The 69107-nt window shown below is 46.9% G+C and overlaps 1 protein-coding gene across 2 annotated transcripts; it reads right to left on the minus strand.

The window, feature by feature from the left end:
* Positions 1 to 12418: 12418 nt before the first annotated feature.
* On the minus strand, positions 12419 to 54634 carry WT1 (WT1 transcription factor). 2 transcript variants are annotated; one of them, XM_035012303.1, is made up of 10 exons: positions 54625 to 54634; positions 52767 to 52889; positions 52206 to 52308; positions 41479 to 41556; positions 40398 to 40448; positions 22336 to 22432; positions 19251 to 19401; positions 15713 to 15802; positions 15025 to 15108; positions 12419 to 12540 (listed from the first exon to the last, which is right to left on the minus strand). In XM_035012303.1, the coding sequence occupies exons 1-10, from the start codon at positions 54632 to 54634 to the stop codon at positions 12419 to 12421; spliced, it is 909 nt and encodes a 302-aa protein (XP_034868194.1). The 2 variants fall into 2 exon arrangements, with proteins under 2 accessions (XP_034868194.1, XP_034868195.1); XM_035012304.1 differs by lacking the exon at positions 40398 to 40448 and having other exon boundaries at positions 15016 to 15108.
* Between the last annotated feature and the right edge of the window lie 14473 nt (positions 54635 to 69107).

Below are 69107 nucleotides of genomic sequence, written 5' to 3' on the forward strand. Positions count from 1 at the left end.
CTTCCTTTGGGTACCTTCCCTCAGCTCTGGTATACCCTTTAGAATGCTCTTCACATCTTTTTAGTTATTGACTTCTCCAAGCTTAATACTTCTTTAGATTAAACCACCTCTGCTTAAATCACTGTGTGGTTTCTGCCTCCTGTTTGGACCCAGACAGATACAGGCAAGTACCACTATTATTTCCTTTTGAGAGAGAAAGAGAATGCGATGAGCAGGGACGAAATGATTTCCTTGGATCATAGGAGGAATGCAGCAAAGCTAGACCCAAACCCAGGCCTGTTGGTTCCAAAGCCTTTGATTTTCACCACTCTGCTGAACTAACTAGGGGTCGGTGTAAAGACATCACATGGGACAGAGAGAGGGCCTTCCCTCCCCCTCAGCCCTCCTTTCCCATGCTTTTAGGTCCTGGGTATTCAGATTAAAACAAGAGCCAAAAATGCAAAAAAAAAAAGAGGCTGGCTCCTAGAGGAAGGCTTTCAACAGTGAAGAATGTCAATGGTCATCTCAAACTAATGGCCAACATAAACATGAAGGAAAAGAAAAAAGAAAAAAAATCTATTTAAAAATCACTTTCACGCATATTACATATGGTCAATATTCTGTTCCAAATACACTTATTATGAGGCTGATATTTGATTTTTGCCAATTTCCCCAGTTTTGTCTTATCTGCTAAAATACCTCATTTTCCTAAAGAGAGAACTAAAATCCCAGTTTGGGGTCTTGCCTGTATTCGTATTTGGCTCAGAGCAGCCAGATTTCAGGATGATGTATGTCCCATCAGCTCTCAGGGGCGCTGGTCCCCACTGGGGTGCTCAGAAGCACATGTAACAGCTTCCATATACTTGGAAACGAGGCCCCGGGCTCCTCTTACAGTTTCTCCCTTGGGGATCACAACGATGTGAGTCCTAATTAGCCTCAAAATAACAAACCCCAATATTAATGATCCTCCTTGAAGGTTGTTTTGGTCTTCCAACTTCAGTAGGGAAAAAAAGTCCAATGGGAGGATTAACCATTTCCTGCTGATGAGACATGGTAAACTCTGACCTGTGAGTTAGGATCCCTAGATTTGAGTCCTGGCTTTGCCACTCATTCTGTAGCCCTTTGAGTTGTTGTAAATAAGAGGACTGGATTCCAAGCTTCCTTCCAATTCTATGGTCCTTTGACCCTCAGACTCCTTTCAACTCTATTTAGTCGTAGCAAGTGAAACCGCAGCAGCTCCCATCACTGACTACTCACAGTGCACCTGGCAAATTGCTAAATGCCTTAAATGCATTATCTCATTTGATTCTCGCTATAAACCTATGAGATATGGGCGCCTGGGTGGCTCAGTCGGTTAAGCGTCTGCCTTTGGCTCAGGTCATGATCCCGGGGTCCTGGGATGGAGCCCCGCATCGGTCTCTCTGCTCAGCGGAGAGTCTGTTTCTCCCTCTCTCTCTCTCTAATAAATAAAATCTTTCAAAATAAATAAATAAACGTATTAGTGAACACAATTATTATCCACATTTTACAGGTTCAGAGGGATTCGAGCGTGGAAGTAATAAAGCCATAGCCACGAGTCCTCTCCCCAGATGGGTCACTGACTTTTTTCCCAACCTAATGAATACGCTCCAAATAGGGTCCAGCAGAAGAAATGTGAAGGTAGATCCATCACTGATTTAAAAAAAAAGTCAGCATCAAGACTCCATTAGCTAACAGACGATAAGGCAGTGGGGGGAAGTAGTTAGGGGGGTGGTAAGAGCTGAAGTGGAGGGAAAGAGACTAAATAGCACAGCCGGGTCCTTTATGCACATGGTCTAGTTAAATCCTTACAGCAACCATATGAGGTGAGCTTGTTGTTCCCATTACGCAGATGAAGAAAATGAGGTTCAGAGAGGTTAAGTAACTCGTATACACTTGTATACACCACCAGCCATCAGCAAAGCCGTGCTCAGAACGTGTTTTGTTTCACTCCTCTATCACCCTACAGTGGGACGGTGGTTGGTGGCCAGAGATTTCAGGGCCTGAGCAACCATACATAGATTTATCAAGGCCAAAGCTGTGTCAACCGACAATGAAATAACTGGTCCATCTGGTGCAAAGGAAGAAAAAAAAAATGTTTCTTTAAGAAGTCGGTCCTTCCTTGACATCGGCTGAGCTGAGATCTCCTGCATCCGAGGCTCAGCACCCCTGCAGGAGCTCTTTCTGGACAAGGGCTGCCGCACCCAGGAGGGAGGAAACAGGCCTGTGACTATCCAGTGGGGCTGACTGTAGGTTGGGCCCCAGTGAGGCTTTAGACTAGGCTTGTGGGAGGAAGCAGAGGACCGCGGGGTGAGGCAGGTACAAGGCTTACACACACCAGGTCATCTTCAAAACAGAAAGAAGCGGAGTATTGTTCTACTTGTCTTTTGACTCCATCTTTGAAGGCCAGATGCTTACGAAGAACCAAAGCAGGGCCCTCCTGGGAAAAGGCAATAACTGACTGAGTACAAACACACTTTATGCTGGTAAGCTGGCTCTCCAGAAAACAAAGGAGCAAAACAGTCCTGCTTTGTAGCACTTGCCGGTTTCTATGGTATAAATACTCCCAATCCAAGCGACTAATGTTTTAACAACTGTCTTGTGAAATGATAATCTTTTTTTTTTTCTTTTTTTAGTGGGCTCCACACCCAGCATGGAGCCCAACTTGGGGCTCGAACTCATGCTCCTGAGATCAAGACCTGAGCTGAGATCAAGAGTCAGATGCTTACCCAACGGAGCCACCCAGGCGCCCCAACAAAATTCTAAATATTTAATAACTGGCTCACAAGCCAGTGGAAGACAGCTTTATACAGCCCTGGGTAACCAGATCCGAGGATGTGCCATCTTAAGAAAGCAATCTTTTTGGACAACGGCCTAGGGTCCTCCTTCCCCACTATGGCTTTAGGTGTACTAAGATATTCCCTGTCTTTTTAATTCTGCCTAAAATGTTCTTCCCTGCTCTTCTTTCTCAGGAACTCCTATGCATCCTTCAAGACCTGGCTGAAAACCCTTCTGACTGTTAAACCTTCCCAAGGCTCTTTAAGCAAAGCTCGGGCTTGTACCATCTGTTTAAGTTCCTGCTTAAGACCGTAAGGCTTTTGCGGGGAAGGCCATGTTTGCTTCATCTCTGATCTAGGGGTCAGAGTCACAGAAGGCTCATGATATGTGTTTGCTAAATGAAAAAAGTTATTAACTGCCCCCCTGGTTTCAAATTCGACAGTGAGTGACGTGACTCCTCAGCCTACACAGAATGTCTGTTTCTCCAGAAGGGCCATGAAAGCAGTTCTAACGGTAGTTAACTGGGCGTCAGTGGCTAGTAGAGTGCATCCATTCTCTGGCTGTGGGCAGGAACTGATCACTGCAGGGGACAGAGCTCCTCTGGCCAATCCCACCTCTGAAGGGATGCTCCCAGAAGACCCAGACTGCTACAGTTGGCCTTAAACATTTTGGTGATCAAAAGAAAAGGTGGGGGACTTTAAGGCTGGAAGTTGATCCTTTTCTTAAGTTCCCTCCCCCCCAAACCTGTAAGGCTTCTATAGGGATCCACTGCAGGCAGGGAGGGTGTCGTGCAGGGTGTCCCCTTGGGACTGCCATGAGAACCCCAGCATCAGAGACCGACGATCTCAAACTGGGAACTTCCAACCTGCCAGTAGGAGGTGGAAGGAAGGAATGAAAAGGGGAAAAGCAAGGGAGAGAGAAGATTTATAGACCAGCTAACACAGAGCTACCCCGGCAATAACTCGGGCTGATAAAAAGCAACAGGGCATCCGACATATAAAGAGCCCGTCCACATCAATGCTTCCGTGTACATTCTGACGATGCTGGATTGTTGACACCACACCGTCCCCAAGCCCCCGGGGCACCAGGAGTGGGGGCTAACCCAGGAGGGAGGTTGTGCAGGGTTGACGCTGATGAGGAGGTTTTTTGGAAAGACAAGCTACCCTTGACTGGATGCAGATGGCCCAGTGAAAAATGAAATCTGCTAGCAGAGGCCGCCTTTATCAGCTACAGAGGTTCAGCAGGGACGAGACATCCCCATCCCTGGCCCGCCTGAACGAGCCTCCGGTTTCAGCACCGTATCACAGACTGTCCTAATGAGCTCTTCTGACGGGGGGCAGCCCACACATATCTGCTTCCAGGAGTGCATCCTGGCAGCCCGGGGCATGGTACCGAACTCGCCTGGTGTTTGCATTCCGTCTCCCGGAGCCGGCAAGGAATGCCTGCAGCAGGAAAAGGGCTGGGACTCACCGGGACTGAGTGGCCTGCCGACACTGGCCCAACTTGCCGTTATCCTGGCCCCCTTGTTAACTTCCAGCTGGGGGACGGTGCCAGGAAAAGCCGAGAGGTTTCCCCAGGCATGCCAAGCCAGACAGATACCTAGTGGGTACCCACAGTATCAAAGACAAAACAAGAGCAAGAGCTGCTGTATATTAACTTCCTACTATGTGCCAAGCACCACACCGGGCACTTGGCCCCATTTAACCCACACAACTGGCCTATGAGGTCAATGTTATAGTCCCACCTTACAGATGAGCAAAGTGAGGGTTAAGTCAACCTGTCCAGAGTCACACCGGGCACTTGGCCGCATTTAACCCACACAACTGGCCTATGAGGTCAATGCTATAGTCCCACCTTACAGATGAGCAAAGTGAGGGTTAAGTCAACCTGTCCAGAGTCACGGGGCTGGTAAGTGGCAGATCCAGGGAAGGAAACCGTGTTTCATCTATTCATAGAGCCTATAATCCTAAAAGGACAAGTGTGGAGGAAAGTGGGCAAAATGAAATGAAGTTTCTGGTGATTTGGCAATAGATGGTCAGATAAATGAGTAAATTTTTCAGTCCCATCCAGGTTTTTTTTTTTAAGGATTTTATTTATTTGAGAGAGAGCGCGCGCGCACACCCAAGCAGGGGAGGGGCAGAAGGAGAGGGAGAGAAAGAATCTCAAGCAGACGCCCCACTGAGCACAGAGCCTGATGTGGGGCTCGATCCTAGGGCTGCGAGATCATGAACTGAGCTGAAACCAAGAGTCAGACACTTAACTGACTGAGCCACCCAGGCGCCCCCAATTTCATCCAGGTTTAGTAGCATCATGGAAATGAGCATAATTTGGAAGATGAATCTACCATTACAGATTAAACACACACACGCTATAAATTCATTTCAGAACCCAGTACCAGAAGTTTTTAATCACTGCCTCTTTTGGTTATTTGAGCCACTGTTCTGCTCATCTGGGGCACCTAACCAAGCAATGCAGCCAGCAACTTAGAAGGCAAGGTGTCTCCAAGGCCCCCAACTGGTCTGCAAACTGAGACCCACAGAGTTGCCAATTCCTTGATACGGCCCGCTTGCCCACACACACTGGTGGGAAAAAATAGTCCCTGTGTCAAGGCTTTTTTCCTCGCATTTGGGAAGGTGACCCAGCAGGAGGCACTTGGATGTGTTCAGAAAGGACCTTACACAAAGGATGCCCCAGGATACCTGATGAGGGTGGGATGGTCCCGGCCAGTCCCACCTGACCACACCATCCTCTCTGAGGTGACCGACAGGTGGGGAAGTGACCTTGCATCGCCAGGCCCTTCAACCTCCTGACCTGGGCGGATCACGCAAGGAAAATGGAGACAATTGTGCAACAAGAGGGCTTTTAGCCGGCTTCGCCCAGGGCAGCCCACCTCTCTTCTGTGCAGTGGGCGGGGGGCGGGGGTGGGGACCATAACTTGCTGGCGGGGGTGGCCCAGAGCCTGTTGGATGCACAGCCAGAGACCTGGCTGCCTTTGACTGAGGGCATGTGGGCTAAGCACCTGCAGGGCCCCCTTCCGTCTTCTGGACAAGCCCTGGAGGCGCACAGTTTTGTTATGAGCGGAAGCTCTGAGGTTTGGAAGGTGTTGGCTGTCTCCCAAGTGTGATGGCAGAGCCTGTGCTCTCAGTGGCTCTGTCACGTTGCTGGAATGTTCCTGCGTCCTGGAGGACATGTTCACCCCACGGCCGGCTTCAACAACCCTCACTCCTCCTTTGCTCTGGGCCTTTCTGGGCTGCTCTCATCAGAGGTGCATGGCCGGATCAGCAAACAGAACCACTGTGTCTTGCCACTAGTGTTGGAAGTTACTAGAACAGTTAGGGAATGGGGGAGCCTCTCGAAATTCACATCTCTTCAGCTGCTTCTCCTGGGCCCTCGGGGTCGCTGTCTAAGAGTGTCTCTAGATGGCAGTATTCGGAACCTTCCACAGAATTCTCTTTGTGTTATCCACCCACTGAATTCAAAGGGCCCTGCTTGATTATCCTCCCCCGTAAGATCTCCACACAAGCCCTGACCAAGCATCGCCGCGCCCTTCCTCCCCTGCCAGGGGAGAGGTCTGCCAGGGCTGGGGCTGGAAGGAAAGCTGTGGTCATTATATTTTTAGACCTCAGAAAAATTGGGATGAGAGGCATCTGTGACAGTCTCCCTGGCCCTCTTTATTTGGATAGTTAAGGACTCAATGACATCTTAGAAAAACGGAGGCTGCCTGCTGAGACGCGGGGACAGTCTTATCTATGGGACATAGCCACAGGATTCGCCCTCCCCCACCATCACTAGAAACGAACAGCTTCCTCCTCAGCCCCTTCCCTCCGACGTTCAGCTCCTTGGGAAAGCAGGATGCTGCTTTTTAAAAGTACTCATTGACCTTGAACTTTTAACTGTGTTTCTCAATTTTCCCCTTTTATCACTGTCCGGCTAACATTATGCTATGTCATTTCTTAAGTTCCGGTATTTAATATAAAATACTGAATGAAAACATATTTTGCAAAAGAGCTCTACAACTGGATATGTGGGGAGAGAACACTTTGCCAATCATGCCTATGCTCTCTCCCCGCACTTGACAAACATGCCCAGGACCCGAACAAACAAGCGGGCAAGGCTGCATTGTGGTTGTTCCTCTGGTCTGTGGGGCCCACAGGCCCCGGGGACGGGAGGATAAACAGGGTACAAGGAAGGGGTAAAGAGTCAAGAGTCGGGTGAGAATCTCAACTCTGCCATATACAAGCCGGATGACCCTGTGGGCCGTACTGCTTGGAACCTGTTTCTTCATCTGTAAAATGGGAATATTCTCAATAGGACGCCTGGCACCAGTCCACACGCAAAGGTCCAATAAACGGCCCCCGTTCTGATCACTTGCGCGTTCGCACTTGAGCAGCTCCGACATGGGAGAGCCCTGGGTGTGTGTTCACAGTGCTGGCGTCGGTTCACGTGGGGGTCAGGCCCTGTCAGACAGAAGCCCCCTCTTCCTGTCAGACCTCCCCGACATCCACACTTCATCCCTCATCCGACTCATCTTTCTTCCCAGAGTTGTCTGTCTCCCTCTTTCCTTCCCTCCTTCCTCTTTCTCCCAGAGTCCAGCTGCCTCCTCAGTGGCCCTCAGAACCCTTGCCGTGTCAGGCAATCCTTCTTACCCGGTGTCAACATCCCCAGTGCTCCTGGGACGCTGTGAGGGGAAAGGCTGCTTGTTTCAACCAACCCACCCTGTGCATTTATCTCAGCCCCATCTCCCCCGGACCGGCCTTCAATCCTCCCCTGCTCCATAAAAATATCTTGTTATCTCTTCAACTCACATGTGCTGATTTGGTCTGCCTTTGCTGCTTACATCTGCAAACTCTCTGTCTGAGGCTTCCACTCAGACCCGGCTGGTTTCCAGTCTGGGCCTAAAGGCACTGACTCTCCAGAGTCCTGGGTCTTGAGGAGTTTGTTCTCATCTGTCTCCGAAAACCAACCTCATTCAGGACTTGAGTACACATGGCTGTCTGCTGGCTGGGCTGGAAACCCACCAGCCCCTTCCTCTGCTGTCTGGCTCTCTCATTCCTTCTCTAGGCCAGTTCAAGAACTAACGGAATCAGGATTTTGCAGGAAAAACGGAGAAAAGCCCGGCACCCTCCCCTAAAGCAGCTACTTTCTCAGCGCAAGAAACCAGACCAGGTGCAAGGGCGCCTGGGTGGCTCAGTTGGTTAAGAAACCAGACCAGGTGCGATCTTCATCATCATGATCATTTAAATTTACTTATTACGCGTTGCGCAGATTTCAATCACTTGATACCTAACACCGTCATTAGAAGCAAAGACCTAAATGAAAAGGGCCAACACCTTCATATTTTCTTAGGGATTTGTCTTCCTTCCTGTGGAAGCTTGCCTTCCCTTACTGTCTTAGGCATTTACCTGTGAGAAATTCAGAGCCAGCTGTGAGGCTCTGAAGAAAAATGCCCCCAGTCAAGAACCACTGTTCTTCTCACATACACACACACCTCTCTCTGACACACCTGTTCATCCAAGACCGGAAGAGCAAACACCGGGCAAGGAGGACAGGCCTCTGGAAGCCACTGCCCTTGCCCGTTGGTACCCAAGGCGCTAAGCAAGTGGTTCCTGGTAGGAGCAGGACATGGGCTGCTGGCTCACAGGGAGTAAGTTCGCTCGAAAACCACAGAGTTCCAGGTTGTGGGTGTCGGGGAGGTCGAGGCCTGCTGTGGCAATGTGGACCAAGGACGGTACAAGGGCTGGATACACAGCACACACCCAGGGAGGCCTCCCTGCTTGGGGCGAGTCACCAGCAGAGGATGGGGAGACTGGGTTGGAAAACAAACCTCCTCATGGATGGATTCACCGGGGCTAACACGTGCAGCATGCATGTCCTCACCCACAGCTCCAGGGGCCACCGCAGCACAGCCACGGGCCATGTCCCCTGGCTGCTCTCTCTCGGCTACACAGGCTCAGCGTGGCCTGTCTAGAGCAAATCTCATCGGTCGCCTTTCAGCAAGTATTTATTGAGCCCACTCTCCAGGTCCTTGCTATGGAAAGGGTGGCTCACGGCCCAGCTTGTGAGAAATGCAGACTCTCAGACCCTGCCCCAGAACGTCCAAATCTGAGCATGCCCCTTAGCGATTCCTCGGGTGATGCATATGGTCACTGAAGGTTGAGAAGGCCTTTCTATAAGTAACTCAGGAAAGGGAGAGACCTGCTCCTCTCTAGCAGCTCACAGTCTGGCTGGGAAGATATTCTGATCTGAAACAATGGAGCAGAGTGCGAGTCTACACCATCAAGCATGATGCAGTGGATACAGAACACCAAAACCAAGTCCTGCCTCAACTTCCTCCTTTGTAAAGGGGCAATAATACTTGCCCTGTCGACCTTACAGATTGTCCTAGATGGGAAAGCGCTACACCCACCGAGGTTACTCTTTAAGGTTATGTACTTAGAATGTTACACAAGGTCACACATGAGGGGGCTACGGATGACTGGAACAGTCTGCGAAGATCCCAGCAAAGGAGAAGGGGGCTTTCAAAGACATTGAACCATATACTGAACTAGACACCATAGTAAAGCAAGAGGGAAAAACGCACATTTTGACACGTGCACCAAACAGAGCCCCTTGCTGGAGCGGCAGAGAACTCCCACTGACCAACTTTCACCCTGACAATCGACTGATGCGCCGTTCCGTGGGTCTCAGAAGCACACACTCACTGCCACCCAGAGCTCCACAAAAGACACAGAGCAAGCAGATGTCATCTCTGTACGGATGCTGGCAAGAGCCCTATTGCTGCAAACCTCACCTCTGGTTGGGGGTATATGAAAATGGCTTTGTCATTTTGCAGAGCTGACTGATGAAGATGGCTGGACACTGCTAGGGGACGTCCGAGGGGCGGAGCTAAAGGAAATTAGCAGGTGAGTTCTTGGGTAATTGGTTTCCTAGGTAATGCTTATTAAGCCTTTGCTGCGTCCTAGATCTCTCTTTTCTTCTTTCTTTTCTCTTTTCTTTTCTTTTCTTTCCCTTCCCTTCCTTTCCCTCTCTCTCTCTTTCTTTCTTTCTCAAATTTAATCTTTACAATAATCCTATCTAGCCGGGGAATCTTTTGCTCCTACCTTACAGAAGAAACTAGCGATTTAGGATTTGAATCCAGGTTGGTCGGTTTACCAAAGCCCATAACCTTAACTGTTGCCCGCTAAACCGCTAAGGTTGTGTGAGAATCTCTGGTCTTCCTCCTGTAGTTGAGACAATGTGGCTTTGCTTTTGTTGTAAAACCTGGCTCGCTCTGACTTGCTGACGTTGGCCATGCTTGTCCTGAGCTTCTCCAGAGAAATGCTGTCTTCTGGCAGGAAAAGATAAAACTGGCTGATACAAATGAGTCACCATACTAGCTATAATTAACAGTGATGCAAGAGCCAGATGCAAACGAAGAGGGGCCCCAGGACCTGACTTTTAGGCGGCCCAAACTCTGAGCTGCTGAAGAGGGTCTCTGTGGCTGAGCTGCTGTCTGCTCTGGATACATTGTAAGTGAAGAAAGGAAACCTGGACCCATGCGCACTCCAAGCTACTGGAGCTGAGAGGGGCGGTACCAAATCAATCTCCTTATTTACAGCTGAGAGACCACCGTACACCAGAACCAGAAAGAGAGTTCACGGTTTATACATAATGTAGACCTTTGCTTTTAGACTCTGCTGCCCTGGAAAGTCTAAGCCCTTTCAACCTGCTGAGCTGATTTATAGCAACTACAGTTGGCAACTCAGTTGTGCTAGGTGTTCAGCCTATGGCCTCCTGCCTGCAGTATGTACCAGCGAACTTTCCAGAAAAGACCAGTCATCATTAGCATCCCTATTCTCATTTGCTGACCTGGAATAACAAGTGATACAAGGATAGCCTGATTAAAATAAACCCTCGAGGGCGCCTGGGTGGCTCAGTTGGTTAAGCGACTGCCTTCAGCTCAGGTCATGATCCCAGGGTCCTGGGATCGAGTCCCGCATCGGGCTCCCTGCTTCTCCCTCTCCCACTCCCCCTGCTTGTGTTCCCTCTCTCGCTGTGTCTCTCTCTGTCAAATAAATAAATAAAAAATCTTTAAAAAATAAAAAAATAAAAAATAAAAAAAAATAAACCCTCGAACGCGCTTCCCACCAAGCCATCCACGGACCCATCAGACCACAACATGAGCACTACCACTTTACGATGCTGGCTGTTTCCAGGAAGGGTAATTGCCTTCTGAGGTTTGTCAGAAAGAAACAGAGAGAGTAGTCAGGACATGGATAGACTACACTAGTGATCACTGATGTCCGGTAGCATCTTCTTACCTGTTTTAAGACAGTCTCAACTGTTCTTAAGGTTTGAACACAATGCAGCTGATACAATCTTGCCACTTTCCTTTTGAATAGACTTTAATTGAGAGTGAAGTGAAAAATGCAGGTTACATTTTAGTGTTATCATTGATACGTTGTAAGATCAACACCAAAACAGTGATGCATCTAACATTTATACATTTCCTAAGTTTAGCTGTCAAAGAGCAAATCATTATCAGATATATATATTTACACAGTAATTTCAAGCAACAGTAAATAATAAACACCCTCCTTTAAGCACACACGTGCACGCACACACACACACACACACACTCAACCACCTTTAAACCATGGATTTCCTCACACTAGTAAGTCTCATTCTGTCACATACGCTGGTAGACTCAAAGTTACTTAACAACAGTCTTATCAGTGGAGATCCTGGACCAGCCCAATTTTCTTCTAGAATCACTTTAATTTTTACAACCTGAAGCCACATACCCATCATGGTCTGTACACTCTAAGGACACCCCAGATGGTAAAAGTGAATCCGACTTCCTTTGTGTGAGGAGATATGTACATCTCTGAAGATGCATGCGACTACAACTCAAAAAAGTCGAAAATAAACAAAACCCAAATCTCAGATCTCCAAGCACAGTTTCTCAACAGCACTGTGCTAATGTTAACATAATTAGTTGAACGGGAAGGTTCTTTGAGATTTTTCTACAGAGGTACTGGTTAGTTCTGATTCTTTCTTCAGCTGCTCGAAACACACACGTTTTTTTAAGGTGCCTGGTAGCATTACATCCTGCCTTCCAGGTTCGCCGGCTGCCTAACCTCCGGGATGTCGGACGGGACTCAGCCCCAGTGCCTTGCTCTCTGATTTATTTCTGGCTGTTAGTAAATGGAAACCATGGCAAAGTTTACATTAGCAGACACATACACATGCCCTGGCCTATAAATATTCTATGATGGAAAATGGTACAATGACTCCATTCCTAGTGAGAACGAGTGTAAAAGGAGAAGAAGAGGGGGCGGGGGGACATTATCAACAGTGGCTTTTCTTCCGGTGGGAAATCCAGACCAAGTGGCGGAGATGGGATTTTAACTAACTGGACATTGTCAGCCACTTCTCCAGGGCCTCTGAGTCAACCAAAAGCAAGCCAAGCAAGCCCCACGCCTCCGGGCAAACCTGGTAGGATCCAGCAGTACAGACATCTTGTCTCGGGAGCTGGATGAAGAAGACCACCTGCCATTTCCTTCTCAGAGAGGTGAGGGAGGAGGAATTTTAAAGTCGGATTTGCAAGGAGTTCACACACTGTCCTGCCTGGGACACAGATGTGTCCCCCGGTCGGACCCCCTCAGAGCGCCAGCTGGAGTTTGGTCATGTTTCTCTGGTGCATGTTGTGATGGCGGACTAATTCGTCTGAGCGCGCAAACTTTTTCTGACAACTGGGCCACCGACAGCTGAAGGGCTTTTCACCTGTTGACACAATTACCGGTCAGAGACGCTTGCGGCAGAGAGACTGGGCACAAGTTCAGCTATCCAATGCCCCAGTTAAATCATCCCAAGGCACCCACTCCCAGTTCCCTCTAGTTCTTCCCCTAGGCTAACAAATCGGGCCCATTCCATGAAATGGCAGCACCTCTGCGTTCTTCAGGATTAAACTACTATAAAAAGTATGAAATATTATTAAGTCAGAGGCCTGGGGAAATGGCAGGGAAGGAATGAGTCTAGTTAATCAAAGTGTCTGGGCAATTTGTATGTAATCGAGGGGAAAACATTTATTTCACCCTTTGCTGTTAGACCGTTTTGTGAATTGCATGAATGTTTCCCCTGCACTGTCTTCCCAGGGAACTGAGCTTCACTGGGCCGCAGGGGCTCAGGATCATCACCCTGGATATTACTGATTGATTACCCTCCTGTAGTAGAGCGTGACCATAGCTTTAACATCTCTGCCTGTGGAGATATTCTGGATGGGCTGGGTATTTTAAAATAAGTCACTGATACCAGTTTGCAGGACATTTGCTTCTTTTACCTCAAAGTGTTACTCAGAGCATAATCCCCGTTCGAGTTGAGGCATGATTTTAAGATTTTTTTTTTCTTTTTTGGTTTTAAGATTTTTAACGAGCCTGCCAAAAGATCGAGACCACTCCATCCAAGGAGCTCTCAGAAGTTCCTTCCAAGCCTCATTCTGGACAGGGAGGATAATCAGCATTTATGAAATGCCTAATATATGCCCAGCCGTGTGCTGGGCATCATCTACATACATTATTTCATGTATTCCCTACAACAGCCCTGTAAGACAAGCATTAGTATCCCCACTCTGGAGATGAGGCTAGACCACTAGTGAGGGCAGACCCAAGCAGGACTTAAATCCAGGTCTGTCTATTCCAAAGCCCACGCCCTTGGCCGTACCCCACCTCCCAGGCCTGGCCCTTACGGAGATCGAGCTGTGGCTTAATCCGAAGTAAGAATGCCACGGGAGCCAACGTCTGTTCCACCGGGGAGATCTTCCTAGGGTATCACTGGTCCCACTTTGCCTCCTCTGAGAACTACTGGTTGGGACACACAGGGAGGAATGTCCCAGGGGAGGCGCTGTCCCAGGGTCAGAACTGGGGGCTGATCAAATATAGGGTAAAACAGTCTGCCAGTGACATGGGCCATTTTGCGCATATACAGATACGCATAGGGTTGGAGGAGGAGGGGGGCAGGATAAAAGGGACGATAACTTTCTCACCAAATTATGAGCTCAGGACTAAGGAAAAGAAGAAACACGAGAGGCACCTGAGTAGAGCAGAAGAGATGCCCACCCCACCAACTCTGGGGCACGGGTACCTTGACCCTGTCTATAAATGGCAGCCTATTCGGGCTGAGAATCTGCAGCTGCATGGGGGCTCATGACCTCGTATTTTCCCTCACCTCCCACTCACTGTTCCTCTGCTCTTCCTGATCTGGCTCCTGGCCGTCCACCCCAACCTCCAGCCATGCTGTCAAAGATCATCTTCCAATGGACAAAGCCCAACCCTTTCTCTTGTTGGTCTTCACTCTCCTCAGTCTCTCAATGGCACTCAGCTTTGCTGACCTTGGCTCTCTTCCTGATTCCTATCCTCCCTGGGCTGTGAGATGAACCTACGCTCTTTCACCAAGAAAGAAGGCTGTAGGACAGGGTAGGCTGGGAGCAGAAGGAATTGGGTTTGCTTCTTACTAGCTTTGGGACTGTAGACAAGTCATTTCATCACTACGTGCCTCCGTTTCCTCATCTGAAAAATGGGGATAAAACATGCCTACGTTCTTCTTCTTACAAGGAAGGATGTTGCAAAGATACAGCGAGATAACCCTAAGCCTTGGCCCTCCTTCCAAAGCTAGAAAATACACAACAAAGGTGGTGCTATTTTCGTTATGAATCACACAAGCTTGCGGAAAAGCAAAAACTTTCAGCAACCCGTGAATAAATGTCCTGTTCCCCTCTCTATACTAGTACAAAGGAAATAATATCCATAGGCTGATATGAGTCTGGCAGAAACCATGTCTGCTCCTGGGACATTAACTTTTAGCCCAGCAAGGATTCAGGTCTCTGAAAATAGTGTCATGAAATGTGAGCTCTCCGAAGAATAAATATTTGGCTTGCGAGAATTTCTGCTGTTTGTAAAGTTGATGATCCAATCAAACTGAGTGACACAGTATAATGTAGCAAACTGGTAACAGTGGGGACCTAGCTCATCTCCTCCCTTCCTTCTGGCCACGCAGTAAAAGAGTGTTCTTTTCATATCTCCCTTCTGCTCTGTGGTCCCCACCCCATCCCTTCTGAAACAATGTTATTAGTTAAAGACAGCCATGCACAGTTCTCAGAACTTCTACACTCGTCTTTTCCAATCTCTCACATCACAAACAACTTCATTCAACAGTATTTTTTAAAAAATAATGAAAAATAAATGTGAAGAAAAGTTTACGCACTTGTTTTACCTGTATGAGTCCTGGTGTGGGTCTTCAGGTGGTCAGACCGGGAGAACTTTCGCTGACAAGTTTTACACTGGAATGGTTTCACACCTAAATGGACAGAGAAGGTCTAGCCGCAGCCCTAACAATGTGGGAGCATAATGAGGCCCCCGGGGCCAGCTTCCTGGAGGTGGCCAGACGAGCCAGGCATTTCCAGCCCCCTGGTGATGATGTCTGCCTCTCCCTCAGATGTCCCCCATGCCCCAGGCCTGGCACAGACCACCTGATTCTGCAGAGTAATCCCAGATGATCTGCTTCTGTCTGGGGAACAACTATTCCTTAACCACAAACGTCCAGCTTTCCACCAGAGTCTCGGCTGTGTCCAAGACTGAAAAAGTGAATCACACTCTACAAATTGGATCATGCTCTCCACCACCCTGGTCTTCACCGCTACTCAGTGTATCATCAACACATGGCTACTGGGATCCCACTGTTCTGTGGTTTGCAGGAGAAATGTGGGATGTTTCCTTGTCTTTTTTTTCTTCAGAAAAGGAAAATCTCCAGGGGCGGGGGGGGGGGGGGGAACACGATGATTGGGAAAAGCTAAGCAAATGGCTAACCCTCTCACATCCACATTCAACAACAAAGAAAATCACAAAATCAACTGCAACCCAAGAGAACATAACTGCCAGCAATGAGAAGTGAGCCTACAAACCTGTGTGTCTTCTTTGGTGTCTTTTGAGCTGGTCTGAACGAGAAAACCTTCGTTCACAGTCCTTGAAGTCACACTGGTATGGTTTCTCACCTTGGGGAAGACACATATGCCGTTTGAAAATGCTGCTGGAAATGGGGATCGCATGAAAGGCAACCTCTCCCCCTGGGACTGAGGGATCCCAAAATGCCTAAGGCACGCCGGTAGACCTTGTTAGCATGCTGCTATGTGAGGTTCAAGGCCCTCCTACACACAGGCTCTTGACAGTGAGTGTAGAATGGGGGACTGGTTGTATGAGGATGGTCCCTAACCTCTGAGTTATAAGTGGAGGAGAGCTCAGGTTCTGAAGCTGGACACAAGGGTCACACCCAGCTCTACAACATAAAGCTCTGGGTGACGTGCCATTTCCGTATTGAGAAAGGGGGCCTATAATCTCACAAATTCAAAGGATTTATGAACAGACTGAAGCAGGCCATCCACATAAAGGGCTTCTTCGCCCAGTGCCAAGCCCAGAGGCATGCTCCAAAAATACTGGTGGAGAATCTTCAGATAAATCATAAGCCAAAGAAGTCTTAACTCTTCAACTGAGCTGGAGGCAGAATTCTGCGATGGATAGGCCTTGGAGCTGACCCCATGTAATAAGTGTTTTATGTTTTATGGCCTGAAGGTTCGGTGTTCTCTACTACTGACTTCTCATTTCTGGATCAAGCCTGAACAGCTCCATGGTTGTGAGACACTCAAGTGAAACCAGGAACCAAAGTATTAAGAAAGGTGTCGGTATTCCTTTATCCGAGAGAAGTCAGTAGTGGGATTACACAACCTCCTGCCTCAGAAGGGAGAAGCCCCGCCCTGTCCTTGCTAGAGGAAGTTCAGCCAAACACTGCGAACGAAGCTCCATGAGTGCACTGAGCGACCTTGGGCCTTCCCAACTTCTTATGAAAATTCTGAGTCACCAGTATTCTGGGATAGAGAGGAAGCCATCCCGGGACCAGTTGTTCTTTCTGTTGCAGGGCATTCCCTCGTTGTCTTTCCGGCCTCATAACCTCCTCTGTTCCCCTGATTAATCTGTATTCCCGCTATACCAGAGCTCACCATTCCCAAAATCTGCCTTGCACTTCGCTCACACCAAATGCCCTTTGTCCCTATCTCCACATTCATTCCTCCCCATCAAAAAGTCGACTGTACGTCCCTCATCAATGCTGCCTGCTTCCTCAGCAATACTTCCTGGAAATTTCATGTTCAGATCGAAAGCCCTTCTCTTCCTCAGTACAGAATGTATTACAGAACATCTAACGTGGTAGGCTGTGTCCAGAGCTACCTGCCTCCAGGGGCTGGAAAATCCTGAGGGCAGGAGCCTTTCCTTCACTTTGTATTTATATCTAGCCCAGTGCCTTATACTTAAACAGCCCTACTCAGTCGCATTTCTTTTCCCTGCCTTTCTGCCTCTGCTCCTTCTTTCCTTCCTCTACCGCACCCTACCGACCCTTTGATGGTTAGCCCAAGCGCTTCCTCCTTCTGGGATGACTTTAGCTCAAATCAGCAACTCTTCTCAGCTCCTCCAGCCTCTGGTTTAGTACACTGTCATATACTCTCTTAACCCCTCTTCATTTGTGTGTATCCTAGCTCCAAAACAGACCATCAACTCTTTGAGAAGGGGGTTTGTGACTTGGAGTTAAAAGCCATGAGCATGGGTCCTGCTTCCACTATATCCTACCCACCTGATAACCGGTCAGTGTGTGGGGATTAAATGAAATAATCCATGTAGAGAGTCTGGCACATAAAAAATATTTAATATAAAAGTACTTAATATAATAGTCGTACTATTGTCATACGTAGATAAGAAAAGATGGCATTCTTTCAAGAAAAGCGCTGCAGGACTGTTAAATACCAGGCCACTCTCCTTGTCCTCCACAAAGAAGAGCTTCTTAAAGCCTCCGGTGGGTCTGGGGGTCATGGCTACCTTGCCCACAGCTTCCACTTCACACAGACATCTCCCCCTCACTTCTTGCTAAGTGTCTCTTCCCCAGTCAAGGTTTCTACAACCATATTGCCTTCAGCGTATTCCCTTGCATTTCTCCAGCCACAATTTTACTTTATCGTTTTTCTTTATAACCTTCACAGATACTTTTCAAACGATCCCATTTGGAGAAACATGTAAAAATATACCAGGCCCTTAGTTCTCTCATCTTTAGCCTCAGAGCATGAGGTCTACTGAGTGCAAACTCAGGTTTGTTCCAGAACTCCAAACACAACAACTTAGCAAAGTCCAACGATCTGAAGAGATGTGAATGCAGCTCACTCTCTTCCTCAACTTCCCCAAAGCAAAATAAGCAGTCATAACAAAATAGTAAGGGTAATTGTAACAATGAAACTGTCTTTCCAGTTACAGGGGAAAAAAACAAACAAACCACCAGCCCCCCTGTAGGAAAGCCTGTATTTCCCACTGCTTCCCTGCCGTGGAGACCCAACCACACTCCCGTCCAGTGCCCACAGGCCAAGAGCAAACATTTGTGAAATGGCTGTTCATACTCAAGGTGGCCAACAACCGACGAGGCCAATTCTCTTTCCCAGGGGAAGGTAGATCCCTTGACCTGTGGAAAAATCCAATTTTCCTTGACACATCATCAAAAATCTCTTTTTTTTTTTAAGATTGAAAACAAAAATTAAACCTACGAATCCATTTTCCCATTCCTATCTGGTTGGGTATTACTAACTCACACAGCTCAGTTCTTCTTTGGACCATCTCTCCTTAAGTCTTATTGACCTTGCCCATCAATCTCTCAAAACTATCTGATTACCAAATTCCCAGAATAGGTCCTCTCTCTTCAGAGATGCTAATAGTATTCTGATAGTTACACTATTGTTTATTCAGTCCTATTAACATAAGGTACTATACTAGGTGCTTCATATCTAATGCCTTGCATTTAATTTGATTTAAAAGTTAATCTAGCCTTGGGGCACCTGGGTGCTTCTGTCAGTTATGCATCTGACTCTTTAATTCCAGCTCAGGTCATGGTCTCAGGTCATGAGGTCAAGCCCCACATTGGGCTCCACACTCAGCGTGGAGTTGGCTTGAGATTGTCTCTCCCTCTGCCTCTGCCCCTCCCCTGCTTGTTCTCTCTCTTTCTCAAAAAAAAAAGTGAATCTAGTCTTAACACTGGAATAAGATATGCGTTACCAACTCCATTTTCCATGAGACAAAATGAAGTTCAAAGACAGGTTAAGTAACTGCTCAAGGTCTCACCACTTGGTTGTGAAGCCAGAATTCAAACATAAGTTAAGTCTCTTTAGTTTGGTGGAATTCTTTTTCCACCACTCTGCTCTGCCCTCCTGAAGACAGTTTATTGAATTCTTTATTAAAGGATGGACAGTCAGGATGCAAAATGCCCCTGCAGCCTTTTTTTTTTTTCAAAGCATTGCCTACTATCAATCCAAGAAATTTCCTGTGTCCTTAGCAGTGGGACCAGGCAGGAACAGGAGCTCTTGAACTACCCTTGCCCATAGGCCACGGGAAACAAGGCTAGACAGGGGACACACTTACCAGTGTGCTTCCGGCTATGCATCTGTAAGTGTGACAGCTTAAAATATCTCTTATTGCAGCCCGGGTAAGCACACATGAAGGGGCGTTTCTCACTGGTCTCAGATGCTGACCGGACAAGAGTCGGGGCAACTCCGGGCACACGTCGCACATCCTACGAGCAGAGTGTAAGAGAAATGGAGGCTTTAAGCCACATGTGAACATTCATGTCAGTCCTGAGGGGAAGTGAGCTTTAGAAAATACCCAAAGAAGGGATGACAGATATAAGAACTAAAACCACTCCTATCCATACCCCAGATGCCCACAGCAGACATCACTAATGGATGACAGATCAGGACATGCTACAGTGCATCACGCCAACATCATTACTACTGATCAACCAGAACTGGTACTTCACTGAAGTTTGTTTGGGGTTGCTGATCCAGACGATCTAGAAAAGAAATGCTGGTGACTGCAAGAGCTCCCAATCCATCCTGTCTCTCAGCTTTTCCACTTGAGGCAGTGAGGTCTAGAAGTCCAAAGTCCCAGGATCTATTTCCTCCCACTTGGACACACGGCCACATGACCTCAGGCCCAGTCTGCCATGTATGGGGGAGTCCTTATTAAGAGAAAAACACGGGATACTGAATGAACCCCAAACTGACCAGGCTTTCCAGGTGGGAGTAAGTGACAAGGAAGGAAGAGCCCCTGAGAATTGGAGGTTCTCTCTGTGAAGGGGCTGAAACCACCAGAGTCCAATAGCGTAGCCAGTGTAATCACTTAATAGTGAGACCAGAAAACACTGTGTCTGCCTTCCGGACACTTTCTATGTCCTTCACTGTTGATTCCCTTCACCTTGTGGGAGTGGGTACGTGTATGGTCAGTTCTCTATGACAAGGTGCTAAGGGGACACAGAAACAAATTCCCCTTCCGGCTCTCAGGATCAATGACTCATGGACAGGAGAAGTGGGAGTGCCCCAGGGGCCACTGAATCCTCCTCATTCTCTTACAGATGTGCAAGTCAAGACCAAAGTGCACATCCATGCTTTGTGTTAAGACCCAGAACTGCCTCTGAGCTTAACCCATCCTGTGCTCTGTGCATCTTCCAAACCATGCTTATAGTCTAGATTCTATTTCTCACTGCCTTGCACTGTGAGACCTTTTTTGAAGGAGAAGTACTGTGGTGACATACAAATTTGCTGTTGATAGGCCACAGGGTCTCGAGGTCAAAGGGTGACGTAAATTTAAATGGCGAGCCAGCTGCGTCTGACTATCAGACTCTAGGAGAAAACGAGTCGGTGGTGAAACAACACCTGTGAGGTCTGGAGTCCATCAGCAGCTGTGACAGTGAGTCTCACAAACCGGGCTTTGTGGAAAGGAAGGCAAAAGGGGCTTCTTCATTTCCTTTGGTTCAATCGAGATGCAGCACATACAGCAACAGGATAAAAAGTCGCGTTGTCAAGGTCAGTCAAGGACCCTGGTGGAGGATGCCAGGAGGAGAGACTGGGATGACTTCCTGTACCTCCATCGGACTTCGGGGCTTTCTGTCACCCTCACCTTTATTGTCACCCTTGGAAGGTTTGGGCAGAGGGAGCACGTTATTCTATCACCATGATGCTCCTGGAAACATCAACCAGAACATCTCAGAGCTACCTGCTCCACACCTCATGTGGGGACCTGGCTCGCACACAACTTACTTCTAGAATACTGACTATTCTCGTGAAAGTATCACTGCTGTCACTCATAAGTGAAAGTCACAAATGCAGACCCTTGATAACCATGTGCGGTTCTGACCTCCCCAAAGAGGCTTTGCTGAGGTGGCCTGCCATGGACTTTCCCAAATTCTCCAAAATGTTTACCTTTTTACTTTACTTCCCTCACTCTCCTTGGAGGCCCCTCCCCCCACAAACTGTTCATGGCCCTCTGTCTCCCTAAGAAGCAATGCAACACAGTGCCGGAATCGGACAAGACTCATGTCATGACTAGCTATGTGACTGTGGACAAGTCACTCATCTTCTCTGGACTTCAGTTTCCTCATCCGTAAAATAGACGTAACGGTACCCACCTATAAAGGTGCACTGAGGACTAAATGGAAAAATAAAATACAGACAAGGAAGAACCTTAAATGCATATTGCTAGGTGACAGAGGTCAGTTTGAAGAGGCCACATACTGTATGATTCCAACCGTACGACATTCTGGAAAAAGGCAAAACTATAGAGACGGTAAAAAGATCAGTGGTTGTCAGGGGGAGGAGAGAAAGAGGGGAGAGATGAATAGGTGGAACACAGGCATTTTTATTTTTAGACAGTGAAACTATTCTGTACTATAATGTAATGGTAAATGCGTGGCATTATGCATTTAAGAAAACCCGTGGAACCCCATGGCACAAAAAGCCAACCCTGACGTAAACTATGGACTTTTGTTAACAATAATGTTTCAAAAAAATAATAATGCATCAATACTGGCTCATCAACTGTAACAAGTGTATCATACTGAGGCAAGATGTTAATAATAGGGAGGAGGGGGAAGAGGGAGGATACGGGAACTCTTTGTACTTTCTGCACAATTTTTCCTTAAACCTAAAACTGCTCTAAAAAATCAAGTCTTTGAAGACAAAAAGCCCATATATAAAATTCAGCACACTGCCTGGCATATAGAACGTGTCCAGCACCCACATGGTGGTGCTGTTATTGTCATTATTTACTGTTATTAGTAGAACACTTGGCAAGAGAAGAGTCAACTTCGGGCACTGGACAATGCAGACCAAGTCAAGGGTCTGACTTGGAAGCCAAGGGTCCAGGTCATTCGTTGCAAGAGCTGCACAGCCCACCTGGAAAGGTGAATTAACCAGTCAAAGGGAGAGGGATAGGGTTCTGCCAGAAGCATCTTGGTCTGAGTCAGGGACGAGGCCGTGGTCACAAGGACCTGTAGAGAGGAGGCTGTCCTCTCTGCCCTAGTGGAAGTGGAGAGGTCCCTATTGTCAAAGGAGCCTGTAATTAGGACCAGACTTACCATGGCCAGATGGCCATCAGCAGGGAAAAGAAAGGCTGTTGAGAAGGGAAAGAGGCATAGAAGTGCCCTTCCAGTGAGGCCACCCCGAGTTCTCACCTGAATGCCCCTGAAGACGCCGTGGGTATGTATTCTGTACTGGGCGCCACAGAGGATGGGCGTTGTGTGGTTATCACTCTCATACCCTGTGCCGTGGCTGCGAACACAAAGAAAGGACAACAAGGCTCAGGTCGGTCCACAGGTGCCATCTGGAAATGCGCATCTGCAGCAGAAGGAAGGTTTTTAAAAAGCTCACAGGACAAGGACAGTTGGCTTTTGCATCCCTCCACTGGGGCTACTCTGGAAACAGGCCTCTGTGAAGGGCGGGGCCGCTCAACCCTGGAGTCACCACCACGAAGCCCTCCCTCATGCTCAGGTTCTCACAGGCCAGCCGTCTGGGTCTGCACCTCTCAGACAAGCTGGGAAAAGTCACAGTGGCAGGATTTCATCCCCAGCAAGTTGTTTACCATCTAGCCAGCAGGACTGACAGCTGGGAATATCTCAGGAATGAGTAGATACCTCAAGTTCCACATTAAGTGCAATGGATTTTTGTCAGCACATCATGACTCAGTTTTTACCAGATAGCACCAAGAAAGTGATGACAAAGAAGAAATGTCACATTCTCAGAAGTGGGAATCACACATCTGTGGCCCTGCTGCACTTAACCTACAGATCAGCTTTCCAGATCAACTTCACTCTTTGCAGGCAACCCCTGGCGTCAGCGGACGCTGGATAATCCTACCCAGCATTAGACTGGCTAGTCCTCTAGTTGGGGCTCAGGTTCATCTTGGGCTGCCAGCGAGAGCTGAGGGCTGTGGAATGCTGAAAAGAACAACTTGGAAGACGTGAAGACTTGAAAACTATTCTCTCCTTTAGGTAAAAGCTGGTATCTATTCTGCTGTGCTTTTACTTCCAAATGAGGCAGAGTAAGGATTCTTATCTACATGGGAAGCACGTTATAATCACATCTAGAATCAGCACAGGGAGCTTTTATGAAATGCCTCTGTAAAATGGTGCAGCTGCTTTGGAAAATGTCTGGCAGCTCCTCAAAAGATTAGACCTAAAGTTACAATATGACCCAGAAATTCTACTTCTAGGTATATTCCCAGGAGAAATGAAAACATGTATCTACAGATAAACTTGTACACATCGTTTATTAGCAGCATTACTCATAATAGCAGAAAAGTGGAATCAACCCAAACGTCCATCAGCTAATGAACGGATAAACGAATTATAGTATCTTCATAAAAGGGAGTATTATTTAGCAATAAAAAGGTAGAAGTACTGATACACGATAATGTGGACAAACCCTGAAAACAGGCTAAGTGAAGAAGCCAGCCACAAAGGACACACCTACTGTGTGATTCCATTTAAACAGAATGTCCAGAACAGGCAAATTCTGTAGAGACAGAAAGTGGATCGGTAACTGGCTGCCTAGGCCTGGGGAAGTTGGGGGGAATGGGAGAGTGACTGCTGAAAATGTCCTAAAATTGTGGGAATGGTCGTACAACTTTCTGAATATACTAGAAACCATTTATTTGTATACTCCAAATGTGTGAACTGTTCGGTATGTGGAATTTATAAAGCTGCTTTACAAAATTAACTCTGGGGAGTCATGGGGTCCATGCACTGTTTCCCCTACCGCCAAGCCTCCAGGTGTAATTAATTTGCTGTCAGGGCTGAGAACCTCCGCCCTCTGCCTCTGTTACTCTAGAGACTCCACGGGTCCCGGTGTAGGAGGCAGGTAGCTTGGCCGGTCAGCCCACTCCAGCTGAGGGTGTGGGGAAACCCTGGGGCTGGCTCCCCTCCACTTCTCCAGGGGAGAGAACCCTGCAGGGGAAGGGTGTCTGCCAGGATGACTGACTTGTCCACACGTCCCAAAGCCACAGCAGTTGTGGGGTTTCACATTGAATTCTGGCTCCAAGCATTTTAGAAAGAACTGCCTGTCTCCCTTGCAGAGAGCAATGATAGCAGTTTGGGGAACTGGGTGGCAGTTCTGCTCACTTCAACTTACTACACTTCGTCTCCACATCCTCCAGGTGATTTCTGACATATCTGTGGGTAGGGGGAAATGTCCCAAAGAACTAAACCGGGGTTAAGCATGCAAGAATTGGAAAGAAATGCCAAATCCAGATAACATCTGCCTCTCTGAACCTTAAAATGTAGTTGCCAAGAAAGAGGCCTTGTCTGCTTTCCTTACAATCACATTATATAAACAGTGAGGACGCAAGAGCTGATGACAGTGGCCATGTGGTAGCAGAGAGAGGACAGGACAAGAAGGACGCTGCCAGAACATTCTGCCTTGAAGGCCGTGAAGAGATGCTGCCTCTGCTCAGTTTAGTCTCTGCATGGAGCCAAAGGTGACACATTTTCTAAGGCTGAGGGATCTCTAAGGGACACGACAGAAATCTGAATTACTTTAAAGTTCTGCTATCAAAGGGGAAGAATTAGGAATCTCTTATTTTGGCAGCTAATTGCTGGATATGATGTTATTTGGGTTCCTGGCGGGCATAGGAAATAGGCTTCCCTCAAAATACTTGTCCCAGGAAAGGCAGTGCTGCCCCACTCACAGGTAATGACATGATCCTCAGAGCCAGATGCAGTCAACACACAAAAGAAGCAACCAGAAACAAGACTGTACCTGCCAAATACGCCCCTTGCTTCTTCTCCCAGGTCCGTGAATAAAAACTACAGCTGGGCCCTGCCTGCCGACGCTGGCGTCTCCAGAAGACAGACGACACATCAGTGCAATTCCACACTTGGAAACCCTGCAAACCAACACCCTTCCCCGTGTGGTCTGCCCAAAATGCTGAGTACAACCCACAAGCATTTCACATGGTGACCACTCTCTCTGGGTAAGTAAAGGAAAGCAGGTCGGTGGTCTTGGGACCAGACACTAACAGAGGGAGAAAAGTCATCTACTGCAACCCTCATTCCAAACTCCTATAGCTTGTCTTCAACAGTTGGAAATACGACTGCTGGCAAGTTTTTAAGGCAGCCCATTCCATTGGGGGAGGGCTTTAATTGTGAGGAAAGGCCTTTCTAAGCCAAGCTGAAATTGGCCTCTCCCTTTCTGTCTTCTGGAGAACCACAGAGACTGTGTGTTTTACAGCCATCTCTGTGGGTCCCCTCTGCTCTGGGGTAAACTCGGCCTCGAAGACAGAGACCAACTTGCTCCTCTCTGTATTCTCTCAGCTTGGTGACTGAAGGTGTGTAGTCTATAATTGTTCCATGACAAGGACTGAACCTAACTCCTCTTCCACATGACAGTCCTTCAGGTACTGGACCAGGTAGACAGCTGTGGTTCTCTCAGTGATTATGACAGAAACTGGTGTCTGATTCCTTTCCTATCTATATCATCCTCTTCTTGATCCCCTTCCTTTGTTAATTCTCTCTCAACGTGTGGGCTCGAAATGGATCCCAGTGCCCCCAGAAGAGTGCTACTATAAAGGAGGGGGGAAGGAGGACCATCCATAAACACAAAAACCTTAAGAATTGGGGGCGTACCATAAATGAATAAAACCAGAGAGTACATGCCTCCCCCGAAGGGATTCCATTGCAAATTTTTCCAAATCAGTATGCCAGTCAAACACAGCACAATGCCTTAGGCTCACAGGCTGTCAGGGCGCAATGAACGCATCTAAGGGCCCATCACTTCTTAGCACTCAGGTCACGATGGTCCTCCTCAGTCAAATAGAATCCTCAATGTCCAAGCATGAACCACAGTTAAGGCACATATCTCCAACCTTGAGCTTGAAGATACGATTTCTTTAATTGCAGTTCAAGACTACAGATTTATCCTTCAAAATCCATTTTATTTCTTTTAGCAAGTCATCCCCAACTGTTGAAATCTTTTTTACTCAATTTGGCTTCCAAAACATTTGCTTTCCATCCCATTTCATATTATCTCTACCTTTGAAAATCACCTTTTCTGTGATTCCATTTTTTAAAAGGGTGTGGGGGAGGATCTTCCTTGCTGTTGTGAGGAACTATTATATTTACAATGCACATAATCATTCACTAGTATTCAGAAAGTGATAGGATTCTAAAAGTTCTCTCTATGAGGCAACCTGGGGGAAGCCATCATAGAAAATCTAGTCATTTGGATGGACAAATGTCATCAGCAGGAGTTAACCTGAGACAGAATGGCTCAGGATGATGGTGGCTGCCATTGGAACAATAGACCCAGCTACTAGCTTAGATGGTCAAGTAAAGCCAAGCTTTTCCTCCAAGAGAATTAGTCTTAAAAAGTTCCACTGACTATGCTGTAGATGAACCAAATAGGAGTGAAGGCAGAATTTTTAGAGGTCTGGAGCCATAAAGCCTTCTAAGAAGGGCAAGGAGCCACCACCCAGTGAAGAGATTTCTGGGACCAATGATGCATTTTCCAAATAAAGCAATCACAAAGCTCTGGACAGTTGTAGGCTAAAAATTTATCATGACCCAGAGACAAGGTGTTATTATTCATGGAGCAGCCCTAGAATGGAGTGTGAATCCCACCAGACTGAGCAATCAAGAGACCCAAACCTCCCTTAGGGTAGAAATGTTTACAGTGGCTTGATCTACCTTCCAACAGAGATAATGAGGAAGAAAGTAAGTACTCTGTTCTTTCAGCCAGGGACTGGCAATTATATGAACCAGGTGTTGCCAGACCTTTCCATGTTCCAGAAAAGTCAGAAATCAAGATTTTTATATGAGATCACTTCAGCTATAAATTCTGGCAAATGGGGCGCCTGGGTGGCTCAGTTGGTTAAGTGTGGTTAAGTGTCCAGCTCTTGATTTTAGCTCAAGGTCATGGTCTCGGAGTCATGAGATCAAGCCCCACATCAGGCTCCATGCTCAGCAGGGAGTCTGCTGGAGATTCTGTCCCTCTTCCCCCCGCCCCTGCTCTCTTTCAAATAATCAATCAATCAATCAAAAATTCTGGCAAATAACTGAGATTTTATAGAATCACTGTCAGATCAGACAAAATATCTCTGGCCTGAGGGCCACCAGTTTGCAGCCTCAGGTTTAAGGGTTGTGCAAGGAAGTTTAAGCTACAAACTGGAAAATTCCATCTTGATTTTGTTGTCTCCTTCCACATGGCAACAACGTAGAGGTGGGGAAGCACCTGATTCTTTGAAAACTGAGTATCAGAACCTTCTAAACTCTTGAAAGCTTAAAAAGAAGCTGTACAGCAGACATGGCCAATGCCATGAGGACAAAATCCAGAAGCACTTATCACCTACAAGTATCGGTGGTTCACTCTAAATTTCATTGGCCCACTTGCAAGTGGGTTTAAACATTGAAGCTATAGGCAGAAAAGTGTGAATTCCAGCAGATCAGTTTCCTACAGCTGCTGTAACAAATTACCACAAATCTGATGGCTTAAAACACAAATTTATTACCTTACAATTCTGGAGATCAGAAGTCTAAAATCAACCTCCCTGTCGTAAAGTCAAGGTGTGGGCAGGGCTATTTTCTTCTGGAGGCTGAGGGGAAAATCTCTTTCCTTGTCTTTCCCAATTTCTAGAACTTGCCTGCATCCCTTGGTCCCTTCTTCACATCATTCTAACCTCTTGCTTCCTTCATCACATCCCCTACAACTCCTCTGTAGTCAAATCTCCCCCTGTGTCGTCTTCTTATAAGGACACTTATTACTTTTAGGGCCCACCCGGATGATTCAGGATGATCTCCCCATCTCAAGATCCTTAAATTAATCACACCCACACAGTCCTTTGTGCTAAATAAGGCATCATTCACAGGTTCCAGGAATTAGGACTTCGATATCTTTGGGGGTCATTATTCAACCTCCCATACCAAGAGAACCAGACTTACTCAGTTTCTTGCAGATACATCTGAAAGAGTTAAATTAATCTGGATCCTTTTTCTCCAGATTAATCTAGATTAGTCCAAAAGAGAAACAGCACCTCCCCATCGGACCTTTATAGCATCAAATGAGACTAGGTAAGTAAAGCACACTGCTTGGCCCATGACATGCCCTCAATAAATGTTCACTAGGACTTAATAGTAAGACCTGCATTTTACAGCAAAGAATATTAAGATTTAAGAAGACACTGAGTTATCTGCCCAAAGTCAGAGAGATGGCAGGTGGCAGAGATGGGGTTTGAGTCCAGGTCAGCACAGCTCTCTTCCTTCAAAACTAGCTAGACAATTCTGGTGGAATAACCCCATCCTGGGTTCACTTCTATCATCAAGACCCTTGACTAATTCCCAGCTCTTTTTTCTAGTGGCATGAATGAAATTAGGCTTGCTGAAGGTTTAAAAATGTCTTGGGAGTGGGTAGGATAAGAGAAGGGGAGCAATCATGAGGAACAAGTCAAGATACTCACTCTTCAGGACACTCAAGCTTCTGCTCTGAGGCCCAGCATTCATTTTGGTTTAAGGAAAGCACAAAGCTAGCTGATGGAAATGGCCTGCTTACATGCGACAGAGCAACAATCAAAACTGAGCACAATTTTTACAAAAAAAAAAAAAAAATTCTTTCCACCTAACTAGGAAAATAAACTGAGCAGAAACAGTTATCAGTAGATCCTATGCTGCGTCATTCCTGGTGGTGGTGTGGGCTGCCCATTTTCCTAAACAGCTTGAGGATCCATAAAAATGTATCCTGAGAAAGTTTGCTTTTCCCAGACAGCTTTAAAATACATAAACACATGTCCTTAGAAAGTTTGCAAAAAGGAGAAGAATGTCCCTCATATAACACAAATTATGAGCCCTCTTCATGCTAAAAACTTGTACATTGAGGTTTGGCCCAGAAAAAAACTTGATGTTAGAAGAGTAGCTTCTCTAGAAATGATTAATTTTGATATTCCACAGGCACAAGAAGATTAATAAAAAGGAATTGAGGTTTTACAGATGAGGAAAACCAGAGCTGCCCTGAAATCCCTTATCAACAGAAGAGGAAGAAAAAAGAAAAGAGAAAGAAAGTAATTAGCATTTGATACAAATATTCAAAAAGGGGAAACCTCCACCTGTGACTTCTCTCTCCCACCTCTAGTCCTTGGCCAGGTGGGCATCCCCCCCTTTCACCTCTGTCTTCTCACCTCTGCAGAGTTAATCAGGTTGAAGGAAAGCTCCTGGGAGAACTTCAAACTCTTGCATATCCAGAAAATGGAATTTACCTATCAACCCCATCTTCTCTATCCATCCTTAATACTCAGGCTATATATATGAGACACTTAAATGCTTGATTCCTTTTGGTGTTGAAAATACACTTTGCTGCAAGCCTTGAGAACCATCACCCCTGTCTAGTGGGCCACTTTTAGGGAAAAGGATACTGGAACCGTGTTCAAAGAGTGTACATCCTTTAAGGTTAAACACAAGAGAGGAGGCTAAACACACCAATCTTGCTAAAAAAAAAAAAAAAAAAAAAAAAACCCAAATCTAAGCAAGCTTCCAGATCTAACTACCTATTTATAGGCAACACAGGGGATGGAAACCCGAAGTTAAAATGCTGTGAGAGCAATCTGCCGAATCCAGATTAGAAGATATTCTACTGGCCAAACGACTTGCTGTCTCCAACTTACCAGTAACATGAGAAAAAAAAAAAAAAAAGAGGAGTTAGGGGTGAGAAGGACAGTTACAGCATAAAAGAGACTTAAGAGAGGACAACCAACAAAATAAAACCAAGCCCAATGAAACAATAAGCCTCTGCACAAACGCTCAGCATTCACAAAGATGCACCATGCATAGAGATAGTGGGACTTGAACTGGAGGACTTGGGGCCAAAAGAACAGGAACTTCCCCTGAGAAGCCTTAGTGGTCACACCAGAATTCGTAGGTTGAAAAGCTTTACTGAATGAAAATCTAATTTCCCTGTAGCCAGAGTATTTTCAGAAGTCACTTTCATATCCACTTCGAAGATCTGACTTGGGAAAATGAATATACATTAAATTCTCTTTCTGCACAAAATCAGAGGTGGTGGCAACCTAGCCACAATCACCTCGAGCTCAACATGAAGGCTATTTTTATTCTCTGCCTGAATGTGATGTGCTAAGGGCAATATTTAAATAAAATTCTGCACAGACATCATCAGCAAGGCTTTCTAGCCATTCTCTTTTCTTTGTGTAATTTCATCATTTATAGTGGGAATATAACAAATCAATGGGAATATATAAAAGCCAAAGGATTATTCTGTTCCTGAGAATATACAAAAGATGCAGTTTCTTTTATGAATCCAGCCCAGAACCTAGAACTTAAAAACGAATCAACCAAGTTAAATTTGATTGAGCTTAAAAAACAAAAACAATAATATAAGTAATGTCTGCAGTCTGATAGTTCACGGTATAAAACTCCTCCGGAAGTATAGTCTACAGAAAACAACCAGCTATTTTTTTACTCAAAAAATCTGAGTCTTCCTCCTCCCCTCAGGTGTTTCATTTCAGTTCAGATCTCAAGAAAAAGATGCATTTTTGACTTTTAACAAAAACCTAATCTATCTTGTGTCACTTTCAATTAAAAAGTATACTATGATAACTCTAACTATTGTACCTTTTAATGAGTGCTTTTCTCGTGAGCATTAGAAAGAAGGCTTCTCTGCACCATCCTTCATTTATTCTCTCTCCAGGTATCATACATCCCTATGGGCAAACAGCTCCAAAGTTATCTGGAGGGGAAGAGGACTCACGCCATTTTTACTAACTCTGATTTATTTATTTATTTTTAAAGATTTTTATGTATTTATTTATTTATTTACTTATTTGAGAGAGAGAGAGTAAGCAGGAGGGAGAGGGAGAGAGAAATCAAAGCAGACTCAACACTGAGCAACACAGAACCTGATGTGGGGGCTGGATCCCACAATTGCAAGATCATGACCTAAGCTGAAACCAAGAGCCAGACACCTAATGGACTGAGCCACCTCGACGCCCCCTAACTTTGGCTATTTTAATTCTCTATTGAGTCTTTCTTGTGCTGCCCACTCCACATCCATCCCACCTTCCTCTGGAAACACAGCCCTTTCCCTTTCCACTTTTCTTCTAATCCCGCCCTCAGATTCCAGGGGTAAGGACATGCTCAGGATCTGGCCAGTCAGATCACTGAATTCTCCAGCCACATGACCCAACCCAGGCCAGTCAGAGCCTTCCCTGGGTCTTTTGTTGAAGAATCAATAGAGAGGTATTCTTGTCAGGCCATAGATGCCCAGAACCAGAGCTATTTTTGTTACAATGGAGAGAGCCTGTCTGGGAAGGCAGCCAGCACAGAAAACAGCAGAGACAAGAGACAATGAAACAGTGTTCTAATGACATCGTCTGAGCCCCTGAATCCAGACATGGGGTTTTAAAATACAATACAGTTAAGTTACCAAATTTAAATTTCCCCTTTGACCTATGCCAGTTCAACGGGCGTTCTACCACCTACTATAGAAAAAGTCTTGATCCATACCTAATCTAGCAATTACCCAAAAGTCACTGGATTTATTTCTTCAGGGAATTTCTCAAAACACGGTATCTAAAAAAAAAAAAAAAAACAAAACACGGTATCTACAAATGAGTACTGGTCCCTTCAAAGTATTACCTTCTGGAAGATGCCTCCTGATTCCAACAATGCTATCATTACCAAAACCTAGTCTGTATTCCTCTTTTGAAAGCTTCTTTATAGTCATGGCTCCTATGTCTTCACTTCACTTCTCACGCAACCTGGTCATCGGCTGCTGTTTAACAGGGGACACGGGCTGGATGGTTAACAGCCTGACAACAACGCTTGTATAAATGAGCCCTTATGAACCATCGAGACTTCCTCACCACTTGAAATGGTACACAAACCTCCTCCAAGTGACATTTTCCCTCCTATTTAACATTCAGAGCAGAGCTAAGAGATATTTTAAATATTTAAATCCAGTTTCTCGGGGCGCCTGGGTGGCTCAGTCGTTAGGCGTCTGCCTTCGGCTCAGGTCATGATCCCAGAGTCCTGGGATCGAGCCCCCATGTCCATGTCAGGTTCTCTGCTCAGCAGGAAGCCTGCTTCTCCCTCTCCCACTCCCCCTTCTTGTGTTCCCTCTCTAGCTGTGTTTCTCCCTGTCAAATAAATAAATAAAACCTTTAAAAAAATAAATCCAGTTTCTCACAACAGTTTGGAGAGAACATAGTCCAAAAACCCCACAATTTTACTGACCCCTACCACTTGGAAGATGATTTTTCAGCATGACTTTCATTCCTGCTTCAACACACACACACACACACACACACACACACACACACGAACTGTATTTTCATAGACCATCTCAATCAGACTATATAAGAAATCTCTGGATCTCTCCTTACATGTGTCTGGTATTGAGGTGATGGTTTATCATAATCCCAATTTCATCTAACTCACTGGGTTCGTTGTTCTCACAGACTTGGCTCTCTGGCCGGAAACTGCTGCTAGCTACCAAGAACATCTGTCGCAGATCCACATGAGACAAGCCCTGCCCAGGAAAGATGGAGCAGGGGCTTTGCAGCCCAGATTCCTAAAGGCTCCTACACAGCTTGCTTACACACTCTTGAATCTGAAAAAGTTTACTCAACTATGCTTAATTACATACAAAAAAAAAAAACTGTCCTCCCTAAAACACCAGGATCAAGCACGGGGGCTCTTAAGATTAAGATGTCCCCTGCTTCTCCAGTTGAAACGGAGGCTTGCAGGTGTGAAGGTTGTGTGCCTAATCATCTTTTCCACAGGTCCCACCCTCCAAACGAATCTTAGTAACACCACAAAGTATTTCAAGGTGAAGACACAAAGGAAAATCCTTGTAACATATTCATGGAATCACACTCATTCTCAAAGAAATTTTGAAGTCAGAGGCATTATTGCTAAAAAGTTCTAAAAAGGAAGAAATTCAAAATGGAGACATCTGACACAGAACAAGACTTGAAAAAAATGTTCAGGAATGCCATCCACGTTCTTTTATTCTATTTTTTTTTAAGATTTACTTATTTATTTTAGAGAGAGTAGAGAGTAGAAACCCAAGCAGTCTTGGCCCTGAGCTCAGGGCCTCATGCGGGGCTCGATCTCATGACCCTGAGATCAGACCTGAGCTGAAACCGAGAGTTGGATGCTTAACTGACTGCACCACCCAGGCACCCCTGTTATCTACATTCTTGAAGAAAGGGTTAGCTCTTTTTTCCAAAAGTCAATCTTCTCCAAAATTAATTTTTAAACCTGATGCAATCCCCTCAAAATTCTAATTAAGACTTAAAAAATAAACTTGTTATTTTAGAATTGTTTTAGATTTACAGAAAAATTTCTAAGATAATATAGACAGTTACCATATATCTCATGCCCAGGTTCCTCTCTTACTCACATCTCACTCACAAATGCACAAATGAGTGCATTTGTCACAATTAACAAACCAATACTGACAAAGACTTTCTTTTTTCTTTTATTTTGTTTTTAGAGAGAGAGAGTGCCTGTGCATGAGCAAGGGTGGTGAGGAGCAGAGGGAGAGGGAGAGAGAGAATCTTAAGAAGGCTCCACGCCCAGTGTGAAGCCGGATGGTGCTGAGATCATGACCTGAACCAAAATCAAGTCAGACGCTTAACCAACTGAGCCACCCAAGCACCCCAATAAAGACTTTCTTTGAAATCAACAAGATGAATCTAAAAGTCATCTTGAAGAATGAACAAGAGATAATAGCCAGAATTAGTTTGAAAAAAGAAATACAATGCTAGGAAACTTTTCTATCAGATATTTAAATAGTCTATAAAATTAGAGCTAAGAAAATAGCCTGATACTTGGCAAAAAGAACCAGACTGATCAAAAGAAGAGGGTAAAGCATCTAGAAATGGACCCAAGGAATTTGATAGGTTCCGAGGATTGATAAAGGAAATATTTGAAGTTAATGATGAAAGACTGGATTATTCAATATAGTTTGGGGATACTGGCTAGTCCTCTAGAAACAAATCAAGGTAGAATCAAATTGCCAAATAAATTCAAGATGAACTAAATGTTTAAATATAAAAAGTAAATTTAAAAATATACCAAGAAATACCAATAAATAAGTAAATTTTTTTTTAAATCTTGGGAAAATCTTTTTAGACACGATACTAAGGCCAAAAACTTGAAACCATAAAACAAAAACTGATCACTTTTACTATAAAAGTAGAAATTTCTGACAGGAAAAGACAAAACCATTAAGAGTCAAAATAAAATCAGAGAAAATACTTGTAGTACATAGGACAACCAAAGGGTTAATATCCTTATAAACAAAGAGCCCTTGCAGATCAACAGTTATTGGATGACCTATCCCAGCTCTTAGCTACCCAGTGGCCAGTTACCCATGGAGCCTCTTCTCTCTCAAGGACAGTGTTCCAGCATATTCTATCCTCTCCCACCAACTTTTTCCCTCTTCTTGATCATTCTCATCAGTAAGCAAAAAGGCAGGTATTTCTCTCTAAATAAAGTAAATAAAGCAAAACACTATGAAACCACCTTCTCCTGACATTCTATCCTCATTGAGCTAGAACCCCATTTCTTTGCTCCTTTTTGCAGCAAAACTCCATGCAAGCGTCTTTGTACAAGTGCCTCCAGTTTATCCCCTCCTAGGATCTCTTAAACCCATCTCTATCAGGCTTTCCCCCTCTTCCACTAATCTTCACAGAGACAACTACAGTTACTAGTTCGGTCAATGTTTCCAGGAGTTTCTCTCTGCGGATATAAACACATCCTAATAAAAATTAGTGATTACTGGGTGGTAAGGTAACAGATACCTCTTTCCCTTTATGATGTTTTGGGACTGGTTTGATGTTTTAAATACATAGTAAGCCTGTGTTACTTTTATAATCAAGGGGGTAAGAGTTGTTTTCATTTTGATAAAGTCACCATCTTAGCCTTAGGAACATTATATTTGTGGCTTTGCTTTTAAAATAAAAAGTTAGAGGGCGCCTGGGTGGCTCAGTCAGCTAAGTGTCTGCCTTCGGCTCAGGTCATGATCCTGGGGTCCTGGGATGAAGTCAGGCATTGGGTTCCCTGCTCAGTGGGGAGTCTGCTTCTCCCTCTTCCTCTACCCCTCCCCCCTGCTTGTGTTCTCTCTCAAATAAAAAAAAATTCTTTAAAAAAAATAAACAAAAATAAAGAGTTAAAAATAAAGCTAGAGTAAATGAACTTTTTCAATTTTAATAAGAAAAAAAACCTACTCAAATATGCAACAGACCCTCAATTCAGAGAAGTGTTTATACAGATGACTTTTTACTAGTGTAGCTTCCATGTCAATATTTTCCTAGCTGGAGGTTATGATTTTTTTTCTTGGGTAAATAATAGGAAGAAGGATTCATGGTGAGTAGAGGGTCTCAGAAGGGTACAAGATGGGATCACAGACATGAGAGGTGCAAAATATTCCTTTAGGTCATGAAAGACATCCGCCACACACCTATTATATTTCTCCCCCCTCCAACACACACACACACACACACACAAACACCTTTATCAATAGGCTAGAACCCTACTTCATCTTTCTGTGCTGAGTCCATCATCCTCCTCACATCCATCTTAGTCCCTTCACCACCACCTTCTTGGTCTCTTTGTATTTCTGATCTGAACAAACCTGTCATTTCCCCTCACCTTTACAAGATGAAAATGACTCCTTGCTTAAAAATAAATAGAGACATAGTGTAGAGATGATGTCTAGAAAGGCCAAAGTAGTTTTTTAAATGAAATATTTTTTAACAAGTTAAGAATATTTTCAAAACACTCTCTTGATAGTTGAAATACAGAACTTGACAATGGCTTACAGAAGTTGAAGCCCAATTATTTGCTATAGAAAAGAAAAGGACACAAATGTACGTGTATGCATAGAAAAAGATCTAGGGGCCCCTGGGTGACTCAGCTGGTTAAGTGTCCGACTCCTGATTTTGGTTCAGGTCCTGATATCAGGGTTGTGAGATGGAGCCCTGCTTTGGGTGCTGGCATGGAGCCTGCTTTGGATTCTCTCTCTCCCTCTGCCCCTCACCATGTGCCCCCCAAAAAGAAAAAAGTCTAAGTGTATGCAACATAATATTAACAGTAATTTCGTCTGAACTACCGGGGGAGGGGGGGAAGTTTCCTTCCCTGTATAGTTGTATTTTCTAGGTGTTCTATAATTTATATGGATTACTTAAATAATTTAAAAAGTTACATATATTAATTGAATACATGCCCAAAGAGAAAAGGGTGGGAAAGGTGAACAGCCAAGGAGAGTTGAAACAAGTAGCATGGAAGTGAGAACTGAGGGCAAAGAAATTAAGTCCACTCCAGATGCGAGGAACAGGAGACACAGCTCAAAATCAGTCTCCCTCCCCACCCTGCCAACCCAGGAGTCCCATGTTTGTCTTGGCAGTATGGCTAACAGATCTAAGCGGAATCCAAGGGATGACAAAGAACTACTTTCCTGGCATAAAGGTAACCATTTTTTTTTTTAAGATTTTATTTATTTATTTATTGGAGAGAAAGAGACAGAGAAACAGCATGAGAGGGGAGAGGGTCAGAGGGAGAAGCAGGCTCCCCGCTGAGCCGGGAGCCCGATGTGGGACTCGATCCCAGGACTCCGGAATCATGACCTGAGCCGAAGGCAGTTGCTTAACCAACGGAGCAACCCAGGCGCCCCTAAAGGTAACCATTTTTAAAAGGAGAAATTAACAAAGTTTTGCTGGGGGTGGAGCTGGAGGATTTCACTCAGGAATGCTGATATTCACAGAACTATTTCTCTCCACCTTTGCTCTGCATCCCAAGCTCCAGGAGCCACTTAAAAGCAGGCTATCTATTTTCAAGAAGTAAATCTCTTGGACGAATACCTTATGTTTATGAGCTGGAATGGGAAGGTGCTGGGCTGTGTATTGGAACTCCCAGCCAGAGAAGACAGTTATCTCTTTTGGCACAGGTTCTCAGGGATGAGACCATGTCTAGCGGGGATTTTCTCCAGATTCGACAGCCTTGGCCCTACCAAAACGCGCGGCTTTGTTTTCACCATACATCACTCATCGTGAGTCTTTCGTTTTTCCTTTCAACCATCCACAGGTCAAATACTGTGTGTTCCCAACAGTCTGTGAACTTCTTGGACCAGCAAAGGGACATTCATTCTGCTCAGCACTCCTTTAACATTTCTATTGTGTTCGATTTCCCACTCCCCCTGCCCAACTCCCCAGAGAATAACTTCTTCCTTGTTTTAATAACTTGGACCACAGTCAAGGTTGATGTGTTACTCCATTTTGCAGGATATTTTCTTCAGAAGAGACAAAACAGAGACTAACGGAGTAGCTGCGGCTTGTGAGCAGATTTAGGAAATCAGTGGCCGTTAAGAACACACAGGAAAGGCTTTTAAAGAAATAAAAATCAGGCAATGAATGCAAAAGCACCATAAACAGAATTATTCATAAAGGTGGACTAATGCTTAGAAGGAATCCCTGACAATTTCCTCTCCCAGTGACCCACTTAAAAAATCTAGTTTCATTTGTGAGTGATGAAAAGGGTCAGAGTTAAGAAAGTGGGTTCATAAAGTACCTTCTCTGACTTAAACTGAAATATAATACTCTCCCATTTGAGGTCATAAAAGTAGTTCTGATCCCAATGGGCACACAGAGATCAGAAAATGAAGAGAAGAGGAGAGAGGAGTAAATCAGGGGCTAAAGTATCTCTTCCTCCCCATTATATCATGTTTTCATCTCATCTTGCCCATGCTCTCCCTAAAAATCCCATCCCCACCCATTGTAATAACACCGCTCCCTGACATCTAATAAAAGATGTCTCCAAGGACCTGCTTAGGACACAAGGAAAAAAAACGATTCTTTTTTAAGTAAAATTTTTGAGGAAAAAAGACATGAACAAATATTTAATGGGGGTTTATCTGAAGCTCATGATCTTTTTAATAAAAAAAATTGGGATAATGTCTCATTTTTATGAATGATATGGAAATTATCTTTTTTCTCCAAAACATGAGGCAAACCTCCAGTTTTTCTGTTCTATATCTACTGTGTCACCATGATTTTTCTTACCATTGACTTCAAATAGTATCAAGACACTAGCTATGGATTTAAGTTAAAAAAAAAAAAAGCTATCTTTCTTCATGGAATATTTTTACTCAAATATATTTTCCATATTAACAGTGTTTTCATACCATGACAAAAGGAAGTGAATATGGCATCAGAGAGAAGGATGATGCCTACCCAGATTGTGTCTCCCCTGGAGAAGAGCCCAATTTTCTACTGGAATAACAGATTCAACTGAATTCAGTTCTAGGAAGTTCAGGAGCTTGGAGGAAAGAGCTAAGGATTAGCCATTTTTAAGAGCCATAAGAGAGGAAGACTGTGGGTCATGACACATCAGTGTGTTGTAATGTCAATCTCCACATCACAACAAGCATTTTATAGTTCACACTGGCTCAGCGAAGAGCCTGCTTCTCCCTCTCCCTCTGCTGCTCCCCCTGCTTATGCACTCACGTGCTCTCTCTCTCTGTCAGATGAATAAATAAAATCTTTAAAAATAAATAAATTAAAAATAAAGTTCACGTTGCTATGTGAACTTGGATTAGGTGTCTTAGTCTCTCCACCCTCCTCATCTGAAAGATGGACATACCCTAGTATCCTAGGATTGTCACGAGGTCAAAGGAGAAAACATACGTAAAGCCCCTTACACGGGGCCCAATAATGTTAGCATCCACCCTTAGATAAATTGTCAAATCATAAATGGAAGCAGACATTAGTTGACTTACAATACATTCTAAAGGGATAAATCTGCTGCGTGAGAAAAGATGTTAGTAAACTATACCATTGCAACCTTGTTCTCCAAAGAGTTGCTCTTCTGTAGGACTACCTACTGGAGATATTTTATCCTTTTCATTCAGCCTTCTGAATAAAAATAGTATTCAAGAAATACATTTTGGTTTCAGAAATCCTTTTCCAAAATGTAAGCACCAGACTAATAAAAACTCTTCTAGTTTCTTTCTTCCTTAAAGTGGATTGAACAAAACAAACTATTCACATTTTGTGCTTTATCTTCACAATATAACTTCTGATTCCTCAGCAAGTGACTAATATCATGTGTCTAAAGACCTTAAAAGGTATCAAAATTATCTCAACTATGGAAAGACCCAGAATCAAACACATGCCAAGATTCCGTATCTGTAATTTTTGTAATTAAGCAAACAAACCTTGTACTCCAACATGAAGAAATTTTAAAAATTGAAACATACTACTCACTTCACAATCAAGTTATATCTGCTCTTGGCATTTAATGTGGAGACAGTTTCTGAATTCTGAGAAGAGAGAGAAGAAAAGGAAGGGATCCAGAAAGAAAGGGTAAGAGCAAGAAGCCAAGAAACATCAGACAAGTTGAGAGTAGGTAGAAAGACAAAATGCTGAAATTGTCAGCAGCCCCTTGGACGCAAGTGTGGAGAGAGAAAATTCACATCAACAGGCTTTTGGGGTCTAGAGAGAGGAAGTTGAGATTTGGATAAAATAGCAGAAAAAATGGGAGCTGGGGGTGGAAAGAAGGATCTAACAGTAAGTCCTGGAAGATTGAAAAACAACTCTGCTGATCACTGAAGGATGATACAAAAGCCAGGACTGAGCCAACAAAAGAAAGAAGGATGAGAAGAAGGAGACCAATTCTGGTGTTCATGCAGAGAAAATAAAGTCAAAGAAATAGCTACAGAAATGTCCCAGGGTGCAGCCTATAGGGCTGGGGAAGACACAGATGTTTGAGAACAACAAAAAAAAAGTTCTTGTAAGAATTCTGTCTACAGATTTGAGGTAAAAATTAAGTTCTCCCTGAGAGATTTAAAAGCAAATAGAGAAAAAGCAAGTTATAGATGCCTGAAAGATTTGACTGATCTAACAGGAAGATGTATAATACCACAAATTTAGTGTTTGGTAAAACATTCCAGAGGAAATGAGCAGGACTCCTAGTACATCGTTGTAAAAACTGTCTTCTAGGAGTATGTTGATGAGAAATGTCACCACCTCCGTTTTTGCCCACAATATGTCTACAACAAATAAGAGGCAGAGAGGGAGAGGGGGAAAGAGAGAGAGAGAGGGAGGGAGAGATCCTTCCCATCCCATTGCACCAACTGCTACCCTGATTACCCACTGTCAATGCTAACTCCTGCATCGCCCCAGGCGCCAGTCAACAAGGCCTACATCATTGGCTTTGCCATCATCGTATCATCCACTCACTTGCTCTGCCCTTCTGTCCATTTCACTGAGCTGGAGCTCCCAGCAGCAACTCTAGAAGAGAAGAAGAGGTGGGGAATGGGGAATGGAGCATGCGTGGCTCTTGCAAGCTCCCAGATCCCAGAATCCAATGAGAAGCCACTAATACACAGAGATGTGAAGCTAGTTGTCTCGTCCAGAGTGTTGGACTTAGTCTCCAGTGCCACCAGGTGGAAGGCACCATAGGGAGGCTGGAAAGAGCCTCTGCTTTGGAATTAGATCCAGGTTTGGAATCCCACCTCTACCACTTAATATGATATGAACTTGGGAAGTGACTTAACTTTCTGAGCTTGATTTCTTATTTGTAGAAAACAGGGTAACCATACCTAAGCCTTACAGTATTGTTAGGAAGAGTAAGTGAGGGGACTGAGAAAAGCACCTGCTACAATTACGGGGACGTCACTGGAGTCATATGCTAATGCCCATTGACTCAGACTTGAGAAAGCGAACAGTGAGTTCTTGTACTGTTGAAAGCAAGTCCCACCTGTTTGCCTTTTAAAATTTCCTGGTGCAAAGAATCTCCCCTGCCTATGTTGTGTTCTCCCCGTTGTGACCGTCTACAGAGCATGAAGAAAACCCGTTGGTACAACCGGGTATGAGCACATCTGACTCAAAAGTGTCCCAATCATCAGCACTCAAATACGAATTTGGATCCCGGGCATTATAAACTGAAAGTATTTCTCGACAAGATAATGTAATAGTTAACATCTGTGATATCAGTAGCAAAACAAACATTAAATGAGGTTGAACTGACACAATTTTGAAGAACTCTAAAACACTCAATAAGTAAAGGCCAAATTACTTTTTCTCAGTAGTCTCAACTCCCTTGTTCCGGACACACACAAAAATCCCCTATTTATATTCCTGAAAATTTAATATGAACGCAACCCACCAACTGGGGGAAGGAGGAAAGCAGCTTAATTCTACAGAGAGCCATGACTATTTTTCTAAAACTGCATTTTCTTCGTGAGTTACAAGCACCTTTAAAATGGTTCGAACAGGTGTATGTTTTTATTGAAGGGCAATGGAACAGAGAAAACCTTACCCCTTTAAAGTGGCTCCTAAGTTCATCTGATTCCAGGTCATGCATTCAAGCTGGGAGGTCATTTGGTATAAATTGTCACTGTTAGAAAAATATCCAGAATTAGAAACACATAACTACAAAGAAATATACAATTATTTCTTCAAAAAGCAATGGGTTTTACCTTTTCTTTGCAGCGAAAGCCTCCATGTTTTCCAAAATGACAGAATATTGTGAGTCTGAAATGATTTTCATTTCATCCCACTGATTCCTGCACAGTTAGTTATTCACTTCACACAGAGCAGGAAGGATGTGAGAGTAATCTGGAAGCCTTTAAAAAAAACCTTAGTATAGCAAACACTGAAGTTTCTGAAAAGGTATTAAACCTTCCAGGGGAAGAGGCTAAAGGGAGTGGAACCCTTAAAAGGCAACACAGGTTGGATAACTCAACATTAAAGTTAAAAGCCTGGAGCTGAAAGTAAAAAGACGGCAGATTAATTATTCGTGAAAAGGCCATTAAGTTGTTTTAATCAAAAGGACATGTATCATGTGGATTATGAGGGTCTGAAAAGTCAAAGAGTGATGGGTGGTGGATGGTCTAATACTCAAGGATGTGACAAGCAAAAGAAAGAGGATGGTAAAGTCTATGCACAACTGAAGGAATTCCTCTTTGGAAATTGTATAATCCTGGTACAAGTTGAATGGAGTTTAAAAAAAAAAAGCCCCAGCCCCAGTTCTATCAAGCTCTAAGAAGGAAAAATAATGGATGATTATTTACATTAAGACCCCAAAGGAGAAAGTACACTACATGTAAACCAACCAAAAGTTGTTCTCTCCTCTCCTCTTATATTTATCTCATTCCTAGAAAAGCAGCACATAAATCAATTAGCAGAAAACTCCTTAATTACCAAGCTCTATGGGGAAGACATTCAGTCCTGAACTGAAATGGTTAATTATGAAATTTGAGACCCAAGAGATGGATGGGCTGTCTTCAAACCCTTGGTCTAAACACATTACAGAGGAATACCTTTCCTCTGCCTTCATGGAAGCAGAGAAAGAGAGCAGCTTGCAACATCTAACATGCGATATCAGACCCCAAACCTAGAAATCTCCATCTTGTGGTGGCATGCCTTTGGATTGCTTCCTCGGGCAGAGGCAACACCCAATTTTAATTAAGAGAAGGTTTTGTCAGGCCAGCCAAACTGGGAACTTGTGGAGAGGACAAGGAAATCACGGCAACTCGGGATAAATGGATGCTCCTTCTAGGCATAGCTTGATAAATCATGGCAGAGTGCCTCTGACGTTCGTATAATCACTCTGAAAGTGATTTGGAACTCCTTCGTGGTGGGCACACAGGATAAGGAGAAAATCAGATTCCAGGAGGGAATCTTACGTATGAAATGTGAAGTGACTCCAAGCTCGAAGTATGGTGTCCTTTCATTAGTCAGTGTGTATCTGGACCCCATCATTCATCCTCAGGTCTGACTGGCTATTATGCTACTACAATATCCTACATATCAATGAAAAAAAAATGATTAGTTTCTCCTGCAGCTTCTCTATTTGCACTAACGGCCCGTGCTGGTCCGTGCCACTACGTTTCGCAATTCCACAAATTCTTGCTGTAAGGCCGATGTAATTAATTTCTGAAGGACCCCCAATTTTTATTAGAAGTGCCAGCCCTGCTGCATTTAACACAGAAGAGTTTCTTGAACTTTCTTTGGGCTGACAGCTCATTAATAAGCAGCCTCCTCCACAATCTCTACTGGTTTTTGTTCTCTCGCGCCTTTTCATCAAGCAATCCATTTATTAATCTTGCCATTAATCTCAGCCAACAGGCATTGTATTCCCCAGGCAGCTCTGTATTTTTGTCACTGATTTTTAAAAAATTGTTCACCAACTAAAATCACTCAGCTCCGGTTGACAATTTTCCTAGGCCCTATTGAGATGTGGGATCTTTCTGAAATTATTTCATCCTTGCATAAGACTAAGATCATAATTTTCAACAGGGCCAATGAGAAGTAAGATGAGGGACAGAGTTTGTGCACATGGGTCAGTGAGTGCCAAATATCTAACTTTGTGATTTAGGAATTTTCTCACAGACTTAAAGAATAGTCCAGTAGATTCCTAAGGGTCTCTATAAGGAAGTACCCCAAAGAGAAAGTATTTTTAGGGCCATTTTCTCAGCCCCCAGAAAGCAAACTTTCTCAAATATACTGTCTATGTCTTACATACATGTATCTTCCTAGTGTGTGCTTAACAAATATTCTATACTACACAATATGAGAGCTACTGCTCAGACACAGTTCTTGAGCACTTGAAATATGGCTAGTGCCATACACTGAAATAAGATTTTGACTATTTTTTAAAAGATTTTATGTATTTATTTGACAGAGAGAAAGAGAGAGGACGAGCTGGGGGAGGGGCAGAGAAGCAAACTCCCCACTGAGCACAGAGATGAACATGGGGCTTGATCCCAGGACCCTGGGATCATGACCTGAGCCAAAGTCAGATGCTTAACCGACTGAGCCACCTAGGCACCCCAAAATTTTGACTATTTAAAAATAGAATTTTAAAAATTAATTTCACTGTCTTATTTTTTTAATGCAGCTACTAACAAATTCCAAATTATATATATATACATATATATATATATATATATGTATGGGCTTGCATTGGTTTTATTGGACAGCACTGCTCTATAAGTTTTAGGACCTTGAGCCAATCAGTTCAGTTCTCTGTACCTCAGTTTTCTCATCTGCCAAATGGAAATCTTTTTTTTTTAATTTTATTTATTTATTTGACAGAGAGAGACACAGCGAGAGAGGGAACACAAGCAAGGGGAGTGAGAGAGGGAGAAGCAGGCTTCCCGCCAAGCAGGGAGCCCAGTGCGGGGCTCAATCCCAGGACCCTGGGATCATGACCTGAGCCGAAGGCAGACGCTTAACGACTGAGCCACCCAGGCGCTCCTGCCAAATGGAAATCTTAATCTCAATCAGTCTAACTTCAAAGGAATATCGTAAAGCCCTAAAAGTAGCTCTTTGATAATATAATATCAGATAATACATTTTAGATATGTATCAGATAATACATTTTAATTTTTTCTAATCTATCAAATTTTGCACAGTACTTTTCACACATCCTCAATATGCCCCACAACTTTGCGAGGCAGGTATGGTTATGATCCCCATTTATCAGAGGACGACTGGGGCTCACAGAAGTGCCTGGCGCCTGCTTGCCTGATACCCCCACCCCACCGGCCGCACCCCTCTGAAGGCATCCTGCATCATTTGGCCTCCCAGGTCATCCTCTACTACTTAAAGAACAGTAGTCATAACGTAACAATAATACAGACAAGTCTGGAGGTGAAAGAGAACACGCTCCAGGAAGCAAGGTGACCTTCTCTGTCTCCAGAAAGTTCTAAGATGCAAGATGCCCGACACATCCTTTTCAGCTAACTAAGAATAGTATGCCAAGATCACAGGAGGAGCTCCACTTCTTGTTTTAGTGGTCCTGATAGCTCAGCTTGCAAATCCTCGTGAGGGGAGAGAAGATGGGAAGGGTGATAGGGCAGACGGACTTTTGGAAAATCTCCAAGCTACGAATAGGTTTCCTGAGTCCCGTGATAGGATCAGCGCACCATTTTAACCACATCCTGCCTTCTTGCTGGCTGGGGTTCTTCGGGGGCCCGGCCAGTCAGCTTGGCTGGCACAACCTCGTCACTGGAAGTCAGTGACAGCATGACAGCAACTGCTGTTGGGGAGGAGACAGAACGTGAACCCGAGCTAAAAATACTGGGCACGAGCATGCTCCAGCTCTGATCGCTTTGGGCAATCAGTCAACACCCAGCTTTCATCACGAAAACCCACAAAAAGAGGCAGCACTGGTCCAGGAATATATGGCCTCTGACAAATAAAGCATCTAATTATTAAGTAACCACTGTAGGTGTCCACCACTTCATTCCCAGAGGAGATCAGATAAGCAGGTGGTTTGGCTCAAAGCAAACCACAGTGGTCACGTAGGCATTTCAGTTCCCCGTCTGACTCCGTCTGTTCGGAAGTGAACTCTGAAATCGCAGGCTGCCAAAATATATTCCAAAAGTCATGGTATCCTTTATATTTTTTAAGTTAGATTTTTTTTTTTTTTAAGGCCCCTTGTTTCCTACGTAAGAAATGTTTGAAGTTGGAAGCAAGGGAGAGGAAAGAAACTTCTATAACTGGGATTAATGCAAGTTGGAGTAAAATAAAAGGAAGTCAGTCCTAGCAAAAAGAGGAACTTAAAAGGAAATCGGTAGTAGATCATATAGAGTTTGTTTTGGCCTGGACTGCAGTATTACTGAGTTCTTGACCTCCACACAAATATAAAGGAGGGGGAAAAAAGCCCTCAGCTATTATCTGGGCTGCGACTCCCCCACTCTTCAAATGCATGTGTAATTCAAGTACATTTGCATCTTTGAGTGTGTTTACTATATTCAGCAGAACAAGGTAGAAAAGTTCATGTCACCACTGGCACAGAGCTGTTGAACCCGGTTGAGGTTGGGGTTACCTCTGCCAGATGGTGGTTGACTGGCAAAGGAGCACTTTGGTGGGCGTCAAGAGTTTCCCCCACGAGATCGAAGGAAAAAAAAAGAAAGAATGAGAAAAGAAAATGCCGACCAAGAAAAATGCAGATCTAGCTGGCACCTGTGATCAGAATTCATGATGGCCAACTTTTGCTTCAACAGCTCTGCCCCACACCAACAGAGAGGCCTCTGTGGGTTCTCCCCCTACCTGATAACCAGGGCTCAGGCACCGAGGCTGCAGCCAGCCCTTTTCCTGTGTTCTTCCCTCCGAGGCGCCATGGAGGCTGCCTGTTGAGAAATTTCTGCCCAGCAGGCCATGGTGAATAATTATTTTACAGTCAATCTCTTGGTATTGTTATTTCTCTCAAGCTCACCAGTTAACCAAAGAAAACCCCACTGGGGATTCAACTTCTATTAATAAACACTTGGTCAGCACAAAAGTTGCAGGAATATTTGAAACTAGATTTTTCCCCCTCCCTGGAGACAAGTCCATTTCAAGCCTTTGGTTGTGATAACACTGTCCACCCCTGGAAACCACTTCAGACTTTCTGCCTTCGTGCCTCCCGATGTGGGAAACAAATACCAGTATTGTCTTAAGGGAGACTTTACACCATGTAAAGTGTACGTAGATACACAAGTGAAAAGAGGCATTCTCAATTGTCATTTTATTTCCTTGGGCATGAGCTGTTCCTCTGATTCATGTCTAAGTGGAAGGCCAACCTCAATGGTAGATAATGTACTTCCCGCTGACCTGGATTCCCCAGAAACTCTAGGGCTGCTACGGAAGTTTCTCTCTCACATGAAAAACCTCCACTGTCAACCAAAAAGCCTCCACTGTCAACCACATCGTTTGTGAATCATCAACATTCAATTAAGAATATTTGAATCAGGGCGCCTGGGTGGCTCAGTCGGTTAAGCGACTGCCTTCGGCTCAGGTCATGATCCTGGAGTCCCGGGATCGAGTCCCGCATCGGGCTCCCTGCTCGGCGGGGAGTCTGCTTCTCCCTCTGGCCCTCCCCCATCTCATGTGCTCTCTCTCATTCTCTCTCTCAAATAAATAAATAAAATCTTTAAAAAATAAAAAATAAAAAAATAAAAAAATAAAAAAAAAATGATGTTTGCTGGGGCGCCTGGGTGGCTCAGTCAGAAAAGCATGCAACTCTTGATTTTGGGGTTGTGAGTTCGAGCCCCATGTTGGGTGGAGAGATTACTTAAAAATATATTTTTCATTAGAGGAGTTCTAAGCCTGGGTATTTGCATATAATGTCCCCAAGTCACCTCCTCTTCCAAGCCTTAACCCATCCTGAGCCACAGAACAAGTTAGGAAGGAACCATAGGGGCGCCTGGGTGGCTCAGTTGGTTAAGCGACTGCCTTCGGCTCAGGTCATGATCCTGGAGTCCCTGGATCGAGTCCCGCATCGGGCTCCCTGCTCGGCAGGGAGTCTGCTTCTCCCTCTGACCCTCCTCCCTCTCATGCTCTCTGCCTCTCATTCTCTCTCTCGCAAATAAATAAAATCTTTAAAAAAAAAAAAAAAGAATATTTGAATCAGCAGTTACTGCTTCCCAAGGTGGAGCCGTTCTACCTACGAGGAGGCGAAAGGAAATAGGCTCGTTTAAATTGGTAGCACAATTGCTAAAGAAGGATGTGCAAACCTAATGAAAGAGTTAATATCTAAATATCTTAAAAAAAAAAAAAGTGTGGGGACTATTTTTCAAACACAGGGGCACAGAACTCCTTTTCCAAGTAGCTGTGAATATCAACCCATGGACTGGGCGGAGTCAGGGATGGGGAGCTCCAAGGAGGGCCGCAAGAAGAGAAGGCAGAGGGCTTTGTGAAAGAAGAGTCCAAGGAAGTGAGCAGGGAAGACACTGCCGGCTGCCTGTTCTAGGCAGAAGTCAGGACAAATCTGTGCCTAGTGAGAGTGGATTCACTACCCTCTCCCCTCAGAGAGCGGGAGGTCCAACCTCCCTGGAACCTTGCCTCTGAGCACAATCACGGTGGCCCCAGAAGCAGTCGTTCTTCCTGGGTCTGGACAGATGGGGAGAAAAGTCTTCAGGTGTCTGGACTGAACTTTACCCCCAACAGTTCACACCCAGTGGTTAAGGCAAAGCTAGAGGAGTCTGAGGTCTGAAGGACAGACAGCTGCTTTGTGAGTGAGGGCTTCAGGAGAAAGCTCAAGTTCCTTCTGACAATACTCACCAGGAAGAATACTGCCCCCAATCCATTAAGGGCTTTCTATTGAAAGTTATGGATAAAACTAATGGATAATGGGATTTCTTTCGTAACTGGGAAATAAAGACCTTTCTCTGGTGAGACCCCGGACAGATGCCACCTTTGGAAATAAAATGGCATTTCTTTATCAGGAGAGGTGGCAGGGTGAAGTGGGTAAGAGGAGGGATTCTGAAACCTCACTACCTGAACTCGAACATCAGCTCTGTCCCTTACTGTGTCATACTGGGCAAAGTCACCTCCCAGGACCTCCTCTGTAAAATGGGGATGATAATCTATTGCCTGCCTCCAAGAGTCATGTGGATTAAAGAAGTCAATACTTGTAAAGTGCCTAGAATGGTGTGCGGATGAAGCAAGTCTATATAAGCATTTGCTCTGCATATTTATCAGCAACAGTACTGGTACAGACTGAATAAGGGGAACATTCCAGGTGGGGGGTGCTGAGTGTCCTGGAATCCCTCCATGATTCAGAGCACAGATGGGTTTTGAAGTCAGAGAGACTGAGGATCAAGTCCTGGTCTTGATTCTGACTTGCTGTGTGACTTAATCAAGTTATTTCGAGTCTCTGAACCTATTTCCTCTTCAGTAGAGTGGAGATTAGAGTACCTACTTCACAAAGTAATCAGAAGAATTAAATGAATGAACTGAGTGAAGCACTTAGCACTGTGTCCAGCACATAGTCAGCATGCAATAAATCCTCATTGTTTACTCATGTTTCACCCATCTATGATCACAGGGTCCCCTAGGGGCTGAAATCTGGTTTCTGAAACCTCAGTGACCTTTAGACAGAAATCTATCCACCTTCAAAATGGAGGATGGCAGAGAGGATGGGGAAAACCATCTCCTATCACTTCCTATAAGTTGATTGGGGACATTTTCCATTCACTATTGTTCATATCTACACACAAATGTGCACAGCTGTAACTCCTTAGATCTGTTACCTGAGAGAGGAGAGAGAATCACTGGATAGTTCTCTCCTAACAAGGAGAGAATTTTGAGAATTTCCTCAAAGCAAATTCACATTGTTCACTGCTTATTTAATATCAGTATATGTACCATTACCTTTATTTCATGCTGGGAAGGAAGACTAAATTCAAGATTGGAGAGACAGAAGCTTTGGAAGGGCAGCGGGTAAGAGGCTGGGCAGGCTGCCCCAGGGGGTCAAGTACGACAAGGCAAACGAAAAAAATACAAGCAAGTCTTTCCCAGGAGGTCCCAATTTTAGACAGAAGGGAATGGAGCCAGGGACCAAAGAAGCACCACTGAGTAACTAAAACCCAAATGTTAAGCCATTAAGTGATTAAAATTTAGTCTTGTTTCCTATGCTTTTTCAAACACTGCATTCATAAAAGCAGTTCAATACCCTTTCAAACTTTTTTTCATGAATAAGAAAGAAGGAAATGACATAACTGCAGTAATGTCAATGCGTAGAACCAATTTTAAAACATCCCTACACCTGCTCATTCATCATTACTGCAGGGCAAGTACCTGACCTTTGAAAAGTGATTAGAAATGTTATGAATTGAGGGTGAGTGGAATTTCAAAGACAGTACAAACTTCAAGGGAGCAAACTCTTTCCCTACAGGAGTCACAAATTCTTGCTTAGATGTTATTGCTTAGAAATTTTCTCTAACAGAAGAAAATGCTATTTTTGTGACATAAATATAAAAATTGAGAAGCAAAAAAAAGTTCCAATTATGTAGAAAGAAGAAAGGGATAAGCAAGTATTTCCAAAAGACGAACCTGACAAAATTGCTTTATGTAGTGGACAATCAGAAGCTGGATTAGAAATGTGAGAATTTTACCTATAAAATGCAATCCAAGTGACTTTTCCTACTTAGTGGCAACCACAAATCCAGCCCTAGGGCAAAATCCACCACAGAGACTCAGTTTCAGAACTGCTGTTAAACCAGTGGCTGTGATCACTTTATACCCACCCCCTCTTTCTAGGCTGCTCAGCCCCTCTGACGGCCCCTTCCTAGTGTGGCTCGAGGCTTGGGAGAGAGGAGAGTAAGAAATGTATGTACCTGTGTCCCTTTTGAACTAGACTCCAATGCCTCCCAGACCCCAACCCCCAAGGAGATATCCCAGCACATCTAAACAACACCCACTCCAATGTCAAGGTCTTCCTTTCTACCTGGGGTAAGGCTCCAATCAGGACTAAAGAGGGAGGAGTGGGCCAAAGTCATACCATGGGGAACCATCCCAACTACGCCCCCAGTGGCTACTCCAGTAACAGCAATGGCACTCTGGCAATGGCAGGAAGAGTTCCTCAAGAGTGGCAATGGTCCTGCCACCAGTCTTGCTGGGTGGGAGTGGGAGTGTTCACAACAGAGAATGGTTGTGGGTTCTGCACCCATTCCAGTGATGGGACCCACCAAGGGGAAGCCCAGAGACTGTGGGCTTGGGACAGGACACTGGGACTGAGGTGCCAAAGAACAGAACTGGATTCTAGCTAGTGACAAAAGAAAGATGAGGAGGTGTGGTCATTCTACCTCTCTCTCTCTGCAACCTTCATGCATTTCTTTGTTCCTTCTCGCTCAAAGAAAGAAAGGAAGGAAAGGGAAGGGAAGGGGAGGGAAGGGAGGGGAAGGGAAGGGAAGGGAAGGGAAGGGAAGGGAAGGGAAGGGAAGGGAAGGAGAGTGATCTCGAATCCAAGATCCAATTAGATATGCCGGATCTTCTCATCAAAAGGAAAGGCTTCCGAAATCCGTGTGCCTCAGGCATACAGAACTCGAAGGAGCTCGACCCTGTACTTCCCCCGGATAGGAGAATCAGACCAGTCCCAGGCTCAATTTCATAAGCACACCGAGACTTTGGGATGCGCCCTCGCCGGCTGGGGAGGGAAGACTCCTTCCCCTCCTCCACCTGTGGGACTGGAGGTCCCCCAGGCGCGGCCATTGCCCCCACCCAATCTTCCAGGGCAGGCGCTTTTCCTTCCTTCATTACCTCACTACCTCCTTCCCTTGACGTCAGCCCCGGGTCCTCGAGCGGAGGGGGGAGGATGGAGATGAGTTTGGGGGCAGTCGGTATCAGGATCCCCGCAGCACCGGGGTGGGGGTTAGGGGCGGAATATGAGGTAATGCTCGCCCAATCCCCCGCCTCAAAGGCCGAGAGCCGCCACTTCCCTCCCCCCGCCCCACCTTCCAGCCCCGCGCGCGCCGGTGTGTGCACCAGTTACTAGGCAACCCTATCGGAGAAGCGGGATGCCGGCCAAGTTCACCCAAAGTTGAAGAATAAATTTGGGGGAGAGAAGGCTGAGGGTGGAGCGAGAGCCGGGAGAACACACAAGGGACAGGAAAAAAAGCTTGGAAGGAAAAGAAGCTGGTCTTCTGCTCCCTGGAACGGGAAGGAGGGCCGGCGCGGGCTGGAGCAGTGTCCCCGGGGGCCACCGCTGCGACCCGACCGCCGTCCGGCCGGCAGTCCGGGTCGGGTCCCGCGCGGGGCCCGGCGCTGGGAGCCACGCCCACCGAGCCCGCCGCAGCCACAGACTCTGGAGCACCCGCGAGGGGAGCAGGCTGTGGTCCGAGCGTACGCGCCCTCGAATTACTCCCAGAGAAGGCCGGCCGGTGCGGCCAGTGGGCGAGGAGGGGTCTGAGAAGCGAGAAGAACGGAGTGGGAGTGCACTCCGTGTTTAATCTTTGGTCCCGAGGAAGCTGAGGGCTCCTTTAGGAGCCCTTACAAAAATAACTTCTCGAAGCGCCACTCTTCTTTAGCTCAAACAGTAACCGCCCTCGTTTATATTCAAAACAAGAGCGCCAGGAGACGAGGAAATCTGCTTCTTTCAAATCAGAGCCAGGAGATCTGCTTAAATTTGCTTTAAGTAGCTAAAAGCGTCCTTTGCCTCCGGACCCTACATGCCCGCGGTCCGCGCTGCCCGCGTCGGACGTTCCGGCTCCCGCCGGTTCGCGCGCCCCCTCCGGGGTCCCGGGAACCCAGACACCGTTCTGAGCGCCTTCCTACCTGCTGTAGGGCGTCCTCAGCAGCAGGGCCTGGCTGCCTGTGCAGCTATCGGTAGGGGTGTGGCAGCCATAGACTGGGGGCGGCACAGAGTACTGCTGCTCGCCTGCGGAGAGCCGAGGAGAGCCGAGTGAGCGCGCCCCAAAGGCTGGGGGGGGATGGGGGGGTGCGAGGACGCGGGCAGGGTCTGGGACAGAGAGCATTCCCCAGCCAGGCTCGGAGGCTAAGCTGGGGGCAATGGGCCTGGATGCCGGGCCGGGCCGAGAGAAAGCGTCCAGATCGTGAGGAGCTAATCTGCTTCTCACTTCACATTCCCTTAGCAGTCACTTCCTAGTACACCGAAGAGACCTTCGAGACGTTCGTAGACTCGCTTGAGTAGAGCTGCCCCCAACATACTTGGGGTGGGGGCTAAACTCAATCTTTTCTTTTAAATTGGGTGAGACTGGGCTGATTATTTCTAACAACCCCTTCTCTCACAATTTGCGGTGGGTTGGAAATTCCGGGGACGGGGGCTTTGGCACGGAAGAAGGGGAGAAGGACCCCACATCATTCCCTCCTGCTTACCCAGAGAGCCCTGCTGGCCCATGGGGTCCTCGTGCTTGAAAGAGTGGTTGGGGAACTGCGCCGCGTGGTGCGAGGGCGTGTGACCGTAGCTGGGCGTCCCGTCGAAGGTGACTGTACTGTATCCTGCGAGCGCGGCGGAGAGAGAAGCACAAGGTCAGCGGGGGGAGCCGGGTCGGTGCGTCTACCAAACCAGAACCCGGAGCGAGGAGCACGCGGCCTCCCCACCCCCGAACTCGAAACCCCAGCGGAGGATTATGCCATCCCACCGGCCTCCAGAACTTTCGGCTGGAAGCCGGGCCCAAGCCCAAAGGTGTGACCTCGGGGCGGGCGCGCCGCCCTTTCCCAAGGAAAACCCTGACCTCCCCGCCGGTTCCCGATTCATGTCCGCCCCTCGTCTCCCACGGTGTTTGCCGCTCCTGAACCGAACCTCAGGCAAGTGAAGTATGAAGACCGCCAACCGCTTGCCAGAGAAAGTTCTTCATCTCCGAAGAGAAACACCGTGGCTCTTGCTCAGGGGCAGCGCGGGCGAGCGAAATGAATCTGTTCCGCTGACCCCGCGCTGACTCGGAGCCGTAAATCAGGGCACCGCGCACCAACTTTCATTAATTACTTGGAGCCCGTTAACCAGCATGGGCCTTAGATGGGGAGAGTAGTTACTGAGTAATGTTATCTGAGGCTGCGCGACCCTACACGACGACACCCAAGGCCCTCAGGAAAGCTGGTGAAGGTTAAAAGAAGGGGCCCTTTCAGTTGAGCCCGCCGGCATCGGACCGATGCCCTCCTCCTTACCCTCTCGGACCCAACTCGCATCCAGTGCGTCCTTACTCTGACCCCCACCGTGGGGTTCCTCGCGCCCCAGGTGGGGGAGCGTGCCTGTTTTAGGGTGTACCTGACTCCGTAGCGCCCTTTCCCTCCATGGCAGTGCACGGGTCCCCTGCCAGTTTCCCTACCAAGAACCCAAGGGCGAGACGGACCGGTTCTTCCCCAAGACACCCAACAGAATGTGGTGTCTTGATTGAAAACCGTGGTCTCCTTCTGTGATTATTGTTATTAAATTGCTTTAAACATATACCCCACCAGCTTCTGGAAAACTGTTGCCACCTCTGGGGAAAAAGTATCCTCCAGCTACGATGAAGGTCAGTCCCGGGGCCCTCAAAGCAATGGTGGGATTCCCTCCTTTTATGCGCAGGCCCCAGCGTCTCTGGCCTGAGGTCCAGGCCAGGAGGCGAATGAGATCGGCTCGGGCGCTCACAAAGGCTTCCCGCAGGGCCACGGTGCCGACCCATCCCCCGCTCATTCCCCCAGCTCCCCGCCTAGCCATTGCGCTGGATCTCCAAACTCCACTCAGTTTTTGGGAGTGGGATGTGTCAAACACCCAGGCATGACAGAGACTCTGCAACAGGTGTCTGCAAAGACTTAGGATGTACAGAGGAAGGAGACCATTACCCCATCTTTGAAACATACCCCCCCAAACAAAAACAAAAACGGAGCTTCTCCTGCCAGCTCCGGGCAGTGCGGTGTGTCAGAGTGGGAGAGAGGGTCGTGGCATGTCGTAAATACCGGATCGTACCAGGCAGGCAAAAGCTCACAGGTTGACAATTTAAGAAGCCACCAGCTTTTACAATTTGCATGATTCGAGTCCTACATCTCTCGCCTGCTAAGTAGCTGTCAGGCGTGGGTGAGCAGCTTGAGCTTCCTTTTGGGAGCGAAGTCACGGCCCTGTTTGAGGCCTACCCGTCAGCTTACAAACGAAATTTGGCTCTCAGTACCCAATTTTGCAGAGAGAAGGCCGAATTTTGAAAAGATATTTTTTAAAAAGAAGAAATAGAAACCACAAACAAATTGTCTCTAGACGAACCCTTCTCCATTCCTGAGCAGATGAGTAGGCAGTGGCCCGGAGCACGTGCTGTCCTTGGAGGCGGGCTCCGCAATTGTAGGGTTGCGGGCTCCAGCTCCCGAACCCGCCACGTCGCCTCCGCGCCCCGCGAGGCTCCCAAGGGCCCCTCCCAGGCAGGACACGCAGACCGGGTTGGGGGGGTGGCAGGGGCCAGCCTCCAACCCCTCCCTCAAGACCCTCGGGAAGGGCCGTGTTGAAAGCGCCTGCGGAGGGGACAGAGGGCTCTTTTAATTAGAAGCTTATCGGACCCGGGACTGATTAGATCGCGCTGTCCTGGGGCCTCGTGCTGGGCCCGGCGCGGAGAGCGCGGGGGCGGGGGCCCAGGGAGGAACGGTTGCCGGCAAAAAGGGGCAGCGTGTTCAAAGGCTCCTTGTACAGGCCTTCGAGGGAGAGGCTTTAAGCGTCCGAGGTAGCGCTTTTCCCACGGTTAGTCTCTGCCCGGGAAGGGAGTGCAACCTTGACCGCGCGGAGAGGCGAGACACGCTCTGCACCTCCCTCCCCCGCGCGCGGCAGCGGAGGAACCCGGGAACCGCCTGGCCGAGCCTGGCCTCCCAAAAGCTGGGGGGTAGAGTGGACAGCAGGCTCAGTCAGGGAGGGGGGCATAAGGCTGAAAATGATGACTCCACTGCTGTGGCAGAATAAGGAAAAATCTGTCCCCCAACGGAATACCCTCTCCAACGTGACCCAAAGGGGGGCGCCCTTCGCCCTTGGGTAGAGCCGTCTCTATACCTGACCCTAGGGTGGCCTGGTGATGCCAAGGCCGCCTCCTGCCCTACGACTCAGAGCGCCCTCGGGGCTGGGGGAATCAGAGGCTGACTGACAAGCAATCTTTTTTTTCCCCCTCCTTAAATCCCGCATTAAGTCTGGGGCTACCCAAGTCCTCACCCCACTTCTGCCCTGACAAACCATCTAACCCTCACACACACACTACAGTCGGTTCAGTGCCCATCCAACAGGTCAAAGGAAATCTGTCTCAACAGAGGGGCCAAGATCCCTGGAAAAGGAGGTAGAAATAGCCTAGTATGGTCTGGGTTTGAGTCCCAGCTGTGCCACAGAGGGACCTGTTGCACACCTAATCTCTTAGAGCCTAGATTTTCTCATCCAGAAATAAGGAAGTCCTCTAATGTCAGACTCCATAACTCCAGTGTGCAAGGATGCACACTGCCTTAATGCTCAATCTCCAGTGCCTTGCACAGAGTAGATGCTCAACAAATGCTGAATTAATGTTTAGAATATTAAGACACCACCTATATTGTTTAAGAAATGGGAAAGGGAGGGAGATGGCATGATGCCTGGGGGTGCCAACTGTCCTCTCCTGTGGGCCAGGGTTAGGCTGCTTTGCCTAGGGACAGGGATTCAGAGTCTTGATTCCTCTCTGCTGCAGCTTGTCCTGGGTCTGCTGATGGCCATTCTCATACTCTGGGGAAGGAGCTGATGCCCTTGCTTCCCCCAACACAAGCCTCCTGCCAGACCTTGCATTCCTGGGGGAGCCACAGGAACCCCAGAAATCAAGAGAATCAATCCAGAATTTCCAGGCCTCAGGGTTGCCAAGGCCAGGGCTGAGGCTGGAGCAGCTTCTGACATCTCACCCCAGCTCCCAGCTTCCCAGTAAGTCCCAACAGCCAGGCAAGCATGACCCACTCACATTTTCAATGCAAGAAAAACCTAAACCCACAGACGGGAACCGCCTTACAGGTTGTGGCATGCATCTGGGGCCGACTCTCCACCAGGCTTTTCCCCAGGATAGGGAAGAGAACTCCTTCACCTGCTAGTCCTGGTCCCCAACTCCCAAGCCTTTTATCTCTTTGGCAAGCCCCTTCATGCTGAACTGAGGGGATCCCAGGCACCAGACCAGCCTATAGAAGAGACCCAAACAGAGTGAAATCCCCACAGAACCTAGATGGTCTCAAATAAATGATAACAGCACAGTAGTATTTTGAGCCCCAGAAAACCAAATGGCTTCTCAGGCCCCTCCAAAGAGCACACATCCACACACAGATTCACTCACATCACACACCTGCCTGCCAGTCTTGCCCTTTCTAGTCCAGTCAATTTTAGGTTGGTCTGCTGCCTTCTGAATTTAGAGCCCCAAGCCAGGGGAAAGTTGGGCTTCTGCTCCAGTGGCATAGAACTTCAGGTGATGCTGAACCCCCAAGTTGCTCATCTCAGCTCTCCTCTTACAGATGGAGAAACTGATAACTGGAGATTTGTAAAAGGTAACAACAGCCTGCTAATTAGAGGTGACACTATCAGAGAACGCAAGCCTCCGATTAGACACTGAGTTGTTCCAACATCCCTTGAGTGGGAAACACTAACTTCCATTTAGGAAACACCTAGAATGGAGGGACCCGGGGTGCTGCTTGAGGTTCCTCCACAGAACACGGATCTTGGATTCCTTAAACGAAGAGGGGAGGGTGGTTTCGATTTCACCGGGGCTTCTGGTGAGCCAGGTGCCCCAGGCTGGTTTCAGCTAGGGACCACCTGAAGATACTCGTTTAGAAGGTGTTGGCATCGACCATGGACCAGCAGCATTGAGCCCTTCTGCGCCGTGGGAGCCCTGGCACCTCCTGCAAACGGTACACGCTCTGCTTCTCCCGTCCCAGCATCCCAGAAACATCCCAGTCCCTTAGGCCCGCACGAAATTTTGCTCCAGCAAAAGCATCCGGCATTGCGTTTGTAAGGCGTTTCCTAAAATATTGAATCAACCCGAATTGGTTTAAATTCTCAAAGAGCACAGAAGTCCATTTAGAGGAAAACTGGAAAACAAACTACAGGGGCCTGGCACGATTGGTTCGGCTCTTGTCCCTGAGAAAGGTAAGTGGGTGTGCGGGCGCCAGAGCGGGAGGACACTCCTGGCTGTGTCCCTCGATGTACACTGACTGAAGTCGGCAAACAAACTGTTCTTGTTCTAACCCGAACCGGCCAAAAACCTTTCCTCAGCGGAGCCCCGAGTTTAACAAGAAGGCACCAAGGCGCGCTGAAGGCAGGCCGATGCTTGGGCCTCGTTCCACGGCCTCTCGTAGGACCCGGTCCCACAGGGCTTGGAATGGGATGAACCGAGTTCTCCTCCAGCCCGGGAGCCCTCGCGGACGCCGCCCGAGCTGGAACCCAGGAGACATCCGCTATTATATATACTACCAGACGCGAAACCGACACGGTTCCAGAAAAGCCACTGTTTAGTTGCTAGCCCGTTCATTTACTCGTTCTTTGCTCCGTGATACTTCTCGGGCGTCTAACGTGTGCCGTCACCGTAGTAAAGGCTGGAGCGGCTCCTGACATTTTGGCGCAGCGTAGGAACACGGGCTGCTCCCCCCGGTGCTGGCCCCACAGTGTAAAAGCTCAAAAGGTCCGGTGCCTCTTAACCGTTCGGCGGGGCCTTGAGCTACAGAGCACCTTCCTGAGACAGAGCCAGACGCTGCACCGGTTCCCCCTTCCCACTCCCACGGAGACTAGCAGTCCTGGAATCTCCCGGGGTCCGAGGGGCCCCAGATGACCTCCCGGCTCAGGCGAACCAGCCGGGCTCCCGGCTCTGCAGGATGTCAGGGGCCTCTGCCGGCACGTACTCCTTCTCCCAGGCCTCCTCTCCCCTAGCCGCTGCTTCCGCTACCCGCACGGTCCTTGGGGAGGAGGGGGGGGACAGCCGGTTAAGAGCCGGGGTCAGGGAAGGGATAGGGCAGGGGAATGCCAGAGCGCGGCGGCAGCCCCGGCGCCACCCCGCGTGTAGGGGGCGCTCCCCCGGCCCGCTTACCCTGGTTGCGAATAGCCGGCTGGCTCTCGAGACAGCTGGGCAGGTAGGGCGCGTTAGGGAACATCCTGGCCTGGCCGGAGGACGCCTGGCTGGGCGGAGGAGGACCGAAGGGACCGTAGCGACAGGCTCCAGCTGTGCCGGTGAACTGGCCGGAGAAATGCACGGTGAAGGCGCTCAAGCACTGCTCCTCGTGCGGCTCCGCGCCGCCCCAGCTCGGCTCCTGTTTGATGAAGGAGTGAGGCGGCGGCGGCGGCGGCGGGGGTGGCGGCGGAGCCGGCGGCGGCGCAGGACCGCCCAGCGAACCGTAAGCCGAGGCGCCCGGGGGTGCAAAATCCAGCACGGGCGCCCACTGTGCGGCGCCGCTCACGGGCAGGGCGCAGCCACCGCCGCCACCCAGCGAGGGTACCGCCGGCAGCAGCGCATTCAGGTCCCGCACGTCAGAGCCCATTTGCTGCGGCTCAGCCCCGGACGCCCCGCGGCTCCTTCGGCCTTGCAGACGCTCGGCGCCGGACTCGGCCGCACCTAACTTGGCCCAGAGGCAGCCTGGGCCCCGGAGCCCCGGCTGCTCGGGCTGCTGAAGGCACCCAGAGCCGGAGCGGAGCGAGTGAGAAGACGCCGGCTCCGGGGCACACGTGGAAGCCGGCTCCTGCGGCAGGAGGAAGTCCAGGATCGCGGCAAGGAGGCGGCGGGGCCCCGGCTCCTGGGCTGCCGTCCCGGCTCTGGGTGGGTGGGTGAGTGAATGAGTGGGAGGGCCGGTGGGAAGGGGGGAGCGGACAGACCGTCGGGTTGCGGAGAGCCCCCGGGTGTGGGCGCTGCCTTGAACTCCTTACCCCAGCTGCCTGGCTGCCCCCAGCTTCCCAAAGCTCAAATAAGAGGGGCCGGCGGCGGGGGAGGAGGAGGAGCCAGGAGCCTCGGCCGCTCCATTCACACCGCAGCCTAAGCCCAGCCAGGCAGCGCGCGCGGCTCGGAGGGGGCGCCCTCGCCGCGGGGGTGGGGGGCGGGCCCGAGGGAGCGTACCTCTGGGAGACACCCTCCTCTCCTACCCGCCACGCGCTCTCAGCTGGCCTGCGGGACCCAGCCCACCCCCCACCTCCCCTTCTCGGCCTTCGCAAGTGTGGGCGCCTCTGGGCCCTGGCGAGTCTCTCCAGGTAAGCAGTGAATGTCCCCACATCCCTGTGTGATGGGGGGCGGATGGGGTTGTTAAGCTGAGAGGGCGGGTTCAAGGGAGGGGCAGGTGAGCTCCACGGGGGCGGGAACTTCAGGAAAGCACTGAAAACTTTCCCGGGCTTCAAAGAGAATTCCTTTGCTCTGAGCCCGAAAGTCCGGCTCTTGCTTCTAGAGCTGCCTGGCAGGACTGGTGGCCGTAATTTCAGGTTCACTGGGATGGGGGTGACACTTTATGGGTTCCAGAGGCCAGACTCAAGGTGAACGTGGGTGACCTGGGGGGGCGCGGTGCATCAGCTGTGATAAACGGCGTATTTCGATCGTCTGGTAGTTGGTTACTTGATGAGGTTTGTGCCCAGACGAGGGCAGCTGTCGCCTGCCTAAAAATTGGTGTCAGCGGCACTTAATCTCCTTTTCTAGCGAGAGATATTTAACTCTTCTTCGGTGAAGCCGGGAAAACAGCGGCTAGTTTGGGAGGGAAGGAAACCTTTAGGGGAACACCCAGAGCCTGCACACATTCCGACCGGAGAATCCTGGAGCCCAGGTTGGAGGGTGAGAGGTGGGGAGGATTCGAAGTCCAAGCCCCTGGGGAGAGGTTTGGCTCCTGCAGCCAATGCCGCCGAGCTCGGCCTCCGCTCACGGTCGAGAATACCGTTCTGGATAAGCAGTGACTGATAAGGGGACGCAAACCAGTTAGGAGGACCACGAAGGAAAGCCCTCGGTGGCCCACGGTCCAGGGGAGTGTTCGCTCCATTGGGAGCTCGGAGCGCCGGGCTTCGAAACATCAGACTCCTCTCTCTACCTAGTCACTCTATGGGAGCCCCGCGCCTCAGGGCAGGTGTTTGAGGTTTTGTTTTGGTTCTTCCTGAGTAGTCAGGATTTAGGGCGATGCGGATCCTAGGCAAGGAGAAGCGCTGGGAACCCGGGTTCGAGTGCGTTTCGAGGCGCGTGGAAACGCCCAGGAGAGCCAGGGGGCAGCGGCGACGGCGCAGCCTGGACCGGCCAAGAGCGCGGACCGGCAGCGGCCAGTGGCCGCCAGGCCTCTTAGTCCAGGCTGGCCGCGGAAGGGCCCGCAGCTCTCCGCCAAGTCCTATGCAAAGCGACAACCATGGTAGTTGCAGTTTTACAAAGAAACGGAACGTTTGAAAAGCCTTGGCATGCTCTTCATTTTCTTGCGCTTTGGTTTTAGTTCATTTGCACTGAGTAAATGAAGTAGACCCGAGTTCCGGCTGCGAACCCGAGGCGTTGGCGGGCTCAGAACCTACACGCCAAACAAAATTCCCTCCTCTTGGGGTCGCTCGTCCTAGAGGCGCAGGAGACCGTGAGGGCAAAGGTCGGGAACACGAGCTACCCGCTCGTTCCCCCGGCCACCTACGAGGTCCTGCACCCCTCTTTGCGCTACTTTGGTGCTTGGGTGAGCTTGTCTCCACTTAGAAGCTTTATCTTTTTTTTAAAGAAGTGAAAAGGTTCTGGAGGCCAGCTCCTTCTCCCCCGACACTCTGTGAGCTGCCCACTACGCTCCCACAAGTGCAGTCTGGAAACCGGGGGCTGGGCTGGAGAGCTGGGCAGGGGCATGCGCGTTTGGTCCTTTTGATGCGGAAAGGCCCCCGGAGACGAAACTTCTCAGGCCAAGTTGCCCCTAGAACGCGGCAGACCCCTGTCTCATACCCACCACTTTTACTTCGACGTCGAAGTAGTTTTTCTTAACTAGGATTCACTCAAGCGCCACGAGGGATGGAGAGCCCTTTATGAAAAGTCAGGGATTTGTATTTGCCAACGAAAAGGTCGAGATTGTTTCTCTTTTATCCTCCTTTGCAAAGTTTTTTTTGTTGGGGGGGTCTTTGGAGGGAGGTGGCTTGAACGTGAGCTTTTGTGGTTTTGAATCCCAGATAGGGCAGAGGTGCTTAATTTTGCGCCTTTACGTTTAAAAAAGTTTTTGTTCAGGGGCGGGGTGGGGTGGAGTGAGAGGAAAGGGGAGCCGAGAAAATTTAGGACTCCTCTCTTCTCCGCCATTTGTTGCCTGAGAATCCTAGAGGGAGGGAAGAGCAGTAGTGCGATCCCCGCTTCAGCCCTGGGGTGCCGCCTCGCTCCGACTTCGTAGTCCGAAACGGTGGGAGGAGTTCCCTGCAACCGCGGGGCCGGGAAGTGAGTGCTGCGCGTCGGCAGCCGCTCGAAGTCGGAAAGCCGCAGCCCAGAGGTCTCCGAATGCCGCCACCCATCCCCATCCCCGAAGCCCAGGAGCGCCTGGCCCAACGCTGGGAAACCGGCACACTGAGGTCCCCCTTCTTCCCTCGGGTAACGTTCTCTGCGGGAGCTCGGCGGTTACCCAGGCAGACGCGCCCGCTACGCTGGCCTCGGCGCCCTGAGCCTGCCAGGCGGAGCGACAGAAAATCGGGCGGGGAGGAAGTCTGCCCGCCTCGGCAGGTGGGCGCTCTCCTGCCCCTCCGCAGCTCCAGGCCCAAGGAAATGAGGGCGGCGGAGACCTGGCTGCCCCTTCTCTCATTCACCCTTCCACTTGCCGTCAGCGCTGAGACTTGTGCCACAGAGGATCTGGTCTGAATCACCGTTTGGCAGAGATGGAAATTCAACTCCCCGTCTACAGAGAAGGAAACTGAGGCCCAGGCAGAGGGAGGAAAGGCAGCTGTAGAGCTCAATGGTTAAGAGGATGGAATTGGTGGTCAGAGAACGGAATCTCGGGTCCACCAGGTAACAGCTGTGTAACCCTAGAGGACTTCCATAGCCTCTCTGAGCCTCAGTTTCCTCACTAATCAGACGGGATAATGGAATACTAGCGTCCACTTCATGGGGTCGTGCGGAGTAGACCGGAGGATAGTGTTGGTTTACGCATTCAATAAACGTCACAACTGTCACTATTATTAAGGATACATAGCAAAATAGTGGCAAAGCCAAGCTGAAACCCTGGTCTCTCAACTTCTAGCTTGGAGCTTTACCCCCACTATCCTTTTGCCTCTGTAGAGATAATGGAATGGGGTGTAAAGAAAAGAGGGAGAGAGAGACGTTAAAAACCCATGTGGCTCTGATACATTGGTAAAAGGCATCCTGGTCTGGAAGGTGCTTAATTATTGAGAGATCAAAAAATCGCCGCAGAGTGGTAGAGGGTACTGACGACCTCTAACCGCCACCGCTACCCCCCCCCCCCCCCGCCCCTTTGACCCCGGCGCTGTCAACTGCATCTGACCAAGGACCGAGCCCGGCCCTGCAGCCGCCGCCCCAGGGAGCAGGGCGTACTCCTGGGCTGCGCTCCGGGCGTCACCCCGCGGCTGCCGACAACTGAATAAACACTCCGAAGCGCTGCGATCTGTCAAGGGCTGGGGCCGAAGACGCAGAAGAGGAGTGGCTCCACCGCCAGACGCCCAGGAGGAAGGGGCGCTCGATTAGCACCTCGCGCAGGGGCTAGAGCCCGGGACTCCACGCGCAGGACCAGCAGCCTAATCGGGGCTCCTCCCCTCCCTCCCCATTCCGACTCTTGGGTTTCTGCTTACCTGACCTCTGGACAGGGGCTTAGGCCGGTTTCCAGGCCCGTACTGGCAGTAGAAACCGCAGCTTCATTTCTTTAAATTAAAAAAAAAAAGTACGGGAGGGACTTTTGTTAGAGCGTACCCCCGTTTTGTCCCCGCACTCTGGGTTCCTCTGCTCATTTGAAAAATAACTCGATCTTTTTGAACAACCTCTCGTCTACAGTACAAACTCCGTTCTCTGACCCAGTTTGGGGGTTCAGGACCGGCGAGCACCGCCGCCTGGGCGCTGCAAAATTTTCCCTCTGCCCCAGCTTGCAGTGCCTGGAACCGCCAGAGTTTACCCGTTTGTTCTGATGCCACCTCGAGACGGTCCCCAAGCTCCCAGAGAGTCCCCGTTGAAAGAATTCCGCAGCGCTGCCTCTATTATTATACCGTAAATCTTTTTAAATTCTGGAACTAATTATATAGAGGATATGTCTCAATTTGTTCTGCATTAATGCCACAGTGGGGATGGAGGCCGGGCCGCGGCCGGAGCAGATACGTAGGCCCATGAAATTGATGAACTGAGAGTTGCTCCCAGTCCTAAGCGCACCATCTGGAATTCCAGTCTGAGGTTACAATTAGAACTCCTGACCCCAGATTCAACTTTGCAAACAACAGGGGAAAAAATGGGGAAAAGAAAAAAACCAAGAAAAAAAAAAATTTATATTCTGCACCTGTAAAAAAAAAAAAAAATCCCTACACAATCTTAAAATCTTTCCATCTTAGAAGATTCTTTCCAAGTATTCTTTTGTGTTTCTTTAACCTATAAAAGATAATGGAATATATTTTATAGACTGGATTTTATCTTACCCCTTTCCCTCTCCCGACTGCACTCAGTTTAATAGTTGTCAGTTTTTTCTCAGTGTTTTTTCTTAAGCATTGGATTATAATTATATGGGACCAAAATATTCCTTAGTAAATTAGCTTGCTAAATATTCTGTCATTTTGTGATTCTGCTTTTGAGAAACCGCTTAATTACAGAAATCTATCTGGATCTAGGAACTTCTTTTTGTCTGTTGCTCCAGCTTAACTGTAATCAGAGATTTTACTTGTTGTAATTTTATTTGTGTTCTAAATTGGTTAGGCCAATTTCTTCCTTCTTTCTTTAGTAACACACTGCTTTATTTTCCTCTCACTTTGACCCTCTGAAGAAAACGAAGGACCAGGCAGTACTGGGGAAATCTGTTAAATTTATTAGCATAAATGCTTAGACAAAATGAGATATAAATCATTCAGTTGTATTAAGCCATAAAGTATCCCAATGAAGTCAGTGCTTCACAAGGGTCCTGGTGTATAAATGTTCATACAAAATAAGGTATCAGTATTATCTTTCAAACTGAATATACGTTGTAAAAATATCCAAATGTTGAATTAAGAATATGGGGGCATTGGCAGGGCAGGAAGGGTATATTCCTTAGAGCAGCCTGTTAGTGATTTGGTGGCTCAAAAGCATGGCAGAAGAAAAATCTCCACAGTTTGCATTAGGAATATTCAGTAGACAATTTTTTTGAAGAAAGGTATACAGGATATATTTGATGAGAAGTAAAGAAATAAGGAAAGAAGAAATGAATAGAGAGCAAAACATTGCTTTCTGTGGAACGCTTTTTCCCCCCAAAAGGTCAATTTAGCTTCAAAAAAAAAAAATCTACTCAGAAAAGACACTGGCTCTTCATACAGATAACGGATGAGCCATTAGTAAAGAGCCACCTGGGCCTTCGTCTGCGAACCCGGATATGCAGCTGGTCGGCAGAAAGATGTGAATTCACTAGAGGTGGACGGGAGAAAAGGGGTGGAGGAGTGAGGAAGGGGAGTTGCCAGAATTCCTAGCAGAGGTTTACCAAGACAAAAAAAATCAGACAAAATGTTTAAGGAGCAATGGCTCGCAAAGCTCATAATCACAGCTCTTTGTAAATCTTGGCAAACCAAAGCATTCTTTGCCTTTTAGAAATGATTGTTCCAAAGCCTCACCCCCCCACCCCCCCCACCCCCGCCACCTTAATCAAGGAATTTACCAGAGAAAAGGCAATAGTACCCCCTTTTCTTTACCAGGGGCCTCCTCAGATTTTGGGTTTCATCAGTTCATTCACCACTGGGGCAACTATTTCTTGGCACTTCCTTTGTGCCGGGCATTGTGGCAGGGACTGGAAATATAGGAGTAGGAGGACAGGCTCCACCCTGCTCTCAGTGAGCCTACATTCCAGGAGGAAGGACAGACAAATTACAAGCAAACAAGGCAGATACTTTCAGCTAAGGGTAACTGCTACAAAGAAACAGGAGATTTGGTAGACTAGAGGCCTAAAGGTAAAAGACAGGGATGGGAGCAAATAGACCTGCACTGCCCTGTCTTAATGTGTAAGTATCCCACCTTACTGTTGTGTGGCAGGAAGGGTTTGAAGGATTTGGAACGTTCAGTCTGGACAGATCTCTGCCTACAAGGGGGCTGGACTTTATGGAATCAGGAGGATAGCTGTTTAGATAGGGCTGGATTAAAATCGCCACCCCCAGGGACACCTGGGTGGCTCAGTCGGTTAAGCGGCTGTCTTCAGCTCAGGTCATGATCCCAGGGTCCTGAGCTTGAGTCCCAAATCAAGCTCCTTGCTCAGCGGGGAGCCTGCTTTTCCCCCTGCCTGCAGCTCCCCCTGCTTGTGCACTCTCTCTCTCTCTCTGAAACATAAATAAATACAATCTTAAAAAAATAAAATAAAACCGCCACCACCGGCTGAGTGATGTGAAAGTTACTTAACCTCCAAAACACTCCATTTTCTCCTCTTGATAAAAACAACAGCACCTATTGAAGTTGAGAGAACTAGATGAGGAAAGGCATGTGCCATTTTTTAGCCCAAATGGAACCCTCATAAATGGTGACTATTATCTATATTCATATAGATTCTGTTATTCTTCGCTTCTAATTAACTGATAAGTTATAGACTTAATATCAATATTGGTGTGAGTTAAGAAAATCTTCACTGTTGTTGGATCAGGGAGAAGGGCAGGAAGAGAAGCCCTTTGTCAACAATTCTAACCTTAAGCAGGGTTTCTTGCTGCCTTGAAGTGCATTGAAATCATTCTGTCCTACACCCAGGCCTGAAACAGAAAATACATGGCTTCTGCTTGAAAATCAAGCTTAGATTCTTTGTTTCAGTACAGAAGGCTATAGGTTAATGTCAGCTCGAAAGGTTTAGGATGGGATTGTTCCATACAGCCACATTTCAGATATGTAGCCTAGTCTAGAATAAAGAATCCTGGGCTAGGTATAAAAAAACTTGGGCTCAAATCCTGTTTCTGACAATGACCATGGCCTTGGGGAAATAACTTAAGCTCTTCATTTTTCAATACTTTTATCTGTAAAACAAGAATGATAATAAGGATGAAATAAAGCAAACCATGATTTGAAAACTGCACAATGCTAGGCAATGCTTGCAGAGGGCCATCAGGACCATCTGTAACATGGGAACTAACCGGGGAAAGAAATGCTGTGAGCATTTCTCCTGCATGTTTCGTCCTTTGAAAAGTGGGCATAGTACCTTTCTCATGGGGCTGTCATGAGAAGGACATGAGATGTGTGTATAACCTTTCTGAACACCGCCTGGAATAGAGTGCTTGCTACCCAAGTGTGGCTGCTGCCTTTGTTGTCAGCCTTCCCTCGTCATGCTCCCAGAGCTGAGCTTCACCTTTTCACACTGATAGTTTGTTTGTTTTTTTTTTTTCCCTCTGACAGGACAAAATAGTATAAAGAGCAGGACTTAGGGATCAGATGTCTGGGGTTTAAATCCTCCTCTGTTCCTTATTTTCTGTATGACTTTGGGTGACTTCCTTATTTTCTCTGAGCCTTAAGGTTCATAACTGTAAAAATGGGAGCTAAGGATACCTTCACTCACAGAGTTGTTTTGAGAACAGATTAACACAGCACATGTAAAGTTCCTACATGGGGCCTGGCATGTAGTCAGAAATCAATAAATGGTAGTTATTAAGTTTTCAATTTGTCTAATCAGAGAATATTAATTTATCTCAAAAAACTGATCAGCCACCAAGAACTTGAATTACAGCATGATTCTGAGCAGACACAGAAACAAATTCCCATCTTCTAAATTCACCTGTGCCGATAAATAAATAAATTAATTAGTTAATTAATTAATTCACCTGTGCCACATCGAAATCTTACTCCTTCATATAGGAAAGACTTTGCAGTCAAAGCATTGGCAATGACTTTCCTTTTTGACTATCAGCCCATTAGGTTGTAAGTTAGAATCCCATTTATTTTCACTGAGTTTCTTCGCAGAATATCCAGCATATATCAAGGACTTTGGTAATCTCATATTTTTCAAAATAAGCAGAAAACTTTTCAGCCAATTGAGAGAAAAAAACCGTTTGACTCTCTTCCTAGAGTTGCCACATAGCATTTATTAATAGCTCTGTAAACAGGCTTGAACATAGTATCAGCTGGCTGCTCAAGATATTACAAAAGTTTATGAGAAGTTGCTCAGGAAAAACAAGATAGAGTCATTAGAAATCTGATGCTGGTCAAGAGTGCCTTTATCCTGAGTCTCCATAAATCACAAACAAATGAAACTTCTATTGTGATCACTGTTCCAGGTCCAAAGGATCTCCCTCTCCCCTTTAGTAGAAATTAAATAACATTTAAGAAAGCCCAAGATTTTTTTTCTCTACTGATACAGAGACTAATTACAGAATTTCCCAAGAGGTAATAAATATCAAACTCTAATCAACAGATGTGACATACAATAAATAAGAAGCATATAACTTTGATTCTCTAGGGCACATGTTTATCTTTAATTATCCCCAACCTGAGAATGGAATAAATGTTGTTATCTGTTATATTTATTATTTGTTTCTAGAGTGACACCACATTTTTATCTTGCCCAGAACAGTCGCAGTTTAACCTGTTGTCCAGCTTAATTATTAATTGCTCTCCTTTTACTTCCCAAAGTGTTTTGGTATTGATGGTAAATGATAATGACTCCACTTGCTTAAAATTTTATTTTATAAAAAAGACAGATTCAAGAAAGCCATTAGAACAAAAGCGAAAAACAAGAGTTAATTATGGCTAGTGAGAAGAAGAAAAGATTGGATTAATATTAGAGATCAAAGGATGAGGGGGTGCCTGGGTGGCTCGGCCGGTTAAGCATCTGCCTTTGGTTCAAGTCATGATCTCAGGGTCCTGGGATTGAGCCCTTATCGGGCTCCCTGCTCATCAGGGAGGCTGCTTCTTCCTCTCCCTCTGTCCCTATCCCCTTCACCCACTTGATCTCTCTCTCTCTCTCTCTCTCTCGAATAAATCAATAAAATATTTTTAAAAAAGAAATCAAAGAATAATTACTATAATTGAGCATAAAACTTAGTTCTGAGCTTCCTGACAGCCAAGTCAAAAAGGGAAAATAAAACTTGTTACATTATCTCTCATTATGCAATAGAGAGAAGAAACCCAGTTTTTTCAGAAGAGACAAACGTTTCTAGCATTAAACTCTAACAGAAACTTATCTCACTGGCCTTCCTCTAAGGATCATCAGACAATGGTTAGTGACTTCAACAATAAAGTTTCAAAAGATGCAGAGATATTCTCTGACTGGTGGCTTCTCATTTCAACCCAACAGTGTAGTATTAAAATTATAGTTCTTTTTCTAAAAAACAAAAACAAAACAAAACAAAACAAAAAAACCCCAAACTTTTTCTAAAAGGGAAGAGGCAGTAATATAATCCCTTTTTATAGTTTTCTGGGAATCTGACCTGATTCAAATTAACCTAATGTGTTAATTTTCAGAAACTGCCAACTGATAATTTTTATTTTTTTATGTTTTTTAAAGATTTTATTTATTTATTTGACAGAGAAAGAGAGTGTGAGAAGGAACACAAGCAGGGGGAATGGGAGAGGGGAGAAGCAGGCTCCCCGATGAGCAGGGAGCCCGATGCGGGGCTCGATCTCAGGACCCTGGGATCGTGACCAGAGCCGAAGGCAGACGCTTAACGACTGAGCCACCCAGGTGCCCCCAACT

Source organism: Mirounga leonina, unplaced genomic scaffold (assembly GCF_011800145.1).
Source record: "Mirounga leonina isolate KUSES-001 unplaced genomic scaffold, KU_Mleo_1.0 Mir_166, whole genome shotgun sequence".
NCBI lineage: Eukaryota > Metazoa > Chordata > Mammalia > Carnivora > Phocidae > Mirounga > Mirounga leonina.

What these genes read in the sequence shown, in the direction of transcription:
- WT1 (XM_035012303.1), bottom strand. An exon ending in ACACCAAAGAAGACACACAG is followed by an intron (nt 15,109 to 15,712) that starts GTTTGTAGGCTC and finishes CTGTCCATTTAG; the next exon opens with GTGTGAAACCATTCCAGTGT. An exon ending in CCACACCAGGACTCATACAG is followed by an intron (nt 12,541 to 15,024) that starts GTAAAACAAGTG and finishes TTGTGTCAACAG; the next exon opens with GTGAAAAGCCCTTCAGCTGT.